General features: G+C 41.7%; 7 non-coding genes across 7 annotated transcripts; 3 read left to right on the plus strand and 4 right to left on the minus strand.

Moving 5' to 3' along the window:
* The first annotated feature begins 35,418 nt into the window (after positions 1-35,418).
* Positions 35,419-35,491, plus strand: TRNAR-ACG (transfer RNA arginine (anticodon ACG)). The gene has a single exon. It is a non-coding gene; the product is annotated as a tRNA-Arg (tRNA).
* A 1,775-nt stretch (positions 35,492-37,266) lies between these two features.
* On the minus strand, positions 37,267-37,339 carry TRNAK-UUU (transfer RNA lysine (anticodon UUU)). Its single transcript has one exon. It is a non-coding gene; the product is annotated as a tRNA-Lys (tRNA).
* Positions 37,340-41,476: 4,137 nt separating this feature from the next.
* TRNAK-UUU (transfer RNA lysine (anticodon CUU)) lies at positions 41,477-41,549 on the minus strand. Its single transcript has one exon. It is a non-coding gene; the product is annotated as a tRNA-Lys (tRNA).
* Positions 41,550-43,101: 1,552 nt separating this feature from the next.
* On the plus strand, positions 43,102-43,174 carry TRNAR-ACG (transfer RNA arginine (anticodon ACG)). The gene has a single exon. It is a non-coding gene; the product is annotated as a tRNA-Arg (tRNA).
* A 1,212-nt stretch (positions 43,175-44,386) lies between these two features.
* On the minus strand, positions 44,387-44,459 carry TRNAK-CUU (transfer RNA lysine (anticodon CUU)). Its single transcript has one exon. It is a non-coding gene; the product is annotated as a tRNA-Lys (tRNA).
* A 3,625-nt stretch (positions 44,460-48,084) lies between these two features.
* Positions 48,085-48,157, plus strand: TRNAR-ACG (transfer RNA arginine (anticodon ACG)). Its single transcript has one exon. It is a non-coding gene; the product is annotated as a tRNA-Arg (tRNA).
* Positions 48,158-49,679: 1,522 nt separating this feature from the next.
* On the minus strand, positions 49,680-49,752 carry TRNAK-CUU (transfer RNA lysine (anticodon CUU)). Its single transcript has one exon. It is a non-coding gene; the product is annotated as a tRNA-Lys (tRNA).
* Between the last annotated feature and the right edge of the window lie 22,337 nt (positions 49,753-72,089).

Below are 72,089 nucleotides of genomic sequence, written 5' to 3' on the forward strand. Positions count from 1 at the left end.
TCGTTATTCGCCAATGTAAGTCTGCCTTACGTTATTGTTAGGTGTTATGTATATATTTACCTTTATTAATTTTTGATCCTACGCCGCAGGAAGTTATCTTCTGTTACTTTGATGTGCTTTCATTCATTCAAAGGCCGGGTCCCACATTTAAAGTTCCCGATATCTCTCAATCTTAACTAATTGACTATGCTACATGAATCCAGACACTGAAGAAGCACAGACAAATTTTATAAACAATTCGTGATGGTCACCAAAATGTCTTCACTCCCCGACACGTGAACAGTATAAAATTCTAATAACCTGAGAAACGATTAAAAGTTAAGTGCAAAATATTTCTGAATCATCATCTAACACTAGTCAGTCACCTTTCGTATCTACACATGAGGAAAACTGAAACATTTTGACACTGGCATATCACAACAAAACGATAATCATGCGCGAAGTAGAGAAAATAGTTGAATGGAAGGAGGGTATCGCAGAATAATAAGGTTTTACAGCAAGTAATCTATCGATGATCTTCAGAGGAAATCACCATTTTTGCAAAGTAATCGATGAAATGAAATGTCGTATGGCTTTTAGTGCCGGGATATCCCAGGACGGGTTCGGCTCGCCAGGTGCAGGTCTTTCTATTTGACTCCCGTAGGCAACCTACGCGCGTCGTGATGAGGATGAAATGATGGTGAAGATAACACACACACCCAGCCCCCGTGCCATTGGAATTAACCAATTAAGGTTAAAATCCCCGACCCGGCCGGGAATCGAACCCGGGACCCTCTGGACCGAAGGCCAGTACGCTGACCGTTCAGGCAACGAGTCGAAGAAAGTAATCGATGAGTCATCTGCAGCGAAAAGGCTAAAATCACCAAGTTTTCCACTGTTCGAGGATAGAATGATAAAAATGAAATGGCTCATGGCTTTTAGTGCCGGGAGTGTCCGAGGACAAGTTCGGCTCACCAGGTGCAGGCCTTTTGATTTGACTCCCGTGGGCGACCTGCACGTCGTGATGAGGATGAAATGATGATGAAAACTATACCTACACCCATCCCCGGTGCCAGTGAACTTAACCAATTATGGTTAAAATTCCCGAACCTGCCGGGAATCGAACCCGGGACCGCTGTGACCAAAGGCCAGCATGCGAACTATTTAGCTATGGCGCCAAACGATAGAATGGTGCAGCATCGTATCAGGTACTGAAGTTCTTGCAAGTTTTAAATAATGATGCAATGATGGAATTGTATATTCATGGACGATCGTCTGTGACTGTGTCTGTGTCCATATTCTAAACTTTGGTTGAGAAATGTGTGAATGTGTGGATGAAGCTGGAGTATAAGGAATGAAGCAGATGGCTTCAGTCTATTATAAAACAATGCGAATTACAGCAACACCGTCTTCTGTAATGTTATGTTAGACTTTCGATCCATGGTGTATTTGAAACTTGTTTACGTGTCACTGGAAAGTGATTTAAAGAATACATTTTTTAAATTTACATATTTGTAACAATTATCGAGTGGAGTGGCCGCTCTTGTTCACGTGCTACTGCTATGAAGCCTAGCTCTCCACTCGATGGTTGAGTGGGTTCGAAACCCACCGTCGGTAGCCCTGAGAATTGTTTTCTGTGGTTTCCCATTTTCACTTCTAAGCAAATGCCGGGAGAGTTTATTTTCATAGGCTACGACCGATTCCCTCCACCTCCTTACCCAGTTTCATTCACAATCATACGTTTCATCTTCATTAGTTCCTCAAATGAGGTTGCCGTCAGGAAGGGCATCCGACCGTCAAATAATGCTGTGTAATTTCATCTCACCTCATCGTCGAGCCCGTGTCAGGAAACGGGTTTAAGTGGTAGACATATGCATATATGAGACTCATAACGGTCATGTCCAAAATGAATAAATATAACACATTACTGTATTAATATGGTCTCGATTAGGCATAATACATGTTTAATCAATGAGGGATTCCTATTCTCCCTTTTATACTTAGATAAATACAAAAAAATTATAGAGTAGGTGTATATATTGCATGGTTGGTACTGTACGTGTATGGCATCCCAAATTCTAACGAAACATTTACAGATCTTCATAATCCATATCGTCGGCTTACTTCTAAAACCTCGCATGTTACAATGTTCTTCCTACCCATTATGTTCCTTAACCCTGGTCACGCCTCCCAGCCACATATTTAAATGCAGTCCATGAGAACATTTTTCGTAGTGCTTATTTTCCTGTGCAGACGTGTAAAGGAAAATGGACCTTACCATACCGCATTGTAAGGATGTTGTTTTAATGGCAAATTTAAGCACTCCTACAGTTTAATGTATTTAAGGTTCATTTTCCTTTACATGCCAGCATAGGAAAATGAGCACAACGAAAATTGTTCTGATGGACTGTACATCCGTATGTGGCTGGGAGGCGTGACCAGTCTTAAGGAAGAAAATGGATAGGAAGGGCAGTGGGAGATACGAGGTTTTAGAAGTAAGCCATCGATATTTTTGATAGGTAGTATTTACTTGGAGAGCCTCCGTGGCTCAGACGGTAGCGCGTCGGCCTCTCACCGCTGGATACCGTGGTTCAAATCCCGGTCACTCCATGTGAGATTTGTGCTGGACAAAGCGGTGGCGGGACAGGTTTTTCTCCGGGTACTCCGGTTTTCCCTGTCATCTTTCATTCCAGCAACACTCTCCATTATCATTTCATAGCATCTATCAGACATTAATAATTCACTTTGGGAGTGGCGACCCCATCGTACTAGTAGCCTATATATGATTCATTCATTACATCCCTGACCCGGTCACAGAGTGGAAAAGAGGTTGTATGTTTTCATTTTCAGTATTTACTTGAGTCTGCCTCGGTGGTGAAGTGGTTAGTGTAATAAGCTGCCACCCCGGAGGCCCGGGTTCAATTCCCGGCTCTGCCACGAAATTTGAAAAGTGGTACGAGGACTGGAACGGGGTCCACTCAGCCTCGGGAGGTCAACTGAGTAGAGGTGGGTTCGATTCCCACCTCAGCCATCCAGGTTTCCCACTTCTCCTCCAGGCAAATGCCGGGATGGTACCTAACTTAAGGCCACGGCCGCTTCCTTCCCTCTTCCTTGTCTATCCCTTCCAATCTTCCAATCCCCCCGCAAGGCCCCTGTTCAGCATAGCAGGTGTGGCCGCCTGGGCGAGGTACTGGTCATCCTCCCCAATTGTATCCCCCGACCCAGAGTCTGAAGCTCCAGGACACTGCCCTTGAGGCAGTAGAGGTGGGATCCCTTGCTGAGTCCGAAGGAAAGACCGACCCTGGATGTTAAACAGATTAAGAAGAAGAATGTACTTGAAAATCCGATAACGGTTTCAGATATCGAGGTGCGACCTATATTTTTTTATTAATGAAACATTTCCCTACTCTCATGCCAAAATGTCACATAATATGCAAATGTCTTCAGCAGACATATAGAGAAACCCCTTGACCTGCTGTTGGTGGGTTTGTTTATAACTATCAACGCACAAGTGAAATGCTCCCTAGTATTCGTCTCAGCTAAGATGGATCAATTCCTTCGTAAATCTCTCCGGAAAGCGACACAAAAAACCAGCTAACCGTACCACATTCCTAAGATAGGGGCCCGATTCACATTAAAAGAGACCCTAGACAGCCAAACCTCCGTGACAAAGTCAGGCCCAAACTACTTTCGGTAATTGAGTCTTTAACTCCAATTGATTCCGTAATCAAGCTGATGCCTTTCTAATGGATTAACAAGGCACTGGAGAGAGGGACTGTTAAATGTTTGGAGGTGAAAATGTGGAAAGGTACTTAGAAAATCTCGTTCTTCGGTTTAAATTAGAATCACTAGTTTCTTCGAAATAAAGTGTCTGTAACCAATAGAAATTCATGAATCTCTTTAAAAAAGACAGTAAATTGGACAACGGTGGAATTTAGTACGGTCAGCATAAGACTACGTCTACCAGGTGATATCGACGATATAAAAATACCTTTCTCTTTAACTGTTCGTAAAGTAGTTTCATTAGTCCCAGGCAACAGTTTCTAGACTGGGGCGATGATGACACAAGAACACCTTAAAACTCAAGAGAACAACATGAATGCTAATATGGGTACCGGCTCATAACAGGTTTAGGAGTAAATATTGTAACTATTATTAACGGATTTTTTATATGTTGAAGCATTGTATTTTTAAATAGTCGAATTACTTTCACCTAAATTCCTACTGCACGCATTTACATGTTAATAAGAACATTTACCACCAGGTGGAATACATAGATTCCTTAACTTATTAAAACCTTAGAAATTAAGAAACCTGCACATATGTCTAACTAAATATCTCCACGTCCATAAGGTATTTGAAAACTTCCTTTTAAATCACTTTCGTCAGTGTAGTACATTCCTTCTACGATAGAGATCATTTTTGTATTGAGATTTGTCTTGAATAGATGAACACGTTAATTGAGAAATTTAATTTTTCTTGAGCGGATAAACACAATTTTAACAATACCTCTGTACATTCATATTATTAGAAAAACTGACCCTTAATCGGCTTGCTATATGGTAGTATATTTTACTAATTATATTAATGAGAACGAAGTTGATTTCTCAGAAGAAAGACTGCCTCTTTGTAGCTGCCTCGATAATCGCTGATGGGAAGATTTTTTTCTGGGTATCAACCATAAACTGTAGTATAATTCTTCTCATATCTGCTAATAAACCATAAACGACGACGGATTTCATTTGATATATTTTTATCCATTCAAGCGCTGGTGAGCACTGATACATTTTTATCGATGCAAGCTCTGGTGAGTAAGCCGACTGTTCCTAGAGGTTCACGTCCTGTGGCTAACCATACTATTGAGTCGAAGATTAACGCACGGTTCTACTGCCTATCGATGGCTAGATGATCCGTTGATCGGTTCTCTTTGTGTTTTCTCCTGAAGGCAGGCAATGGACTTCTTCATTAACATCAGATCCTTTGGAACGGAAAGCGTTGGTTATATGGCCTCGTAATGTATTGTGACGAGCCTTTCTAAATAAGTAAACATGTTGCTTAATATATACATAAGAAATAGATATGAATCTATACGTATGTTCTCAACGATCTGAAAACTATCATTTGATCGAAGAAGCCAAAATACTGTAACTTCAGAGAAATATCTTGAGCAAGTCTAGGACAGCTCGAACATCTATTTCTTTTACCAATAATACCCAATTTTTCCCTTGCCTTGAACTATGTTTGGTGTGATAAATTCATGGAATGGACGGTGGTGTAGCAAATGATTTGCGTCTCATTCACAAAATCGTACGCCTATCTCCATAGCTGGTCGTACTGTATCACGCAACACAAACCTTAAATCACTAGATCTCAGGATAACCACCGTACAGTGGACACATAAACTATTTGTTTTTTGCCTGCAGAAGGTACCCATAAAATCATAAAATCAATCGGCAATCATTAACAGCAGTTCCTGACGTCCGTATCGACTCTTCCTGTTCCACCAGATCAAAATATATACTTCGCATTCATTCAAAATAGTACATTCATTCTCCCTGTACATTATTATTAAAATTCTGTTTGACGTTCGTTCCTTTCTAAATGTGCAAGGTAAGTTATTGTTGTAATTTTCAGAGTCTACTTACATGTCAAAACAATTTGTGCCAACAGAAATTTAAAAATATAAATGTAAACTAATTTAGCTGACAGTATGGTGTTATCACCATTTGTCAAGAAACCACCATACCATAGTCACGTGTCAAACGATATCATTCCCAGACCCATTCTCATCCGAAATGAACACAAAAGAGTACAATATCACATAAGTTTTATAATCGTACATTGTATAGTATATAAATAGCCTACTGTTCATTGTTTGGCGGGGAACGTATAACAGATAACACTGTATACACTATGGTGATTAAAAATGGATTTTTGCCTGTATATGTATTAAAATAATGAAAAACTCTAGCACTCTTAAAAAGTGAATACTGGAAATACGGCCCAAAAAGAAAATACATTCAATCGAATCTTTATTATACCTTCGGAAGGGGCTATGTTGAATTGTATCTCCAATGTAAGAAGTACACCTATTTTAGTCTGTGGAGTATTCCAGTATACTTCAAGCCCAGTATGACAACGGCCGTTGTCATAAGAAGAACAAGAAGAAGGAGAAGAAGAAGAAGAATCTTCAACAAATTTAGTATCAAAGAAACTGCTTGGTTATAGTTCATGAAAAAATGGAAACTAGCTGATTGTAGGAAAATGAGTATAATAGATTTTTAAACAATTACACGCTCAGTAAGTGAGTTTAGAAATACCGACTACTACTTAATCTCCGCTTTAATGATAGGAAAAATTTATAGACGACGAAGACTTGTTTTACGAAACCAAGCATCGAGTTCGTCAGTGTCTTATGTCATAGATTAAGATTAATAATCTCCATGGTAGATCACGTTCTCAGCTTCTAACCTAAAGGCATTCAGCTTTAGTCAGTACAGTGTGAATGGTGAGACAGCTACTGCCCTAATATAAATTCACGACCTCCTTCCGCCAATTTTCCTAGGCCCTGGTGGGGTAGAGGTGCATGCTGGGTCACGCGTGTGGACAATTACGTATTTATGTGGTAGTTGGTAGTGTAGTGTGGAATGCTCCGGATGTCAGGAAGAAATCTGGTATTGCCGGGAAGAGTTAGTGTACTGCTTATGCGTGCAGAAGCAAAGTCGCTAGGTACTGTTTTGCCATCAGCTCGCCTCGAATAGCCCGGCATCGGTTAATCATTTTATGGTGGTAGATCATGTTAAAGAAGCCAACATTTAGCGTCGTATAATGAAGGTTTATGTGAATGAGTGTGTATCTCGCTTCACAGTGTTGAGATGGTTTTGATAATTTCACCTTGGCTGAGTAAGGACGTACCAAAGCCAGGTCGGTCACATGGACAACCTATCGAGAAAATAAAATTTAAAGAAAAACAATGAAGGGATGCTGGTTCCCAAGCAATCTGAGCCCGAGACGCCGTTTAATTATTGTTCATCCTCCAAATAGGTGACGATATTTAGGCAGATGTATCACCCGTACATATTCACATACTCCAAACAACAAACTATTACACACACCAACAAATGTCTCAGTTTCATTTGGGCAATACTTATATTTACAATCTTGTTCCATTCTTTAGATGAGTTATTGAGCACAGTTACTGAAATATCCGGCTCCATGGCTAAATGGTTAGCGTACTTGCCTTTGGTCACAGGGTTCAGGGTTCGATTCTCGGCAGGGTAAGGAATTGAATCACCATTGGTTAATTTCGTTGGCACGGGGGCTGGGTGTACGTGTCGTCTTTATCATCATTTCATCCTCATCATGACGCGCAGGTCGCCTACGGGAGTCAACTCAAAAGACCTACACCTGCCGCGCCAAACTTGTCCTAGGACACTTTCGGCACTAAAAGCCATACGCTATTTCATTTTTTTAGTGAAATGTGATGTCATATGATCACTATATAATGATTCACTTCAGATTACCTTTTCTAAATTGGAGTCCTCCAGAGCTTTAGTCCTACCCGTGAGGAAATTAGGACCAGCTGCGAATCGTTGGTGGTGAGTGCTCAGCGCTATACTGCACTGAACACCCATAAATCTCACTGAATATGTGTTACAGTCCACCCACGTATTCAATTGAAGAAGAAACAAAAATAACCTACCTTTTTCATTACATTGCTTTTCATACCAATCAGGTTTCTTGACTGAATGATCAGCGTTGCACCTTTCGGTCCAGAGGGTCTCGAATTCCATTCCAGGGAGCTGCGGGGATTTTAGTTACGACTGGTGAATTAAAAAACAAACCAAGCTTATAGTTGTACGTGACTGTTGACATCGTGATCATAGCCATGATACTTCTGATTTTACATCGAATCTGAACCACACGGGCAGGATATTTCATTTCAGTCAAGACTGGCACTGAGTTAAGGGTAGTCACTAAGGTAGTTACAGGGATGAGGGTAATCTGGAAGAGAACTATCGACAAGGTGTCAAAAAAGCATAAAAACAACGGATAAATTCAGTTGAGGGCCTATATTTCGCCTGGGAGCCACAGACGTCGAATAAGTCTAGACTCTAGAGGCTGACCACAGCAACATGCTTTCTCAAGGTCACAGAAGTCACTCTGCTGATCTGGTGCTACATACAACGTCAGGTACCTTCTTTTAAAATAATGCATGTCCTTAAATATTATTACTAAATGACTATAAATAGTCTCTTAATTGCTTACGGAGGTATTCTAAATTCGCTAACGAAGACAGCATAGGACGAACTACTTCACCAGTTTCTTGTGAACCTTCTCAATGCTTAATTACTGAGAAATTCTCATTGATCTCAGAGAGTTGCGTGCAGAGATTTACTGTGGTGTAGTCTCGTACACGGTCGTTTAATATGTATGCATAAGAAAGAACACATCCACCGTGACTGTCGTTCAGTCTTCATTGATTAACATTAAATAGTTATTGGGGTGTGGTATTGATTACACTGTTTTCCACGAAGTATAAACACTTGATTCATTGCCAGACGTTAAACAATACAATTTCTTTGTTTTATTTCCTAAATTCAGTTAATTACGTTTATATTTTACTGATATATCATCATGAAATGAATAATATACATGCATTTTAAGTTCCCGGAAAGCGCACGAGAGCAACACTCATTCGTATACACGCTTTTAAGAAGTTATAAATTGTAAGATTTTAATAAACTTATCAATTAGACTCGTGGAGGAAAGAAAATAAACCATGTATGTAACCAAGAACCTGAACCGTCTGGACAAGTCTCCTCTCCACGAGTTATGGCGAGCTGTTGTGGAAGAATAATGAGCAGAGCAGGCGGAGGAATACGGCACTGAACTCGCCTTGGTGCATGTATTGTAACGTAACATTATGATATAACATTTTGAGACTGAAGTGAAAATTTGTCAAGAGAGGAAGAAAGTAATTTGTAGAATAAAATTTTGAATTACATTTCTGATTACTGCTGGGCTTCCGGTGATGGAATATACAGAAGTTCCATCTGGTGTCATTCCAGTTGTCCAGGTTTTCTTATTCTGGGAGCTAAGACTCTTGAGGTAGTCAGTACACTTTACATTTTTTCTCCTGCCGGTTACTGTATCACGATGTATTCGTTTTCCTTCTCCCGTAGTGAAAACCTACAACCTGTTTTCCAGTCAATGACCGGGTCAGGTATGGAATGAATGAAGCCCCATCTAGCGGCGAGGATGGGAATTGTGCCGGCTGCCGAAGCCTGTCGCACTCCTCTAGGGTATTGATTAATGACTGGCAGATGAAATGAAATGATAGTGGAAAGTGTTGCTGGAATGAATGATGACAGGGAAAACCGGAGTATCCGGAGAAAATCCTGTCCCGCCTCCGCTTTATTCATTGAGTGGCCGGGATTTGAACCACAGAACCCAGCGGTGAAAGGCCGACACGCTGCCGTCTGAGCCACGGAGGCTACTTCCCCCGTAGTGCGCCTCCTTATAACCAGAAGGCCGCGGTACCGATTCCCGACCAGTCCAAGGATTTAAAATCTGAATTCAGTGTAGCAACGGGGGCCACTCTGCCCTGACTAAGGACGTGTTTCGTCTGGGAGGTAATAGGCGGTGCTCACGGAAGCAAGCAATACAGTTGAGGCTCTCGTCACACTATAATAATAAAGTTTCGCGTGACTATTCCTAGCATAGTGCAGTTCTAATAAGGCGGATCATCCAACGAGGTTGGGCTTCATCTTCCATGTGTGGGAACTGCGTGTTTTTGTAGAGGAGGATAGTGTTGAGAGTAGCGTGTGAGTTGCAGGAATGTTGGGGACAGTACAAACACCCAGTCCCCGAGCCAGGGGATATAACCATTTAAGGTGAAAATCTCCGGAAAGGCCATGCATCTAATAATGGGCCCTCTGACGCGAAGTGATGTACTGACCATTCAGCCAGGGATTCGTACAGTTATGAAATTATTAATAGGTTGTAGGAGCACAACATGAAATATGTATGCAGTTTTTCAGAGCGAAGTGTTACAGTCTGATATTTTAATTTACTGTTAAAATGCACTCAGTCAAGGGAATTAAGAAATGACGATGATGTGTGTTGTTTAAAGCGGCCAAACGAAATTAGGAAAGTTGTGTAATCCACGGTGAAGTTGAAAGCAGTTATAAATACAAATACATTCAGTATAATTAAGCGGTACTCGAGAATACTTACTCTTTTTATAGAGTAACAATCAGAAATAAGCTACCCTCGACAATGAAAAACCAAACCAAACCAAACCAAACCCCATGGCACTACAGCCCTTGAAGGGCCTTGGCCTACCAAGCGACCGCTGCTCAGCCCGAAGGCCTGCAGATTACGAGGGGTCGTGTGGTCAGCACGACGAATCCTCTCGGCCGTTATTCTTGGCTTTCTAGACCGGGGCCGCCATCTCACCGTCAGATAGCTCCTCAATTCTAATCACGTAGGCTGAGTGGACCTCGAACCAGCCCTCAGGTACAGGTAAAAATCCCTGAACTGGCCGGGAATCGAACCCGGGGCCTCCGGGTAAGAGGCAGGCACGCTACCCCTACATCACGGGGCCGGCCGACAATGAAAAGTAAATTAAAAAATCCACAGCCGTTTTCAAGTTTAAACCGGGTCAGGAATATAATGAATGAAGCCCCATTTAGCGGCGAGGATGGGAACTGCGTCGGCTGCCAAACTTGTCGCAATCCTCTAGGGCAATGTTTAATGACTGGAAGATGAAGTGAAATTATGTTGAAGAGTGTTGTTGGAACGAAAGATGACAGGGAAAATCGGAGTACCCGGAGAAAAACCTATCCCTCCTCCTCTTTGTTCAGTTCAATCTCGCATGTAATGACCGAGATTTGAACCACGGAACCCAACGGTAAGAGGCCGGTCCTCTTCCTGCTGAGCCACGCAGACACTCTTCGAGCCTAAAATCTACATAAAATACTCTGCTCGAATGAACTTTACATAATTCGAGTAAGAAAGGAAGTCGACTGTGAAGGCATTGATTCCTGTGGTTAGAAGGGATCAAAATTTTATGTATAAATGTATTATGATTTATTATAAAAATCTGGTATCATGGTGTTCATCGGTCTCCTGTAAATAGTAGTGTGTGATATTCTGCGTTTTTTATATCTGTGGTGGTGTACCTAGGAACAGACGCTCAGTATTTGATATGACATACCATCTTAACGCATTGATACAAAAGGGACTTAGGAGCAAGTATGCAAAAATCCTAGAAAAGGTTAGTCTTAGTATAAACGTTGTCAATCCTGGAAATCGAACCTGGTTCACAGGGTCATCAGCAATCACCTAAGGCTGACATTAAGGAACTATAATTAAATATTGATCACAATAACATACAACTGGTTAGGAAGTAAAATCCTGTTTCATCTTGTCTGAAATATCTGTTTCCTGTGTTTACGGAAAGTGTGCCAGGACTACTCTTCCGTCTGATTTGTCTCCTCGAGCTGTTCCATTAGGATTACTCGCGCGTGTGTATGTTTGTTTATGGGCAGAGGAGACCATCAGACAACTTTATTTTGTCCTAAGAGAGAGGACCCGAGGGTCAGTGCATGCGATGACCAACCCCAACACGTTCAGGAGATTAATTCTCAGCACACTTACACCCCATGGTGTAAGAGCTGCATACCTTCTAAGTGTATATTTTATAGCCGTGAAACATTTCTTGGTTATGAGGAGGCATTTAATGATAAAACCATATACATTTTGTACAAGTTTCTAGTTAACATATAAGTGGAGTGACAAAAATAAACAAATAAAGTTAATATATATGAGTATATTTACATAGAAGAATAACACGTATCTTGTAACAAAAAATCGAAATATTAGGCATGTATGCTGCCCCAGACCAAACTACAGACAGGGAATAAATGTAGAATGCTATTTAGCGTCTTCCTTCTTTAAAATATGGTTATTTGGACAGAAGTTTATACCATCTAGTTGAGATTACGAATTATCTAAACTAATTTACTTGCTCCATAAGGATTCACTCCTTCCCCTCAAGTATGGAATCTCGTCTAACATGGTCGTCTTCGGTGGTGCGCAACTGTATTCGTACCTATGCTAGTTATATTCACTACACGATCCTTGATAGATACTCTGTCATCTTCAATAGCTTAAATGCCTCCGAAGAAAGACAACAACCGAGCGAGTTGGCAGTACGGTTAGGGGCCGGCAGCTGTGAGCTTGCATTCAGGAGATAGTGGGTTCGAACCCCACTGTCGGCAGCCCTGAAAATGGTTTCCCGTGGTTTCCCGTTTTCACACCAGGCAAATGCTGGAACTGTACCTTAATTAAAGCCACAGCGCTCCTTCCCACACCGAGTCCTTTCCTATCGTCGCCGCAAGACCTATCTGTGTCGGTGCGACCTAAGGCCAATTCTAAATAAAGAAAGACAACGATTCCTGCCCTCCAGCTTCAGTGTAATTTCATGCTTAGAGATTAGGTTTACATTTTTTTCCTGATACTGAGCAAGTTGAGCTTAGGTATCTATTCGCAGAACATAATTATCCATAGGAATATTAAACAAGCAAACGGTTCGATGTAAAATTTGAAGCCTGTTAATCTATTTTTTTCCATAAGATGTAAAGTCTAACAGACATCTAACTACTCCTTGAATTAGGCAGTAACAACAGTCTCTTAAGGAGAGATGTGACGTGTTTTTCTTGAGTTGCAATGCTTTCGGGGACTTCCCCTACGAGGACTGGTATTGACGTATTGAAATATCATGAGAAGTTCTATTACCAAGTTGATTACACCATCGTCGTACTCCCGACGGCACCATTGTGGCCATCGATGGTGCTTTCAAGGTTTACCATTTGGAACTTTGCACATCTATACCCCATTCCACAACGTCTGGTAAAGGATCGGTACCTACCGGGACAACATGAAATAGACATCTTCTTCCTTCAGTATGTGTTTGGATATGGATTTGATAGTTTTGCCGACAGAAAAAAGTCGAAATTAGTCGCAAGTTCCCTGCGTCGTTCACTGTATGGCTTATTTTTGGGTCGATGTTAGATCTACATGTTCATAACGAGAACACACGAAATCATTCCATAAGGACACAAAGTTGTCAACCATATTAATAAAACAAACGATTATTATAAGACGTTCATCGTGTAATTTGTGGGTTTCACATTAACTCAAACTTGATCAATTTGCTTCAAATTCCGTTCGAATGGTGTACTGATTCATTCTTCGTTGCCCTTATGCAGTACATTGTCTTCAATTAGATCGACGATCATATGTCTTTACGAGGTTGCTGAAAGCTTAGTGTTCGTCACACGATTACAAATGCTATAATTGATTAACATAAAGGCACTCTTTGCCTTCACGAGGGTATATTTCCCTGTAGAAAATACACTTTCAAGCAGTTCAGTGCTTGTAGCTACCTCAAACTGGGACAACTACAGCTCTTCACATTTTAAGCATGCATATATACATTACATATATTATCATTATAGACCGTTATACCTTTCAGCGTCCAGTCTGCATGTCTCTGTGAATTTACTAAAAGTCGCCACAATCCTTTATTTACAACTAGTGCTGTGGCTTCAATTTGTTCTATACCTCTTATCTTCAAATTGTTAGAAAGTGAGTCTAACCATCGTCGTCTTGTTCTCCCTCTACTCCTCTTAACCTCCATAACAGAATAAATTATTTTCTTAGGTAATCTATCCTCCTCAATTCGTCTAACATGACCCCACCACTGAAGACAGTTTATGCGTACAGCTTCAACCATCGAGTTCATCCTAACTAATCCTTTACCTCCTCGTTACCTCCTGCCATTGTTCCCACCTGTTTGTACCAGAAATCAGACTCGCTACCTTCATGTCTGTTACTTCTAACTTATGAATAGGATATCCTGAGTCCACCCATGCTTTTGTTCCCGTAAAGCAAAGTTGGTTTGAAATTACATTTTTTTTGCTATTTGCTTTACGTCGCACCGACACAGATATGTCTTACGGTGACAATGGGATAGAAAAGACCTAGGAATGGGAAGGAAACGGCCGTGGCATTAATTAAGGTACAGCCCCAGCATTTGCCTGGTGTGAAAATGGGAAACCACGGAAAACCACCTTCAGGGCTGCCGACAGTGGGGTTCGAACCCACCATCTCCCGATTACTGGATACTGGCCGCGCTTAAGCGACTGCAGCTATCGCGCTCGGTAAAGTTTGTTTGAAAACAGACCGATGTAAAGATAGTTTCATCCGGGAGCTGACTTCCTTCTTACAGAATACTGTTGATCGTAACTGCGAGCTTACTGAATTAGCTTTACTACACCTTGATTCAATCTCACTTACTATATTACCATCCTGGGAGAACACACAACCTAAATACTTAATATTTTCTACCTGTTCCAACTTTATATCACCAAACTGACATTCAATTCTGTTGAATTTCTTACCTACTGACATCAATTTAGTCTTCGAGAGGCTAATTTTCATACCATACGCATTACGCATATTTTCAAGTTCCAAGATATTAGACTACAGGATTTCGGATCAATCTGCCATTTAGACCAAGTGGTCGGCATAGGCCAGACTGCTTACTACTTTTCCACCTAACTGAATCCCTCCCTGCCACTTTATACTTTCAGCAGATCACCCAAGAAAACTACGAACAGCAAAGGTGAAAGACTACAGCCTTGTCTAATCCCTGTAAGTACCCTGAACAAAGAACTCACTCTACCATCAATTCTCAATGCAGCCCAGTTGTCAACATAAATGCCTTTGATTGATTATAATAATCTACCTTTAATTCCATAGTCCCCCAGTATGGCGAACATCTTTTCCCTCGGTACCCTGTCATATGCTTTCTCTAGATCTACGAAACATAAATATAACTCTCTACTCCTCTCGTAACATTTTTCATTTACCTAGCGCATACACAAAATCTGATCCTGACAGCCCCTCTGTGGCCTAAAATCACACTGGTTTTCATCAACTTCCTCTCAAACACTGATCGCACACTCCCTTCGAAGACGCCAGTGAATACTTTGCCTGGTATACTAATCAATGAGATACCTCGATAATTGTTGCAATCCTTCCTGTTCCCTTGCTTATAGATAGGTGCCATTACTGTTTTGTCCAATCTGAAGGTACCTTACCAACACTCCATGCTAATATTACTACTCTATGAAGCAATTTCATCCCTGCCTTCCCACTATACTTCACCATTTCAGGTCTGATTTCATATATTCCTGCTTCTTTATGACAATTGATTTTATTTACAATTCTTTCCACTTCCTCAAGCGTAATTTTACCAACATCATTTTCTTCCTCCCCGTGAGCTTGGTTGTTGGCGACACAACCATGAAGATGTCCTTTTACAATGAGAAGATTTTTAAATATTCCCTCCACCTGTCCAAAGACTCCCCGGGATCTATTATGAGTTCACCTGAATTACTCAAGACACTGTTCATTTCCATTTTCCCTCCCTTCCTAAGATTCTTTATTACTGTCCAGAAAGGTTTCCCTTTTCCTTGACCTAGCCTTTCCAGGTTATACCAAAAACTTCCCACGACTTCTTTTTGGATTAAACAATTATTTGCATCGCTCTATTTCATTCATCTACGTGCAAATCCCTGTCTGCATCGGCCCTTGTTTGGAGCCATGTCTGATAAGCCTTCTTTTTACGTTTACAAGCTGCTCTCGTTTCATCATTCCACCAAGATGTTCGCTTTTTCCCCTCTTTACACACAGGCGTTCCTAGGCATTCCGTTGCTGTTTCTACTACAGAAACCCGGTATGCCAACCATTCTCTTTATATATCCTGAACCTGCTTAATGTCTACTGTTCGAAACTTCTCACAATTCATATCCATGTACTTCTGTCTAACTTCCTCGCCCTGGAGATTTTCTACCCTTATTCCTTTGCAGACAGATTTCATTTTCTCTACCCTAAGCCTAGCGATACTTATCTGACTACAGATCAGATAGTGGTCGGTATCATCGAAAAATCCCAGAAAAACCCGTACATTCCTAACAGAATTCCTGAATTCGAGTCGGTTGAGATATAGTCTATAATGGATCTGGTATCCGTAGCTTCCCATGTGTAGCGGTGAATAGCCTTATTCTTGAAGAATGTATTCGTAGCTGCTAAAGCCATACTAGCGCAGAAGTCCAACACACGCTTCCCATTCCCTTTAGCTTCCATATCTTCCCCACATTTACCAATCACCATTTCGTATCTTCAGTTCTATTTCCAACTCTCGCATTGAACTCGCCCATTAGCACTATTCTATCCTTGCTGTTCACCCTGACTACGATGCGACTCAATGCTTCATAAAACTTGGCATCTTCATCTTCATCTGCACTCTCACATGAAGAATAAACTGAGACAATTCTCCTCCTAATTCCTCCAACTGCCAAATCTACCCACATCATTCGCTCATTTACGTGCCTAACAGAAACTAGGTTGCGTGCAATGGTATTCCTGATAAACAGTCCTACCCCATACTCTGACCGTCCCTTTTTAACACCCGTCAAGTACACTTTATAATCTCTTCCTCGTTATCTCCCCTTACCCGAATATCACTTAATCCTAGTACATCCAGACGCATCCCCTTTGCTGACTCAGCCAGTTCTACTCTCTTTCTTCCATAAGCCCCATTAATATTGAGATCTCCCCTTCGGATTCCATTTCCTTCATCAAGTTCTTTCAAGGACTTCCTAGCCTGTCAAATGAGAGTGGGACTACGTTACTCCCATAAGTCCGAGGCTTGCTTATAATTTTCTGAGCTCGGTAAATTCATGGAGCAGGATGCTACCCTACTTGAACTTATTCCAAATGAGGATCTTTCCTCTAACGGGTTATGGACTACGGGTGGATTGTATAGTCCTAGCCCCCTGAGCGCAAGGAGGGCGACGACTCAGAATATTTCCGAGATGCCCATTACCATTCCATAGCAACTGGTATCCCGACTCTCAGGACCACACACTAGGCCACTCAGCCGTTTCCCATGGTTCACGAACTAGGTCGTGGCTACAGTGACCCATACCATGAACCATTTCAAGCATGTTCAAAATATATTTGTTCACTCATTCATCAGTAACAAATAAACACGATGCTTCAGCTAACGACGAGAGAACGGATTATGAAACATGTCCTACAGTAAATGGTATTGTGCTGAGCTCTTCTGTTCACAAAAATTTCAATAATTTAATGGCTAATCTAAACAAAACATTTACCGAGCGAGTGACGGTGCGGTTAGATTAGCGTAGCTGTGTTCTTGCATTGGGGGGATGATGGATTCGAATCCTACCATCCGCAGCCCTGAAGATTGCTTTCCGTGATTTCCCACTTTAACACGAGGAGTATACTGAGGCTGGACGTGAATTAAGGCCTCGCACACTACGTTCTCAATCCTAGCTCATTCTCTTCCTTGCGCCGTCTGAAATATTTGATGTGTTATGCGACGTCAATCCAATAGCAAAAAACGGAAAAAAAAACAGCCTTCTACTATTTTAAATATTCCATAACCTGCAGCACCATACAGGGAGTGTTTCAGGCAAAAGGTGCTTTGTCTTAAGGTAAGGAGGGTGCTTTATGATGTGGGTGACTGCAGTTCCGTCCTAGTTCGAGAAACAAGGACAAGGGCTGAGGGTGTAGTACAGTAAGTGGTTCTGAGTGTGAGAACAACAGTTTTTATGGAAGACGTGTTGGCATCTCGGACATATCCTGAATGTGAGTCCTGTCGCTCTTTGCGCGTAGGCGACTAGGACTCTGGTATGTAAACGGATAGAGGAGAGATCTTTACAAGGATTGTGTATAAGTAGGGTAGCATCTTAATTACCGAGCTCAGAATATTTTAAATAAGCGTTAGACCTATGTGGTGATGGAGTCCACTTTCCATTTGATAGGCCAGGGACTCCTTGGAAATAACTTGTGAACAAAATGGAATTCTATACTGTATGATCAATTTTAACAGGGTTTATGAGAAAGTAGAACTGGCTGAGTCAGCTAAGTGGATGCCTGTGGATGTGTTAGGAGTTAATGATGTTTTGGTATGTTGAATAACGAGGAAGTGATACCAGATTATAAGGTGATTTTAAAAGGTGTTAAGATGGGAAGTCCAGAGCGAGGGGTAAGGGTGTTGATCAGGAGCACCATTTGCCGCAACATAGCTTCTGTTTGGCACGTAAATGAACGTATGATGTCGGTAGATTTAGCGGTTGGATGGATTAGACGAGAATTGTCTCAGTGTATTCACCATGTGAGAGAGCAGATGAGAATGAACTACGCAATCATTTAAATCTGACTCGTTTTCTAATAGATTAACGTCAAGTTTCCTCCCATTTTTCAATCTTTCTTTCCAGCAATCGATTTCGTACTTAGCGGGCTAGGTCGAGGTATTCCACCCGGTCAGTTGGATCCCTAAATCTTTGCCATCTTTTCCTACAAGCATTTTTAATATGGAACAAATCCTTGAGGAGATCCGGCGTGGTGTCGTCTTGGGTGCCTTGGCGGTACTGAACCCGCGGCTGGACTCTATTCATAGTCATAACCCGTCCAGGACCCGTTTTCAGCGCGGTCCGCGCATGTGACGACGGTCCAGATTATTATTATTATTATTATTATTATTATTATTATTATTATTATTATTATTATTATTATTATTATTATTATTATTATTATTATTATTATTATTATTATTATTATTATTATTATAGATGTTATAGATCCCACAGCAAGATGGGAGAACGCCATTTGGCGGTAAATTACATCTGCTGCGATTGTCATTGTTGACAATGTGACCAGCACCATTGTCGCGCGTAGGCAAGTGTGCGGGATTCTGGCGATACGAATGACATACTTGCGTGCATTATTGACCTTATTGTAGAGGTGAACAACTGGACGGTCGATCTCATTCCTATCGTTTATTAAAATGTGTTTAAATTTTTATTTATACGCCAGGAGAAGCTACTGTAAACTAAGAACGTTCTCCGAAGGAAAAGATGGCTCTTGAAAACGAACCCAGGAAAGATTAAAAATGATCGGTTTATGATCAGAATAAGTACATAGAAAATCTACAGCCTATTTCCAGTCATTAGACAGGGACCGGAATGGAATGAATAAAGCTCCCATCTAGGGGCGACAATAGGAATTGTGCCGGCTGCCGAAGCCTGTCGCAATCCTCTGGGGCATTGATTAATGAATGACAAATGAAATGAAATGATATTGGACAGTTTTGCTGGAATGAATGATGACAGGGAAAACCGGAGTATCCGGAAAGAAATCTGTCCCGCACGAATGTCACTTGCAGTGACCGGACTTTGAACCACGGAACCCAGTTGTAAGAGGCCGGCGCGCTGCCGCCTGAGCAACGGAGACTCCTTTTAAGTACATTATCAACAATAAAATCAATTGGTCTCGCCTCCTTTTACACCCCACCGCCGTAAAGTTTATTTTGCCCCGCCAAAAGAATTAAAAGGAAGCGTGTTTCTTTATGTTTAAAGGAGATTCCAAACACCAATGTTCACCTCCATTACCTTCAGTTTTGAGACATAAGTATCCCCATAAAAATAATTCACATTTTTTCACTTCCTTTACCTCCCCCATTCCCCACCCTATGTGAATTTTCCGGCAAAAAAACTTGTTACGTTAAAAGTGAAGGATCTTTTAAATACCAATTATCACGACTCTAAGTTCTTGAGTATTTGGTTTATGTGTCCTCATGAAAGGAATTCAACTCCTTTTCACTCCCACTCCCTAAGGTGATCCCCCCTCCAAAACGCGTTTTTCTGTATTTTTAAAGGAGATCCAAATACCAATTTTCACGCCTGTAACAACTTTTTATTAGATGTAAGTATTCTCATACAATTAAGTCAATTAATTTTTCAATTAATTCACCTCCCCTCCCCCCAACCGCACCCGTTCATTGGATTTTCCGAGAATACGTGTTTCTTAACTTTAAAGCAGATTCCAAACATCTAATTTCACGTCTGTTACATCTTCGTTCTTGAGATATCAATAGCCAAATTAAAAGAATTCAACACCGTTTTCAGTAACTTTTACCACACACCCCTCCACCCAAGTGGTATTTCCAAAAACTAGAAATACACGATTTTTTATTTTTAATAGAGACAAAAAATTACCATTTTTCACTTCTGTAACATGTTAAGTTTTTCGAGATATACTGTAGAAATTCACATTTAAAATTTCACCCCCCTTTTTAGTTCCCCTTAAGTGGAGATTCGAAAAACAAATCACCTATGTTTCTTTACATCTACAGGAGATTCCAAACACCACTTTTTACGTCTGTAATATTTTACGTTTCTCAGATATTCTGTAGATATTTCTTTCAAAAAATTTACTCCAATTTGTCACTCCTGTTTAACCGCCATTAATTGGATTTTCCAAAATCAAGAATACGTGTTTCTTTATTTTTAAAGGAGATTCCATATACAAATTTTCAGTTCTGTAATATCTTCAGTTTCTGAGATATATGTGTCCTCATTAAAGGCATTCAACCCATTGTTCACCCTTTACACACCCCCCCCCCCCTATTAGGATTTACTGAAAACAAAAAAATACGTGTTCCGTTTTTAAAAGGAGATTCTAAATATCAATTTATACATGTGCAAACTTTTAAAGTTAGGAGATATAGATACACTCATTTATAAAAACCACCCCTTTTCACCCCCCACAATTTGTATTTTCCAAAACCAAAAATCGTTTTCTTTATATTTAAAGGAGATTCCAATAAAACAATTTTCAGTTCTGTAATATCTTCAGTTATTGATATATAAGTATCCTCATTAAAGGCATTCAACCCCTTTTCACCCCTCCCATTGGGATTTTCCGAAAACAAAAAATAAGCGTTTCTTTATTTTTAAAGGAGATTCTACATACCAATTTTTACATGTGAAAACTCTTAATGCTTTGAGATATAGATACACTCATTTTAAAAAATTAATCCCACTTTTCACCCTCCCATTTATTGGATTTTCAAAAACAAAGAATACGTGTTACTTTATTTTTTAAGGAGGTCCATAATACCAATTTTCAGGTCTGTAATATCTTCAGTTACTGAGATATAAGTATCCTCATTAAAGGCATTAAACCCCCTATTTAACCCTTTTACACCCCTCCTATTGGGATTTTCCCAAATCAAAAAATACATGCTTCTTTGTTTTTAAAGGAGATTCTGAACACGAATTTATACATCTGTAAACTTTTAAAGTTTTGTGACATAGGTACACTCATTTTAAAATTTCACCCCACTTTTCACCCCCATAGCGACGGAATATCCAAAAAGTCCTCCCTTAGCGAGCACCTAAATTGTACTATAAATGTATCCTCAAAAGTTTATTTCATTATGTCCAGTAGTTTTGGCTCGGCGATGATGAATCATACAGTCAGTCAGTCCGGACAAGTTCTTCTATATATATATAGATAACATGTCCTGACTGACTGACTGACTGACTGACTGACTGACTGACTAAGTGACTGACTGACTGACTGACTCATCATCGCCGAACCAAACTTACTGGACATAAAGAAATGAAATTTTGGGGATACATTCATATTAAGATGTAGTGCTCGCCAAGAGACGATTCTTGGATATTCCCTCGCTAAGGGGGTGAAAAGGGTGGTGAAATTTTAAAATTGGTGTATCTCTATCTCAAAATATTAAAAGTTTAAGATGTAAAAAGTGGAATTTACAATCTTCTTTAAAAGTAAGGAAACACGTATTTTTCTGTTTTCAGAAAATCCCAATTGGAGGGGGGAAAAGAGTGAAAAAGGGGTTGAATGCCTTTAATCAGGATACCGGTACTTATATCTCAGAAACTGAAGGTATTACAGACTGAAAATTGGTACTTTTGATCTCTTTTAAAAATAAAGAAACACGTATTTTTTGTTTCTGAAAAATGCAATTAATGGGAGTGTGAAAAGGGGGGTGAATTTTTAAAATCAAGTGTATCTATATCTCAAAACTTTGAAAGTTTACAGATGTAAAAATTGGCATTTAGAATCTTCATAAAAAAAAAGAAACACGTATTTTTTGGTTTCGGAAAATCGCAATAAGAGGAGTGAAAAGGGGTGAAAAAGGGGTTGAATGCCTTTAATGAGGCTACTTATATCTCAGAAACTGAAGATATTTCAGACCTGAAAATTGGTGTTTGGGATCTCCTTTAAAAGTAAAGAAACTTGTATTTGTTTGCTTTTGGAAAATCCAATTAATGGGGGGGGGGGTTGAAAAGGGGGTGAATTTTTAAAATGAGTGTATCAATATCTCAAAACGTTTAGTTTATAGCAGTAAAAATTGGTATTTAGAATCTCTTTTAAATATAAAGAAACACTTATTTCTATTGTTTTCGGAAAATTCCAATAGGATGTGAGGAAAGCGGTGGAAAAGAGGTTGAATGCCTTTAATGAGGATACTTATATCTCAGAAACAGAAGATATTTCAGATCAGAAAATGGGTATTTGGGGTCTGCTTTGAAAATAAAGAAACACGTATTTTTTTGTTTTGGGAAAATCTAATTAATGGGGGTTAAACAGGAGTGACAATTTGCGGTGGATTTTTAGAAAGACTATATCTACAGTATATCTCAGAAACGTAAAATGTTACAGACGTAAATATTGGTATTTGGAATCTCCTGTAAAAGTAAAGAAATGTAGGTGATGTGTTTTTGGAAACTCCACTTAAGGGGAACTGAAAAGGAGTGAAGTTTAAAAATGAGCAATTCTACACTATATCTCAAAATCTTAACATGTTGCCCAAGTGAAAAATAGTATGTTTTATCTCCATTGAAAATAAACACACATGTATTTTTTGTTTTCTGTAAAACCACATGGGTGGAGGGGTAAAAGTGACTGAAAATGGGGTTGAATTCTTTTAATTAGGATACTGATATTTCAAAAGCTGAAGATGTTACAGGCGTGAAATTTGGTATTTGGAATATCCTTTAAAAATAAAGGAATAGGTATTTTTTGTTTTCGGAAATACACATAAATGAAGGAGGGAAATTGAAAAATTAATTGAATTATTGTATGAGGATACTGTTATCTCAGAAACGAAAGATTTTGCAGACGTGAAAATTGGTATTTTGAATCTGCTTTAAAATTAAACAAACACATATTCTCGGAAAATCCAATGAAAGGGGGGAGGATGAAAAATTGAAAAATTAATTGAATTAATTGTATGAGGATACTTACACTAATAAAAACTAAAGTTGTTACAGACGTAAAAATAGACTTTTTGATCAGCTTTAAAAACAATGAGAAAAGCGTTCAGGGGCGTAATCATTTTGGGGGCGGGGGTGAAAATGATTTTAATTCCCTTTATGTGGACACATTTCTCAAAAACTAAAGATGTTAGAGTCGTGATAATTGGTATTCAGAAGATCCTTTGCTATTAAAGAGACAAGTATTTTTAACGGGAAATTCACTTAAGGGGGGAGAGTGTGAAAGGAAGTGAAAAATGTGAATTCTTTTTATAGGGATACTTATATCTCAGAACTGAAGGTAACAGGCGTGAACATTTGTATTTGGAATCTCCTTTAAACGTAAGGAAACAAGCCTTCTTTTTTGGGGGGAGGCGGGTGTGAATCAACTTAACGGCAGTGGGGTGAAAAAGGAGTTTAGACCAATTGATTTTACTGTTCGTAATGTACTTATTTTGATCATAAACTTTTCATTTTTAATCTTTCCTGGGTTCGTTTTCAAGAACCATATTTTATTTGGAGTACATAACCTTAGCTTACAGTAGATGCTCCTGGCATATAAATAAAAATTTAAACACATTTGAAATAAACGTTATGAATGATATGGACCGTGCAATTGTTCACCTCTATAATAAGGTCAATAATTCACGGAAGTATATCATTCGTGTCGCCAGAAATCTCGCGCACTTGCCTACGCGCGACGATGGTGCTGTTCACATTGTCATCAATGACAATGGCAGAGGATGTAGGCCTAATTTACCGCCACGTTGCAGTCTTGCCTCTTGCTGTGGATTCCAGACCATCTATAATAATAATAATAATAATAATAATAATAATAATAATAATAATAATAATAATAATAATAATAATAATAATAATAATAATAATAATAATAATAATAATAATAATGTTCTGCTATTGGCTTTAAGACTCGCCGACACAGATAGGTCTTATGGTGACGATGGGACAGGAAAGGGCTAGGACTGGGAAGGAAGTGGCCGTGTCCTTAATTAAGGTACAGCCCCAGCATTTGCCTGGTGTGAAAATGGGAAACCACGGAAAACCATCTTCAGGGTTGCCGACAGTGGGATTTGAACCGACTAACTACCGAACATTGGATACTGGCCGCACTTAAGCGACTGCAGCTTTCGAGATCGGTAATAATGTTCTGGAGCGTCGTCAAAATGCGCGGACCGCGCTGGAACGGGTCCTGGTCGGGTAATGACTACGATTGTAGTCCGGCCGCGTGTTCAGAATCGCCAAGGCGGCCAAGACGACAGCACGCCGGATCTCCTCAAGGAATTGATCCATATTAACATTATTATAGGAAAAGGTGGTAAAGATTTGGGGACACAACTGCCCGGGTTGAATACCTGGATCTAGCCCGGGAAGTACGAAATCGATTGCTGGAAATAAAGATTGAAAAATGGGAGGAACTTTGCCGTAATCTCTCAGAAAACTAGTCAGATCACGAATTTTGGCGGATTCTCTCAGAAAACGAGTTAGATCGCGAATTTCGGCGGATTATATATAAAACGTTAAGCATTCAATTATACATTTCATTATAATACGGTTGCGAAGTACGGGTGTCTTGCTAGTTTTATATATAGGCCTATAGATCTGAGTAGAGAACTGGAAACACAGAAAAAAGAATTGCGAATGATATTACCTGAATGGAGTATTAAGTAAATTAGGAGATTGTGAGCAAGAATTGAAATACCTGGACAAAGTTGTGAGGCTGACAGCAGAAAATGTTATGATGATAAAAGCGACGAAATATCAGGTTCTAAGTTTCACCAGAAGGAGGAGTTTTCGCAGCTTAAATTATTTTTGATGGGATTACAGTTCTCATGAGGACCACTGTAAGTATCTAGGCGTTAATACACTTATACATATTTTTCTTCTTTCCTGGCCGTATATCTATATATATATAATAACATGTCCTGACTGACTGACAGACTGACTGACTGATTCATCAACGCCGAGCCAAAACTACTGGATATAAAGAAATGAAATTTTGGGGATACATTGATATTAGGGTGTAGGTGATGTCTAAGGGAGGATTTAAGGATATTCCGGCGCTGAGTCGTGAAAAGTGGGGTGCATTTTTAAAATGAGGATGTCTATATCTCAAAAACTTAAAAGTTTACAGACGTGAACATTTTTACTTGGAATCTCCTTTAAAAATAAAGAAACATGTATTGTTTTCTTTTCGTGAAATCGCATTAAGGAGGGTGAAAATTGAGGGAAAGGCGTTGAACACCTTTTATGAGGAGACTTACATTTCAAAAATGGAAGATGTCACAGACATGAAAACTGGTACTTGGAATCTGCTTTGAAAATAAAGCGACACGTATTTTTGTGTTTTTAATTAATCCGATGAACAAGGGGTGAACAGAAGTGACAGGCAGGGTGAATCTTAAAAAATATATCTGCAAATTATCTTAGACACGTAACATTTTACATATTTGATAACTGGTTTGGAATTTCCTGTAAAAGTAAAGAAACATAAATATTTTTTCGTAAAATACTCTTAAGGGGAGCTGCCAAAGGGTGTGAATTTTTAAAATTAGCATATCTAAGTATATCTCAGAAACTGAACATGTTGCAGACGTGAAAATTGGTATTTGGAATCTCTTTTAAAAATAAAGAAACACGGAATCTTTTGTTTTCGGAAAAACCCTTAACTGGGGGGGATAAAAGAATTTAAAATTTAGTTGAATTATTTGTTTGAATACATATACCAAAAAATCGTAAGATGTTACAAACCTGAAAACTGGTATTTGGAATCTCCTTTAAAACTATAGAAGCACGCATTTTGGGGAGGTGATCAACTTGGTAGGGGTTATGAAAACGGGGATGAATTCCTTTGACGAGGATACATATATTTCAAAAACTGAAGATGCTATAGTCGCGATCATACATATTTGAAAGCTCTTTTAAAGAAACGGGTACTGTTTATTTTAGGAAAATTCACTTAAGTGGGGAGAGTCAAAGTAAGTGAAAAAATGAATTCTTTTTATGGAGAAACTTATATCTTAAAACTGAAGTTTACAGACGTGGAAATTTGTGTTTGGAATCTCCATGAACATTAAAGGAACGCGCATTTTTGGGGGTTGGGCGGAACCAATTTAACAGACGGGGATGGAGTGAAAAAAGAGTAGAAATATTTCCCTGTGGATACTTATATCTCAAAACTGAAGATGTTACAGACATAAAAATTTGTATTTGGTATTTTCTTTGAAAGTAAGGAAACACGTAATATTTTTTCTTTGGAAAATCCACTTAAGGGGATGAATTAATTGAAAAATTAGTGGATTTTCTTATATGAGGATACTTATATCTCAAAAACTGAAGATGTTTTACATGTGAACATGTGTATTCGGAATCTACTTTTAACATAAAGAAACACGCATTTTTGGAGAGGAGGGATCAACATAACGGGCTGGGGTGAAAAAGAATGTGAATTCCTTTTAGGAGGATACTTATATCTCAAAAACTGAAAATGTTACAGACGTGAAAATTAGTATTTGGAATCTTCTTTAAATTTAAAGAAACATTTATAATTTTTTTCGACTTGAGAGAAGACTGTTTCTCACACGTACAGTTCTATGTCGCATGGTCGTCTTAGGCCAAAAAGGTAATACCACAAACATGGTTTACAAAGAATTTCTGTGCTAAATGACACTCAAATTTTGGAAGAGTTTTTATGCTTTATGAATTTTCAGATAATGTCTTAGCACAATGCCGAGAAACGATTACTTAAATCAAATTACGAAATCCAAGCGAGCGATGTCGCGGGTAATTGCTGGTGTACCCATATAACGGGCACTCTCGAGCTCACTTCAGTGTCGGCTCGACTGACTCGGAGAGAGTACGTCCAACGATCTTGTACCAGATCTAATGGCACTTCACTTTTCCTTAAAGCAGCACCAGCAGTTTGTTTCCATGTTGCCTTAGGACGCTCTCTTCTTCTTTTCGGCTCTTCGATGGCAAGAGCTTTCCTAACTAAACTTTGTTCATTTCCTCTTCTGACGTGACCATACCAGCGGAGCCGTTCCTCTTCCATTTTGTCGCTGTTGGGCACAACTTTAAAGGATTCTCGCACGTGTTAATTGCGCACTTCGTCACGCAGAGTGATTCTCGCCGACCATCGCAACATGCGCATCTCTGTAACTTGCGTTCTCTGGTCATGCATTTTCTGCCTTGCCCAACATTTGGAGCAGTATATATGGGCTGGCCAGACAGTGGTTTTGTACAATTTGCCCTTTAATTTGACTGGGATCCGCTTATCACACAGAACACCAATAACAGACCGCCATTTCACCCAACCAACACTGATACAGTGCTTGACATCTGCATCGATATTGCCACCAGTTGTGATGACTGATCCAGGTTATTTGAACTTGTCGGTCATCATCAGCGGTTCTCCAAAAAGGAAGGCAGTTTTGTGTGGGACGCATTGCCTGGCTTCGCAAAGTTGAAGAACATGTACTCAGTATTCTTTCGACTTACCTCTAGTATTACTCGCCATCGTTAAAAGACTGCTTCACCCTCCTGAAGTGACTCAACAACCAAAACAATATCGACTGCATGAAGTAGGATCCACCGCAATTCTGTCATCAGCTGCTCCGTCAGGTAGTTGATGACGATGTTGAACAGTACAGGGTTCTGTGCCGACCCCTGATGTACACCAATAAAAGCACGGAAACGATCTGAAAAACCTGCAGTGATTTTCATCATAGTAGCTGGATGTAGGTACATATCTTGGATCATCTTCACATACACCTAAGGGGCTTTTTGATATTGTAGTGCTGCCCAGACAATATCTCTAGAAACGCGATTGAAGGCTTTCTCCATATTGATGAATACCATATGGAGGTCTTTACCTAGCTCAAGGTGTTCTCAATAAAGATCGACAGAGTCTGAATTGCGTCACTTTTTGACATACCTGATGTGAAACCACACTGGTTCCGGTGGATGTTAATCAAACCCTTGATGCAGTAACCTATGAAGCCCTCCCTGATTTTGAGTGTGTGTGAAGTGAGTTTGATGACTCGGTAATTTTCACATTCTCGGACATCACTGTTTTGCTTATATATGGACAAAAGGAAGCATTGTCGCGACTGTTTTGGCATTAGAAATCCAGCGAGAATTTCGATGAAAAATTTTGTCACTCACTAATTTCCTTCTGCTCCGTGGACTTTCCATAGTTCAGCTGGAATATCAACAGGGCCATCTGCTTTCCCGTTCTTCACCTTTGACACAGCTACTGCAATATTAGAAGGGGTGACTTCTGGCAAAGGCCCCTTAACTGAACACTGGGAAACTGCTCGATCACGTGGGAACTCCTCGTTTAGTAACCCTTCGAAATACTTCTTCCAGCGGTTGTTAATGGCTTTATCATTAGTCCGTAATGTTCCCCGATCATCATGGATATATTTGGTGGCGACAATATCCCTTGATTGTCTTTCGCGCAGAGCAGCGACCTTCTTGATCCATTGCACACCCTCTGGTGTCTCCAAGTCGGCATAGGGGCCTTGTTGCGCTTCACTTTTAGCTATTGCTACGACTCTTTTGGTATTTTCTTCCTTGTGGCCTTGTCCATTCTGGTTGTCTTTCTCCTTACAGCATGCCTTAAAGGCAGTCTTTTTCTTCTTCAGTGCCTCCTGGACATTATACTTCCACCACGAGGTTTCCTTGTCTATTTTCAGTCTGCCATAAGAAACTACAAGATGATGCCTTGCCCTGCTGATGCAGTACTTCTGGAATTTCGTACTGTGCTGTCTCGGTATCTCGCATCAGCTGTGATGACTGATCCAAGATATTTCAACTTGTCAGTCATCATCAGTGGTTCTCCAGCAAGGAAGGCAGTGTTTTGTAGGCCCGCTTCCCTGGCGTTAATACTGTATAAGGAAAGGACATAATTTGTGAAATCAAATTGACGAGGTTGAAAAAATGGTGAGAAGGTCATATGTTTTTGAGGGTATTTATGGGTTGTAATAATGATGTGAAGGCGAGGGCGTAAGAACTTAATTTAAGTATGGTTCCAGTGTGCGGGATCCACACTAGAATTACTCGATGCGATGACTAGAACAGATCCAAAGGAAAGCAGTACGATTTTTTCTCGGGGATTTAAGGCAAAAGAGTAGTGTTACGAATATGTTGCAAACTTTCGGGCGGGAAGGCTAGGTGGTAAGGAGACGAGCTGCTCGACTAAGCGGTATGTTCGCAGCTTCCAGTGGAGAGAGAGCGTGGACTGGCATTTGTAGACGAATAAGCTGCATTGGAGATTTGAAAGGTAGGAAAGATCATAATATGAAGAATAAGTAGGAATTCAAGAGGAAAATTCGGGTCAAATATTCAGTTATAAGAAGAGCAATTAAGGATTGGTATAATTTATCATGGACTCGCTCTATAAATGTTCAACTTTCTGAAATCATTTAAGAAAAGACTGGGAAAATAATTGATAGGAAATCTACATGAGCGATTTTCTTACATGCAGATCATTGATTGATTGATTGATTGATTGATTGAGGCAGACCAGAATGGAAAGCATTTACAAGACTTGTGTGCTAGCATGGGTTTAGCAGATACGAAGTCATTCTTCAAGCATACGACCATTCACCGCTACACACGAGAGGCTAGTGGCACCAAATTCATAACAATGTATTTCATATCTGACTTTGAATTCAGAATCTATGCATATAAAATAGCATGTCCTGACTGACTGACTGATTCATCATCGCCTAGCCAAAACTAGTAGACATAAGGAAATGAATTTTTGGGATACATATATATTACAATTTAGTTGCTCACTAAGGAAGGATTTTTTGTTATCCGGTCGCTAAGGGTGTGAAATGGGGTGATTTTTTAAAATGAGTTTATCTCAAAAACTTAACAGTTTAAAGACGTGAAAGTTGGTATTCGGAATCTCCTTTAAAAATAAAGAAACAAGCTGTGAACTTATATTCGTGAGATAGTGGGTTCGAACCCCACTGTCGGCAGCTCTGAAGATGGTTTTCCGTGGTTTCCCATTTTCACATCACGCAAATGCTGAGGCTGTACCTTAATTAAGGCCACGGCCGCTTCCTTCCCACTCTTAGGCCTTTATTGTCACATCGTCGCCGCAAGAACTATCTCTGTCGGTGGGACGTAAAGCAAATAACCAAAAAATTTAACTTGGGATTAGTAGAACAACGCCGTATCCACTACACCACTGCGGCCGGAAGTAAAAAATTATAGCAAAAATCAGTCTGGTACCTCCGACTGAAAAGTACACTACATGTGCTAAGAGTACAAGAGCTGAGAAAATCGCGACGAGCAGAAGAGGCTAGGATGGTAACGCAACGACTCCAATGCAGATGGCGTACTGTGTACTGACGTGATCGGTGTGCAATGTCTGTTCTGTAGGCTTCAGTCTGTGTTTACGGATTGTAGTGGTACGTTGATCAGCTCTATCCAAATTGAGTTGCACGCGGTTACGGAACTTGCAGATATGAAGTTCGTGTATGGGCAAGCAAATGAAAGCCGCAGAGAAGCCGAACGAATGTACAGGACCAAATATCCACGAAGGAGACATCCGGCTCACACCACGTTTCCACGACCGTTCAAACAATGAAGTGGAACAGGGCAATTAGTACCACCGTAGTGTCCCCTTCCAATTTGGCCTACAATGAATATTTTGTTGTATGTGGAAAAGGCATGCTATCATTCTTTCATTAAGGGTGAAATATTACAAGTTTATCCTGACTCTGTCGTGTTTTCATGCAGAGAACCGGTTTGGAGCGCAGGGAGCACAGTACTGATTTTTCAATCGACCGGCCAGCTGAGTCATGTGACCTACTTAGAAATTTTCAAGGCTGCTCTAATTAGCAGCGCGTGTGGAATATTCTGGAGACAGTAATATCTAGAATTATGAGAACCTGTCAGGTGAAAGTACAATGTCCAGTTACGAGACGACATAGAGACACACCCACCCGGTGTAAAAGCTTAAATGTGGGTGTTTTATGAATAAACGCTCTCTTAGCTTCTAGTAGTCGTCGTGTGAAGCAGATTTTCGAGAACTAAGTTACGTACTGTTCTTCGATCATTTTCCACGTGGTTGTGTGTGTGAGAAAACAGTCTAAAGTTTTTGTGTCAGTTTCATCTCTCATCCAGTCAAGAGAGAAGAGGACCTTTACGTGTTCGATAATCTTCGCCAGTATGTTTCAGCCATCGTCCGAAGGGGCAATCTACGGGATTATGGATCTGGACTTTGCTGTCAACATGAAGAATTAAGATGTAGGCTTTATCTAACATCGGGGAGATAGCGACTGGAAGCAGATTGCCATGTAAGCAGATCACAACGTGAGCTGATTCAGTCATCGACGCAGAGATCCACATTCAACAGAAACTTAAGTACCATTTTATAATGATTTTCTGTTCATCTTTGTAGAAATAGTACTTACTTATTCATTGATGGCAGTATTTCTATTAGATTAGAAATTGTTGACAATATTTCCATTCTTCTTTCCTATGGGTAATGGTAGTGTTGTCACGTTGTGAGAGTACGATTTGTTGGACTCTATTAGTGTAGTTAGATTGTGTGTGTCTTCTGATATGATTCTGAATGTCCCTCCGAGAGCTTAGTCTGCTATTTAAAAATCATAGACCTCACCGATAAAATATGATTTTATTTGAGACAATTTTCAAATGTTTGAACTCGAGTGGGACAAAATTACGCCAAATTCAACATGTTGAATTTCAGGGTGAATTTCACCTCACGTATTTCAGTGGATTTTATGCGAGTTATTGTCATTAGATACAGTGTCAAATTCAGATTTTTGTGAAACTGATATCCAGCACTAATAATAATAACTATTATAATAATAAAATCGTAGATAGATTAAACAAATTTCTAAGAGTCATGAGTTATAAATGTTATTTTTTCTTATTGTATAATGTTTGATGTGTGCTCTATTAAGTGGAATATGAGCCAGGAATACGGCAAAATCCTGAGGGATTAACTATATAGTTTATTTGGGAAGTATGTGTCTAGTGAACCATGTCTTCTACAAATTTTGGAGCACGTGTTAAATGATGTGAGTAAGATTTAAAAGTAATAATAATTTTATCGTGAATCATGGAACACGGGTTCGATGGTGTTAATGTTTAAGCGAAATTTATGTGCGGGTTGGTAGTTGACAGTTCTTCTGAATATTGAGCCGTTGATATTCTTGATGATCAACGTTGTGAGAACTCCCTTATTTCTGAATAAGTGTTTGCCCATATTTAATCACATTTCTTTGCGGGCCGTGAGTTGATATTTACCCGATACCGTCATCCTAAGATTCCATGAGTAAGAGAATAAAAATCAGAAATTAACAGTGAAATTCCAGAATCCGATTGTAATATATGTAAATAATAATCGAGTATCATTTGTGTGATTGTGGAGTGAGTGTAGTAGCTAATTACAGTTTTCTGTGATTTATTGAAATGTGATTCTGACCTGACCACGTGTTCACATGTTGGGTTCAGGTTATTACAGCGTTGTGATGATTTATTTTGTGATGATTAAAAGCTTTAGTGAGTTTTATTTAAAATTTACATAAAATTAACGTTAAGGCCACTGCCGCTTCCTTCCAACTCCTAGGCCTTTTCTATCCCATCGTCGCCCAAAGACCTATCTGTTTTGGGGTTACGTAAAGCCATTAGCAAAAAAAAACATATGACAAGTTTCGTTCATATTTTGAACATCTTCAGCTCTAAATATTCATACAAGTTTAAATTGATAAGATTGTTCTAGAACTTGCACGTATGGTTCGCCATTAACAAACTTATCCATAATAAACATTAAAAAGCTCTTAAATATAAAGCGTTTATATATTACGTGGTCTTAATGAAAATAATATTAGTATTTATTGAGTTTGAAACTTTAAAAAGACCTTCTAATAGTTATTGTTACAGCTGTTTCATATTTTGGAAAATGATTCTTCGTTTCAGGCCTGTTGGGAGGTTGAAATAAGGGTTGCGAATTTTCTGCCGAATCGGACATATATTCTGCATCGGACCTCACTTGTTCTTGTTTTTCACAATTCTGACTGAGACTGAGCACTTCTTTCTTTTTACCTCTCTTTGGTTGATCTCTGACTTCTTGCACTGTTATTCATCATCATCATCATCATCTGTTTACCCTCCAGGTTCGGTTTTTCCCTCGGACTTAGCGAGGGATCCCACCTCTACCGCCTCAAGGGCAGTGTCCTGGAGCTTCAGACTCTTGGTCGGGGGATAGATACAACTGGGGAGTATGACCGGTACCTCGCCCAGGCGGCCTCACCTGCTATGCTGAACAGGGGCCTTGAGGAGGGATGGGAAGATTGGAAGGGATAGGCAAGGAAGAGGGAAGGAAGCGGCCGTGGCCTTAAGTTAGGTACCATCCCGGCATTCGCCTGGAGGAGAAGTGGGAAACCACGGAAAACCACTTCCAGGATGGCTGAGGTGGGAATCGAACCCACCTCTACTCAGTTGACCTCCCGAGGCTGAGTGGACCCCGTTCCAGCCCTCGTGCCACTTTTCAAATTTCGTGGCAGAGCCGGGAATCGAACCCGGGCCTCCGGGGGTGGCAGCTAATCACGCTAACCACTACACCACAGAGGCGGACTGCACTGTTATTAAAAATAATATTCCTTACGTTTAGCACATGGTCCGCCTCTGTGGTGTAGTGGTTAGCGTGATTAGCTGCCACCCCCGGAGGCCCGGGTACGATTCCCGGCTCAGCCACGAAATTTGAAAAGTGGTTCGACCAAGAGTCTGAAGCTCTGGGACACTGCCCATGAGGCAGTAGAGGTGGGATCCCTCGCTTTGTCCGAGGGAAAAGCCGACCCTGGAGGGTAAACAGATGATGATGATGATGACCTTCAGCACATGGCAATTTCATATGTGGAACAGAGTTAGATTTCAGCTTTCTGCTGCGGACTAATTGAAGTAAATCTGACTTCAGTCGACCGGATATATCGGTCGGCAGCGCATGAGACTCTTAATGTCCGAGTTGTGGGTTCGAGCCGCACGTTTTGCGGGAATATGTCCGCCTCTGTGGTGTACTGGTTAGTGTGATTAGCCGCCAACCCTGGAGGCACTGGTTCGATTCCCTGCTCTGTAACGAAATTTGAAAAGTGGTGCGAGCGCTGGAAAGGGCTCCAGTTAGCTTCGGGATGTCACGTGAGTAGAGGTGAGTTCGATTCCCACCTCATCCATCTTGGATTTGGTATATCGTGGTTTCCCACTCTTTTTTCAGGCAAAAGCCGGGATGGTGCCTAACTTAAGGCCACGAGCGCATCCTTCCCTCTTCCTTGTACATCCCTTCCAATCGTCCTACTCCCCCACAAGGCCCGTGATCAACATTACAGGTGAGGCCGCCTGGGTGAGGTACTAGTTATTCTCCCAAGTTGTATCCCCCGACCAAATATCTCCAGGACACTGCCCTTGTGGCTGTAGACGTGGGATCCCTCCCTGAGTCCGAGGGAAAAACCAACCCTGGAGTGTAACGGGATTAAGAAGGGAAATAAATAAATAGTCCGCCTCTGTGGTGTAGTGGTTAGCGTGATTAGCTGCCACCCCTGGAGGTCCGGGTTCGATTCCCGGCTCCGCCAAAAAATTTGAAAAGTGGTACGAGGTTCCACTCAGCCTCGGGAGGTCAACTGAGTAGAGGTGGGTTCGATTCCCACCTCAGCCATCCTCGAAGTGGTTTTCCGTGGTTTCTCACTTCTCCTCCAGGCGAATGCCGGGATGGTACCTAACTTAAGGCCACGGCCGCTTCCTTCCCTCTCCCTTGTCTCTCTTCCTTCACTCTTCCTTCCAATCTTCCCATCCCTCCACAAGGCCCCTGTTCAGCATAGCAGGTGAGGCCGCCTGGGCGAGGTACTGGTCATTCTCCCCAGTTGTATCCTCCGACCAAGAGTCTGAAGCTCCAGGACACTGACCTTGAACCGAGCCTGGAGGGTAAACAGATGATGATGATGATGATGAATAAATAAATAATAGTTGACCTGATGCGAAAGGACATTTTCTCGATACTCACATTTAAAATCAAGTGTCATATCTGAACATACCGTGTCTCTCAGCCTACATACGTGAATGTACAGACCCAATTCACTCACACGAAATAATCAGGAAACCCTCCTCACCAAATATATCATTACCATGGTATAGACCGTATTCGGCAGGCCCTGTGGCGCAATGGATAACGCGTCTGACTACGGATCAGAAGATTCCAGGTTCGAATCCTGGCAGGGTCGTTACTCATTTATTCCTACAACTCCTTGAGTCTTGCATCCTGGCTTATACATTTCTCGACCTCAGCATATAGACATGACTTCGATTCACCTCTTCCGGAAGTGGATACATTTTGTAACGAGACCTTAACTTCTGAATTTCCGGCGTAGTGGTGGCCGGATTTGAAGCTAAATATGTTCTCTTACTTCCGAGGCTACAGATAACCTTTATACTCCATTTCTCCTAGTGCATATCTGATCAATTTTTAATAATGGGACAAAGTCTCGCATAGTGCATTGGCACTGCCGGTTTCTACAATTAGCCTACGCAGTGGCCTCTACGGCTAATCATTTTCTCTTACTACCGAGGCTACAGATAATCTTTATAATCCATTTCTCCTAGTGCATTTCTAATCAGTACGGAGATGGCAGTCCGCCTCTGTGGTGTAGTCGTTAGCGTGATTAGCTGCCACCCCTGGAGGTCCGGGTTCGATTCCCGGCTCCGCCAAAAAATTTGAAAAGTGGTACGAGGTTCCACTCAGCCTCGGGAGGTCAACTGAGTAGAGGTGGGTTCGATTCCCACCTCAGCCATGCTCGAAGTGGGTTTCCGTGGTTTCAAACTTCTCCTTCAGGCGAATGCCGGGATGGTACCTAACTCAAGGCCACGGCGCTTCCTTCCCATCCCTCCACAAGGCCCCTGTTCAGATAGCAGGTGAGGCCGCCTGGGCGAGGTACTGGTCTTTCTCCCCAGTTTTACCCCACGACCAAGTGTCTGAAGCTCCAGGACACTGTCCTTGAGGCGGTAGAGGTGGGATCCCTCGCTGAGCCCGAGGGATAAACCGAACCTGGAGGGTAAACTGAAGATGATGATGATGATGATGATGATGATGACGGAGATGGCAGAAGGGTAAAACAGACTGATTAATGATTTGCCATCGGAAGTGGATATATTTTGGAACGAGACCTTAACTTCTCTGAATACAGTGTACTCTAATTGATTATTATCATACAGTATGACGGGTATCTTACTTTTCGAATATTTAGTGAATGGACTGAAGAGGAGAAAATAAAATGATTCAGAAGATAACAAAAGTTAACGAAGGGGGTCGAGTACTCGGGATAACATAGCGATTCTATTACAAATTCATGAAGAGAAAATCAGAAGTTCCTAGGACTCAGCTATCAAGACATTGGACTCACAGGTTTTGAAGAGGTTGGGAAGTTCTTCAGATAGGTGCAGGGTTAGGTGGCTCAGAGAATAGAGGCCTAGGCTTCTAACAATGGACACAGAAGTAAGTCCACGCGCGCGCGCGCGCTCATACACACCCACCCACCCAGACACACACACACACACACACACACACACACACACACACACACACACACACACACACACACACACACACACACACTGGTTTCGGTAAAAAAAAATGGTGTCATTAAAAGTAGCTTGAAAATATCTCGTAATCGTCAACGCTCAGCTGAGTACAAATATTGATTATATAATTTTACCGATCAGTATCACTGAATACAGTGTACTCTAATTGATTATTATCATACAGTTTGTCGGGTATCTTACTTTTTCATTCTTTCTTAGTCCGCTTACCGCCCAGGGTTAGGTTTTTTTCCGCAGGCTCAGAGGTATCAAAAAACAAGCACCTCAGGGGCAGTGTCCTGGAGAGTGCGACAGGTGACTTCATCTGCTTTGCTGAACAGGTCTCTTTTAGGGATAGGAAGATGGGAGTGGACAAGTGGTTATCAGGTCAAATCATATTCGTGTCGAAGGGCTTAAAAATTCCCGCCCAACGTAGGGCTCGAACCCACGACCCTGAGATTAAAAGTCTCATGCTCTACCGACTGAGCTAGAAGGGCGATGTCGTCGAAAGCAAATGACGGCGGCATACTTATCTGCAACTAAGTTGCAGGGGATAAAGGGAAAGTAATCTCGGCTGCTTAGTCTGAGCTGCCCCGGTGCCAACTCATTTCGTCTCTTCCTCTGATAAACAGCAGGTGTGGGTTACCCATCCAAGTGGTGGAGATACAGAGGAATACAAGTGAATGAGTAAACAGAATGTCCGCCCCTGTGGTGTAGTGGTTAGTGTGATTAACTGCCACCCCCCGGAGGTCCGGATTCGATTCCCGGCTCTGCATCGAAATTTGAAAAGTGGCACGAGGGTTGGAACGGAGCCACTCAGCCTCGGGAGGTCAACTGAGTAGAGGTGGGCTCGATTCCCACTTCAGCCACCTTGGAGGTGGTTTTCAGTTGTTTCCCACTTCTCCTTCAGGCAAATTCCGGGAGGGTACCAATCCTGGCTACGGCTGTTTTCTACACTCTTCCTTAAATACCAATTACAGCCCACCCATCCGTCACAAGGTCCCTTGATCAGCATAGCAGGTGAGGCTTCCGACGCGGTATACTGGTCCTCTACACTAGTTGTATCCCAGAAAAAACAACTCACGCTCCAGAACACTGTCCTTCAGACGATAGAGGAGGTATCAATTGCTGAGTCGGAAAAAAAAATTGTATCAGGTAGCGTTTCTGAAATAACAATTATTACAGACTCGAACATATGCTGCTCACAATTTGAGAAGGAAATCGATATTTTTCTCCGCCATTGTTACAGCTTTGCAAGAGACTCTCCTCATTTTCTCCGCAATGAAATTCTGTTAAAAAGAGAACAATAAAATTTGGATTCCATCTATTCAATACATTAAAAGCAATTATAAATTTCGGATCTCATCGTTAATTTATTACTTAGTTGTTAAAACAATGACAGCCGTGCGCGTAGAGGCGTGCGGCTGTGAGCTTGCATCCGGGAGTTAATAGGTTCGAATGCCACTATCGGCAGCCCTGAAGATGGTTTTCCGTGGTTTTCCATTTTCACACCAGGCAAATGCTTGGGCTGTACCTTAATTAAGGCCACAACCGCTTCCTTCCAACTCCTAGGCCTTTCCTATCTCATCGTCGCCCAAAGACGTATCTGTTTTGGGGTTACGTAAACGCCTAGCAAAAAAAGACGTATGACAAGTTTCGATCATATTTTGAACATCTTCAGCTCTAAATATTCATACAAGTTTAAATTGATAGGATTGTTCTAGAACTTGCACTTATGGTTTGCCATTAACGAACTTATCCATAATAAACTGTAAAAAGCTCTTAAATATAAACCGTTTATATATTACGTGGTCTTAATGTAAATAATAATAGAATTTATTGAGTTTGAAAATTTTAAAAAGACCTTATTCTAACATTCTAATAGTTTTTGTTACAGCTGTATCATATTTTGGAAAATGATATTTCGTTTAATGTCTGTTGGGAGGTTGAAATAAGGGTTGCGAATGTTCTGCCGAATCGGATATATCTTCTGCATCGGACCTCACTTGTTCTTGTTTTTCACAATTCTGACTGTACTGAGCACTTCTTTCTTTTTACCTCTCTTTGGTTGATCTCTGACTTCTTGCACTGTTATTAAAAATAATATTCCTTACGTTTAGCACATGGTCCGCCTCTGTGGTGTAGTGGTTAGCGTGATTAGCTGCCACCCCCGGAGGCCCGGGTTCGGTTCCCGGCTCTGCCACGAAAATTTGGAAAGTGGTATGAGGGCTGGAACGGGGTCCACTCAGCCTCGGGAGGTCAACTGAGTAGAGGTGGGTTCGATTCCCACCTCAGCCATCCTGGAAGTGGTTTTCCGTGGTTTCCCACTTCTCCTCCAGGCGAATGCCGGGATGGTACCTAACATAAGGCCACGGCCGCTTCCTTCCCTCTTCCTTGCCTATCCCTTCCAATCTTCCCATCCCTCCACAAGGCCCCTGTTCAGCATAGCAGGTGAGGCCGCCTGGGCGAGGTACTGGTCATTCTCCCCAGTTGTATCCCCGACCAAGAGTCTGAAGCTCCAGGACACTGCCCTTGAGGCGGTAGAGGTGTGATCTCTCGCTGTGTCCGAGGGAAAAGCCAACCCTGGAGGGTAAACAGATGATGATGATGATGATGATGACGTTTAGCACATGGCAATTTCATATGTGGAACAGAGTTAGCTTTCAGCTGTCTTATGCGGACTAACTGAAGTAGATCTGACTTCAGCCGTACGGCTATAGCAGTCGGCAGAGCATGAGACTCTTTATGTCAGAGTTGTGGGTTCGAGCCGCACGTTGGGCGTGAATTTGCCTGCCTCTGCGGTGTATTGGTTGGTGTGATTAGCTGCCACACCTGAAGGCACTGGTTCGAATCCCTGCTCTGTCACGAAATTTGAAAAGTGGTGCGAGCGCTGGAACGGGATCCAGTTAGCTTCGGGATCCCACGTGAGTAGAGGTGAGTTCGATTCTCACCTCATCCATCTTGGATTTGGTATACCGTGGTTTCCCACCCTTTTTTCAGGCAAAAGCTGGGATCGCGCCTAACTTAAGGCCACGACCGCTTCCTTCCTTCTTCCTTGTACATCCCTTCAAATCTTCCCATTCCCCCACAAGGCCCCCGTTCAGCATTGCAGGTGAGGCCGCCTGGGTGAGGTACTAGTTATTCTCCCAAGTTGTATCCCCCGAACAATTATCTCACGCTCCAGGACACTGCGCTTGTGGCTGTAGACGTGGGATCCCTCGTTGAGTCCGAGGGAAAAACCAACCCTGGAGGGTAACGGGATTAATTAAGGAAATAAATAAATAATAGTTGACCTGATGCGAAAGGACATTTTCTCGATACTCAATCGCATTTAAAATCAAGTGTCATATCTGAACATACCGTGTCTCTCAGCCTACATACGTGAATGTACAGACAAAATTCACCACACGAATTAATCAGGAAACCGTCCTCAACAAACATATCATTACCATAGTAAAGACCGTACTCGATATGCCCTATGGCGCAATGGATGACGCGTCTGACTACGGATTAGAAGATTCCAGGTTCGAATCCTGACAGGGTGGTTACCCTTTTACTCTTACAACACCTTGAGTCTTACATCCTGGCTTATACATTTCTCGACCTCAGCATATAGGCATGACTTCGATTCACCTCTTCCGGAAGTGGATATATTTTGTAACGAGACCTTAACTTCTGAATTTCCGGCGTAGTGGTGGCCGGATTTGAAGCTAATCATGTTCTCTTACTACCGAGGCTACAGATAATCTTTATACTCCATTTCTCCTAGTGCATTTCTGATCAGTGCGGAGATGGCAGAAGGGTAAAACAGACTGATTAATGATTTGCCACTCACTGCAGGAATCGAAGAGAAAACAGGAAATGTTCTAAACCATCGAAAATTTAGGGAATGGACTGAAGAGGGGAAATATAATGAGATATGGTAAAATTAAATACTGCTAAGAAATCGCTTAGTACCATTCTGGTCAGAAGATAACAAAAGTTAACGAAGGGGGTCGAGTACTCAGGATAACATGGCGGTTCTGTTACAAATTCGTGAAGAGAACGTCAGAAGTTCCTAGGACTCAGCTATCAAGACATTGGACTCACAGGTTTTGAAGAGGTTGGGAAGTTCTTCAGATAGGTGCAGGGTTAGGTGGCTCAGAGTGTGGAGGCATAGGCTTCTAGCAATCGACACAGAAGAAAGTCCACGCGCGCCCGCGCTCACACACCAACACTCACACACACACTGGTTTTGGTAAAAAAAATTGTGTCATTAAAAATACCTTGAAAATATCTCGTAATCGTCAACGCTCAGCTGAGTACAAATATTAATTATATAATTTTACCCATCAGTATCACTGAATACAGTGTACTCTAATTGATTATTATCATACAGTTTGTCGGTATCTTACTTTTACATTCTTTCTTAGTCCGCTTACCGCCCAGGGTTAGGTTTTTTTCAGCAGGCTCAGAGGTATCCCATCACTAAAGGCAGTGTCCTGGAGAGTGAGACTTTTGGGTCGGGTGTTCAACTGGGAAGGAGAACCACTACTCCGCCCAGGTGACTTCATCTGCTTTGCTGAACAGGTCCCTTTTAGGGATGGGAAGATGGGAGGACAAATCATATTCGTTTCGACTGGCTTAAAAATGCCCGCCCACCGTGGGGCTCGAACCTACGACCCTGAGATTAAAAGTCTCATGCTCTACCGACTGAGCTAGCCGGGCGATGTCATCGAACGCAAATGACGGCGGCATACTTATCTACAACTAAGTTGCAGGGGATAAAGGGAAAGTAATCTCGGCTGCTTAGTCTGAGCTGACCAGGTGCCAACTCATTTCGTCTCTTCCTCTGATAAACAGCAGGTGTGGGTTACCCATCCAAGTGGTGGAGATACAGAGGAATACAAGTGAATGGATAAACAGAATGTCCGCCCCTGTGGTGTAGTGGTTAGTGTGATTACCTGCCACACCCCGGAGGTCCGGATTCGATTCCCGGCTCTGCCACGAAATGCGAAAAATGGTACGAGGGTTGGAGCGGGGCTACTCAGCCTCGGGAGGTCAACTGAGTAAAGGTGGGTTCGATTCCCACTTCAGCCACCCTGGAGGTGGTTTTCAGTTGTTTCCCACTTCCCAATCAGGCAAATTCCGGGAGGGTACCAAACTTGGTTACGGCTGTGTTCTACCCACTTCCTTAACTATAAATTCCAGCCCACCCATCCCTCACAAGGTCCCTTGGTCAGCATAGCAGGTGAGGCCTCCGACGCGGTATACTGGTCATCTACACTAGTTGTATCCCAGAATAAAACAACTCACGCTCCAGAACACTTCCTTGAGGCGGTAGAGGTGGTATCAATTGCTGAGTCGGAAAAAAAATATGTATCAGGTAGCGTTTCTGAAGTAACAATTATTACAAACTCGAACATATGGTGCTCACAATTTGAGAAGAAAATCAATATTTTTCTCCGCCATTGTTACAGCTTTGCAAGAGACTATCCTCATTTTCTCCGTATTGAAATTCTGTTAAAAAGAGAACAATAAAATTTTGATTCCACCTATTCAATACATTGAAAGCAATTATAAATTTAGGAGTCCGCCTCTGTGGTGTAGTGGTTAGTGTGATTAGCTGCCACCCCCGGAGGTCCGGGTTCGATTCCCGGCTCTGCCACGAAATTTGAAAAGTGGTACGAGGGCTGGAACGGGGTCCACACAGCCTCGGGTGGTCAACTGAGTAGAGGTGGGTTCAATTCCCACCTCAGCTATCCTGGAATTGGTTTTCCGTGTTTCCCACTTCTCCTCCGGGCGATTGCCGGGATGGTACCTAACTTAAGGCAACGGCCGCTTCCTTCCCTCCTCCTTGCCTATCCCTTCCAATCTTCCCATCCCTCCACAAGGCCCCTGTTCAGCATAGCAGGTGAGGCCGCCTGGGCGAGGTACTGGTCGTTCTCCCCAGTTGTATCCCTGACCAAGAGTCTGAAGCTCCAGGACATTGCCCTTGTGGCTGTAGACGTGGGATCCCTCGCTGAGTCCGAGGGAAAAACCGAACCTGGACGGTAAACCGATGATGATGATGATGATGAATAAAAAAATAATAGTTGCCTTGATGCGAAAGAAGATTTTCTCGATAGTCCCTCACATTTAAAATCAAGTGTCATATCTGAACATACTGTGTCTCTCAGCCTACATACGTGAATGTACAGACCCAATTCACTCACAGGAAATAATCAGGAAACCCTCCTCACCAAATATATCATTACCATGGTATAGACCGTATTCGGCAGGCCCTGTGGCGCAATGGATAACGCGTCTGACTACGGTTCAGAAGATTCCAGGTTCGAATCCTGGCAGGGTCGTTACCCTTTTATTTTTACAACACCTTGAGTCTTACATCCTGGCTTATACATTTCTCGACCTCAGCATATAGACATGACTTCGATTCACCACTTTCGGAAGTGGATATATTTTGTAACGAGACCTTAACTTCTGAATTTCCGGCGTAGTTGTGGCCGGATTTCAAGCTAAATATGTTCCCTTACTACCGAGGCTACAGATAATCTTTATACTCCATTTCTCGTAGTGCATTTAAGATCAGTACGGAGATGGCAGAAGGGTAAAACAGACTGATTAATTATTTGCCTCTCACTGCTGGAATCGAAGAGACAAAAAGACATGTTCTAAACCATCGAATATTTAGGGAATGGACTGAAGAGGGGAAATTAAAATGAGATATGGTAAAATTAAATACTGCTAAGAGATCGCTTAGTAGCATTCTGGTCAGAAGATAACAAAAGTTAAAGAAGGGAGGTCGAGTACTCAGGATAACATGGCGATTATATAACAAATTCGTGAAGAGAATGTCTTAAGTTCCTAGTATTCAGCTCTCAAGACATTGGACTCACAGGTTTTGAACAGGTTGGGAAGTTCTTCAGATAGGTGCAGGGTTAGGTGGCTCAGAGAATAGAGGACTATTCTTCTAACAATGGGCACAGACGAAAGTCCACGCGCGCGCGCGAGCGCTCACACACACCCACCCACAAACACACACACACACACACTGGTTTTGGTAAAAAAAAATAGTCAATAAAAATACTTTGAAAATATCTCGCAATCGTCAACGCTCAGCTGAGTACAAATATTAATTATATAATTTTAACGATCAGTATCACTGAATACAGCTCCAGGACACTGCCCTTGAGGCGGTAGAGGTGGGATCCCTCGCTGTTTCCGAGGGAAAAGCCGACCCTTGAGGGTAAACAGATGAAGATGATGATCACTGAATACAGTGTAGTCTAATTGATTATTATCATACAGTTTGTCGGGTATCTTACTTCATTCTTTCTTAGTCCGCTTACCGCCCAGGGTTAGGTTTTTTTCCGCAGGCTCAGAGGTATCCCAACACTAAAGGCAGTGTCCTGGAGAGTGAGACTTTTGGGTAGGGAGTACAACTTGGAATGAGAACCACTACTCCGCCCAGGTGACTTCATCTGCTTTGCTGAACAGGTCCCTTTTAGGGATGGGAAGATGGGAGGACAAATCATATTCGTTTCGACTGGCTTAAAAATGCCCGCCCAACGTGGGGCTCGAACCCACGACCCTGAGATTAAGAGTCTCATGCTCTACCGACTGAGCTAGCCGGGCGATGTCATCGAACGCAAATGACGGCGGCATACTTATCTACAACTAAGTTGCAGGGGATAAAGGGAAAGTAATCTCGGCTGCTTAGTCTGAGCTGACCAGGTGCCAACTCATTTCGTCTCTTCCTCTGACAAACAGCAGGTGTGGGTTACCCATCCAAGTGGTGGATATACAGAGGAATACAAGTGAATGGATAAACAGAATGTCCGCCCCTGTGGTGTAGTGGTTAGTGTGATTACCTGCCACACCCCGGAGGTCCGGATTCGATTCCCGGCTCTGCCACGAAATGCGAAAAATGGTACGAGGGTTGGAGCGGGGCTATTTAGCCTCGGGAGGTCAACTGAGTAAAGGTGGGTTCGATTCCCACTTCAGCCACCCTGGAGGTGGTTTTCAGTTGTTTCCCACTTCCCAATCAGGCAAATTCCGGGAGGGTACCAAACTTGGTTACGGCTGTTTTCTACCCACTTCCTTAACTATAAATTCCAGCCCACCCATCCCTCACAAGGTCCCTTGGTCAGCATAGCAGGTGAGGCCTCCGACGCGGTATACTGGTCCTCTACACTAGTTGTATCCCAGAATAAAACAACTCACGCTCCAGAACACTTCCTTGAGGCGGTAGAGGTGGTATCAATTGCTGAGTCGGAAAAAAAATATGTATCAGGTAGCGTTTCTGAAGTAACAATTATTACAGACTCGAACTTATGCTGCTCACAATTTGAGAAGAAAATCAATATTTTTCTCCGCCATTGTTACAGCTTTGCAAGAGACTATCCTCATTTTCTCCGTATTGAAATTCTGTTAAAAAGAGAACAATAAAATTTTGATTCCACCTATTCAATACATTAAAAGCAATTATAAATTTAGGAGTCCGCCTCTGTGGTGTAGTGGTTAGTGTGATTAGCTGCCACCCCCGGAGGTCCGGGTTGGATTCCCGGCTCTGCCACGAAATTTGAAAAGTGGTACGAGGGCTGGAACGGGGTCCACACAGCCTCCGGTGGTCAACTGAGTAGAGGTGGGTTCGATTCCCACCTCAGCTATCCTGGAAGTGGTTTTCCGTGTTTCCCACTTCTCCTCCGGGCGATTGCCGGGATGGTACCTAACTTAAGGCAACGGCCGCTTCCTTCCATTCTCCTTGCCTATCCCTTCCAATCTTCCCATCCCTCCACAAGGCCCCTGTTCAGCATAGCAGGTGAGGTCGCCTGGGCGAGGTATTGGTCGTTCTCTCCAGTTGTATCCCTGACCAAGAGTCTGAAGCTCCAGGACACTGCCCTTGAGGCGGTAGAGGTGGATCCCTCGCCGAGTCCGAGGGAAAAGCCCATCCTGGAGGGTAAACAAATTAAGATAGAAGAAGAAGAAGTTTTAAAACATATGACAGGCGTGCGCGTTGAGGCTGGCGGCTGTGAGCTTGCATCCGGGAGATAGTAGGTTCGAATGCCACTATCGGCAAAGATTTTCACACCAGGCAAATGCCTGGGCTGTACCTTAATTAAGGCCACTGCTGCTTCCTTCCAACTCCTAGGCCTTTCCTATCCCATCGCCCCCATAAAGCCTATCTGTTTTGGCGTTACGAAAAGCCCCTAGCAAAAAAAGACATATGACAAGTTTCGTTCATATTTTGAACATCTTCAGCTCTAAATATTATTACAACTTTAAATTGATAGGATTGTTCTAGAACTTGCACTTATGGTTCGCCATTAACAAACTTACCGATAATAAACTTTAAAAAATCCCTTAAATATAAAGCGTTTATATATTACGTGGCCTTAATGTAAATAATATTAGTATTTATTGAGTTTGAAAGTTTAAAAAGACCTTCTAATAGTTATTGTTACAGCTGTTTCATATTTTGGAAAATGATATTTCGTTTAAAGTCTGTTGGGACCGAGCTCGATAGCTGCAGTCGTTTAATTGCGGCCAGTATCCAGTATTCGGGAGATAGTAGGTTCGAACCCCACTGTCGGCAGCCCTGAAAATGGTTTTCCGTGGTTTCCCATTTTCACACAAGGCAAATGCTGGGGCTGCACCTTAATTAAGGCCACGGCCGCTTCCTTCCTATTCCTAGCCCTTCCCTGTCCCTTCGTCGCCATAAGACCTATCTGTGTCGGTGCGACGTAAAGCAACAAGCAAAAAAAAAAAAAAAAAAAAAAAAAAAAAAAAAAAAAAGTCTGTTGGGAGGTTGAAATAAGGGTTGCGAATTTTCTGCCGAATCGGATATATCTTCTGCATCGGACCTCACTTGTTCTTGTTTTTCACAATTCTGACTGAGACTGAGCACTTCTTTCTTTTTATCTCTCTTTGGTTGATCTCTGACTTCTTGCACTGTTATTAAAAATAATATTCCTTACGTTTAGCACATGGTCCGCCTCTGTGGTGTAGTGGTTAGCGTGATTAGCTGCCACCCCCGGAGGCCCGGGTTCGGTTCCCGGCTCTGCCACGAAATTTGAAAAGTGGTACGAGGGCTGGAACGGGGTCCACTCAGCCTCGGGAAGTCAACTGAGTAGAGGTGGGTTCGATTCCCACCTCAGCCATCCTGGAAGTGGTTTTCCGCGGTTTCCCACTTCTCCTCCAGGCGAATGCCGGGATGGTACCTAACTTAAGGCCACGGCCGCTTCCTTCCCTCTTCCTTGCCTATCCCTTCCAATCTTCCCATCCCTCCACAAGGCCCCTGTTCAGCATAGCAGGTGAGGCCGCCTGGGCGAGGTACTGGTCATACTCCCCAGTTGTATCCCCCGACCAAGAGTCTGAATCTCCAGGACACTGCCCTTGAGGCGGTAGGGGTGGGATCCCTCGCTAAGTCCGCGGGAAAAACTGAACCTGGAGGGTAAACAGATGATGATGATGATGATGATGACGTTTAGCACATGGCAATTTCATATGTGGAACAGAGTTAGCTTTCAGCTGTCTTATGCGGACTAACTGAAGTAGATCTGACTTCAGCCGTCCAGCTATATCAGTCGGCAGAGCATGAGACTCTTAATGTCAGAGTTGTGGGTTCGATTCCCTGCTCTGGTACGAAATTTGAAAAGTGGTGCGAGCGCTGGAACTGGGTCCATTTAGCCTCGGGAGGTCACGTGAGTAGAGGTGTGTTCGATTACAACCTCAGCCGTCTTGGATTTGGTATACTGTGGTTTCTCAGTCTTTTTTTTTCTTTCAGGCAAAAGCCGGGATGGTGCCTAACTTAAGGCCACGACCGCATCCTTCCCTCTTCCTTGTACATCCCTTCCAATCTTCCCATTCCCCCACAAGGCCCCTGTTCAACATTGCAGGTGAGGCCGCCTGGGTGAGGTACTAGTTATTCTCCCAAGTTGTATCCCCCGACCAAATATCTCACGCTCCAGGACATTGCCCTTGTGGCTGTAGACGTGGGATCCCTCGCTGAGTCCGAAGGAAAAACCAACCCTGGAGGGTAACGGGATTAAGAAAGGAAATAAGTAAGTAATAGTTGACCTGATGCGAAAGAAGATTTTCTCGATAGTCCCTCACATTTAAAATCAAGTGTCATATCTGAACATACTGTGTCTCTCAGCCTACATACGTGAATGTACAGACCCAATTCACTCACACGAAATAATCAGGAAACCCTCCTCACCAAATATATCATTACCATGGTAAAGGCCGTATCCCAATAGGCCCTGTGGCGCAATGGATAACGCGTCTGACTACGGATCAGAAGATTCCAGGTTCGAATCCTGGCAGGGTCGTTACTCATTTATTCCTACAACTCCTTGAGTCTTGCATCCTGGCTTATACATTTCTCGACCTCAGCATATAGACATGACTTCGATTCACCTCTTCCGGAAGTGGATATATTTTGTAACGAGACCTTAACTTCTGAATTTCCGGCGTAGTGGTGGCCGGATTTGAAGCTAAATATGTTCTCTTACTTCCGAGGCTACAGATAACCTTTATACTCCATTTCTCCTAGTGCATATCTGATCAATTTTTAATAATGGGACAAAGTCTCGCATAGTGCATTGGCACTGCCGGTTTCTACAATTAGCCTACGCAGTGGCCTCTACGGTATGCACTGGCCAGCGTCTTGGTAGGTGTGCTAGGTACCAACTGATGAGCCCACCCTAGCACACGTGGGCGGAACGCTGGCAACCAGGAATGAGTTAGCTGGAAAATTTATACTGTCCAATAACGGACCATTTATATTTTTATTATAAATTTACTCATTCGGAACAAATATTTCAGATTCCCTATGGGAATCCACACGTATGTCATCAGTACGGAGATGGCAGAAGTGTAAAACAGACTGATTAATTATTTGCCACTCACTGCTGGAATCGAAGAGAAAAAAGGAAATGTTCTAAACCATCGAATATTTAGGGAATGGACTGAAGAGGGGAAAATAAAATGAGATATGGTAAAATTAAATACTGCTAAGAGATCGCTTAGTACCATTCTGGTCAGAAGATAACAAAAGTTAACGAAGGGAGGTCGAGTACTCAGGATAACATGGCGATTCTATTACAAATTCGTGAAGAGAACGTCAGAAGTTACTAGGACTCAGCTATCAAGACATGGGACTCACAGGTTTTGAAGAGGTTGGGAAGTTCTTCAGATAGGTGCAGGGTTAGGTGGTTCAGAGAATAGAGGCCTAGGCTTCTAACAATGGGCACAGACGAAAGTCCACGCGCGCTCACACACACACACACACACACACACACACACACACACACACACACACACACACACACACACTGGTTTTGGTAAAAAAAATGTGTCATTAAAATACTTTGAAAATATCTCGTAATCGTCAACGCTCAACTGAGTACAAATATTAATTATATAATTTTACCGATCAGTATCACTGAATACAGCTCCGGGACACTGCCCTTGAGGCGGTAGAGGTGGGATCCCTCGCTGTGTCCGAGGAAAAAGCCGACCCTGGAGGGTAAACAGATGATGATGATGATCACTGAATACAGTGTACTCTAATTGATTATTATCATACAGTTTGTCGGGTATCTTACTTTTTCATTCTTTCTTAGTCCGCTTACCGCCCAGGGTTAGGTTTTTTTTTCCACAGGCTCAGAGGTATCCCAACACTAAAGGCAGTGCCCTGGAGAGTGAGATTTTTGGGTCGGGAGTTCAACTGGGAAGGAGAACCACTACTCCGCCCAGGTGACTTCATCTCCTTTGCTGAACAGGTCTCTTTTAGGGATGGGAAGATGGGAGTGGACAATTGGTTATCAGGTCAACGGGCTTAAAAATTCCCGCCCAACATGGGGTTCGAACCCACGACCTTGAGATTAAGAGTCTCATGCTCTACGGACTGAGCTAGCCGGGCGATGCCATCTAAAGCAAATGACGGCGGCATACTTATCAACAACAAATCAGTAGCGGGGATAACGGGAAAGTAATCTCGGCTGCTTAGTCTGAGCTGACCCGGTGCCAACTCATTTCGTCTCTTCCTCTGATAAACAGCAGGTGTGGGTTACCCATCCAAGTGGTGGAGATACAGAGGAATAGATGTGAAAGGATAAACAGAATGTCCGCTCCTGTGATGTAATGGTGAGTGTAATTAGCTGCCACCCCCCGAAGGTCCGGATTCAATTCCCGCCTCTGCCACGAAATTTGAAAAATGGTACGAGGGTTTGAACGGGGACACTCTGCATCGGGAGGTCAACTGAGTAGAGGTGGGTTCGATTCCCACTTCAGCCATCCGAGAAGTGGTTTTCCGTGGTTTCCCACTTCTCCTCCAGGCAAATGCCGGGATGATACCTCACTTAAGGCCACGGCCGCTTCCTTCCCTCTTCCTTGTCTATCCCTTCCAATCTTCCCATCCCTCCACAAGGCCCTTGTTCAGCATAGCAGGTGAGTCCGCCTTGGCGTGGTACTGGTCATTCTCCCCAGTTGTATCCCCGACCTTAAGTCTGAAACTCCAGGACACTGCCCTTGAGGCGGTAGAGGTGGTATCAATTGCTGAGTCGGAAAAAAAATGTGTATCAAGTAGCGTTTCTGAAATAACAGTTATTACAGACTCGAACATTTGCTGCTCACAATTTGAGAAGGAAATCAATATTTTTCTCAGCCATTGTTACAGCTTTGCAAGAGACTATCCTCATTTTCTCCGTATTGAAATTCTGTTAAAAAGAGAACAATAAAAATTTGATTTCACCTATTCAATACATTAAAAGCAATTATAAATTTCGGATCTCATCCTTATTTTATTGCGTAGTTGTTCAAACATATGACAGCCGAGCGCGTAGAGGCGCGCGACTGTGAGCTTGCATCCGGGAGATAGTAGGTTCGAATGCCACTATCGGCTGCGCTGACGATGGTTTTCCGTGGTTTCCCATTTTTACACCAGGCAAATGCTGGGGCTGTGCCTTCATTAAGGTACCTGCCAAAAGTGAATAAGTGCGTAATATTTCAATCGTATGTGCAAGGTACCCAAATTTTGTAAAGATTGTTAATTTCATTTTGAGGCGTCAGATAACGTGAATTGATTAATGTCACATATTATTCAGAGCAGTGTAGTAGGAGTTTCATTAAAATAAAACAATTTGTGAATGTGTTTTAATGGTGATAAAGTCTTGAAGAGACATGATTTAGTAAATGTATATAATGACATATTTCAGAAGTTCAGTGGAACTCACGCTAGATAAACGTAATATGTTAATGCAATTTATCCACGAGGAGGACTACAATGTTATAATATTTCTGATAATATTTGTGAAAGTTAATGACGCCACAATTAATTAGTTTCTTCATAAAATGGAAAATCTCTTTGTGTGAATGTATACGCTATCACGGTAACATGAGATAGCTTAGGACAGTCTACGATAGCCTCGGATGGCGTAGGATAATTTACGAGCCATGGATAGGCTTATTGCTATTTCATTTTCTTGTAATCTATATAAATAAAATTGTAGGGGGTCCGCTGTCTGTAATTTCTTTTGTTTTGCCAATTTTTCAGATATTTATCCGTTTTAGGTCAACTCAAGACCGAATCGGTGGTTTTTACGTTTCGTGTCTGTTTGTCTGTTTGTCTGTTCAACCATCACGTCGAAACGGCTAGATAGATCTCAACCAAATTTCATATTTAGAGTATACTCATCCCGGGGAAGGTTTCGATATGCATATCATTTTAAAATCTTTGAATACACGGGGGGTTTATAGGAAAACCAGAATGGTTTTTCCACCATCACGTCGAAACGGCTGGATAGATCTCAACCAAACTTCATATTTAGAGTATACTCATCTCGGGGAAGGTTCCGATATGCATATCATTTTAAAATCTTTGAATAGACAGGGGGTTTATAGGAAAACATGAATGGTTTTTCCACCATCACGTCGAAACGGCTGGATAAATCTCAACCAAACTTCATATTTAGAGCATAATCATCCCGTGGAAGGTTTCCATATGCATATCATTTTAAAGTTTTCGAATAGATGGGGGGTTTATAGGAAATCCAGAATGGTTTTTCCACCATCACGTCGAAACGGCTGGATAGATCTCAACCAAACTTCATATTTAGAGTATACGCATACCGCGAAAGGTTTCAATATGCATATCATTTTAAAATCCTTGAATAGACGGGGGGTTTATAGGAAAACCATTCTGGTTTTCCTCCATTTTCTCTTATACTATTGATTTTCTGTAAACTTCGTTTACCGTACGTGAAACACCTATTCATTATAAACAACTTTCGTCATGTTCATAATTTACCTTACTCTTCAGATGACGGAGAAATTTACAATTTTCCGCTGGTATCATGCTCTGCATTGAGTGACCGACAGACCGACAACGAACCTACAGGTTACCATGGCAACGTCTCTGACTGCATGCCAGCAGGGAAGTAACGTATTGCCATTTTCCTCATCATGCTTTTAAATTCGTGGTTGTTCCTTGGGTAGAAGGCAAGAGAGGCGTCAATCGGCCTATCTGCAGGATATTGGCGGAATATCGTTGGATGTTATAACCGCCCTCGAATAGATTAAGTAATAACACCATTAGTCATCTTATTATTTGTTCACCTAGGAATCACTGGACCTAAATTTCTCCTCTGTTACCGCTTTATTATATCTATAACTCACACTAGCATAATTTATTGAGGGGCATTTGATTTTCCAATACATTAACTTGGCATTTACATATTTGTCGTTATCCGGCTGTCCTCAGTTATAATCCATTTTCTATTACTTTCAACTTTCTTAACTGTATTATTTTCTTCCTTAATTACGCCGTATGTACGCGAGTGTTACAAACTACTGGATGTATTTCCACCAAGACTCATATTTAGAATACACCTGTCCTTGATAGGTTTTAGGGCAAATATTGTTTCTAAATCCCTGAACTGACTGGGGGTTTATACGAAACCGAAACAGTGATTTTGCACTTCCGCAAAATATACACAACCAACGTTAATTTAAATCTACCTGGCTTGGTAGAAATTAATTTCTAAACCGTTTTTCTCATGTGCATCATTTCGATACGAGGATTAATAAGGGAGATATCATTAACGGACCGTTTTTCTGTACAAGTCTCATCGGACTTAACTCACGAGCGGGTGCGTGTAAAGCGTATTCCTTACAACTTGAAAACTAATGAAGACATTCGAACCAAAATTTATATTTAGCATCCACAAGTCCAAAGGTAGGTTCTAAACGTAAATAACATTTCATGTTCCGGAATGGACTGGCGCTTTATAGAGAACGGAAATGGTGATTTTACTCTTCCACAATATATACAGAACAAGACCAACCTGACTAGAAATCGACCAAACGTGATAGAATTCCACCTCTAAACCTTTTTTCATGTGCATTTTATCGTCAGGAGGTTTAATAAAGGAGATATCATGAATGGTCAGTTTTGCAGGTTAAATTCAGCGGACATAGCTCAAAAGGTGTTTTACATGGAGCAGATTCCTTATCTATATAAATCAAATCGTAACGACTGTGTGCCTCTACACTGACTATTTTGGCGAAATTTTCGTACAGCTTTCCGTTTAAGGGGTAATAATGACCATCTCCATAATTTTTGGTTTAGTTTCCTGAAAGTCCTAATTTTTACCCGCCTCGCCCAAAATCCAGATTGCGGCATAATCTGCCAGAAGAAAAAGAAGATAATTGAAATTTGTCAAAATTATACGTTTTAGCCTGTAACGAACGGAAAACAACCAAGATCATTAAATTTTTCACTTTTTATCCCCGAAGAATATCGCAACATGCAGGCAATTTTAATGATGGTGCAGACCTTCGCAAATTCCTATCACATAACAGATTGCACAATCTCCGTTCAAGTTGGAATGATCTACAACCTTGGTCTTATGACTTTTTGCCGTATCTGTATCCCTTTTACGTTTGATTTTTCTCTATTAATCGATGTTAAGTCAATTTGGAAGTTTCACATGAATAATTCATACTTTCGATTACTTATATGAAATACAGAATCATCAAACTCTTCACGAAAATTGGCCCACCCAGCAGCCATATATGAGCCAAATGCTATGTACGTAGCTGTCACATAATTATCCGAAAAGTAATGTAATGTGAGATAATCTTACAAAAACGTTATCCTGTTCCACGTTTCTAACTCAATCTGACCCAAGAATAGATGACATATCATAGGACCAGCCATTTAGGCCACTAAATCCGGCGTGTCTTATGGTATAATCCTTTGTCGACATGACGAACGTTTAGTAGCAGTTAATCTGTAAATGAAGGTCTTCAATATTGTTAACACGCATATACTTTCGTATGTCGATCTATATATATTCACTGATGTCGATTTGTAGCGATCGAGAAAGGGTGGGTCTGCTATTGTAATCAGTACTCCCCACACCGACTTTGACTGGCAGTATGAAAGGGTTCCTTCTCCAACTCCTGTGTAACTGTCATTAGTAAGGAAGGCCTACAATTGTAATGAATAGTTTACTTCTCGATTTGACTTGCAGAAGGCAAGTGAGCATGCAGTTTTGTTTAAAACTCCCCTACCCGATTGTGTTTGGCAGTAGGCAAGGGTTCCCGCCATTATAAAGAAATGTCCTCATCTAAAATGTGACTGGCATTAAGCATAGTGGCCTGCTATTTTGATGGAAACTCACCAACTTGGTGTGACCGGCAGTAAGCTGGCTGGAAGTAGGAAAATGGGCCTGGCATTATAATGATAACTGCACAACTCAATTTCGAGTGATAGTAGGGTAATTGCCTGCCATTATAATAAAAACTCAACTGTAATCTGTCTGGAAGTAGGAAAGGGGGCTGCCATTTTAACGAAAACTCCCCAAATCGATTCTGTCCGCGTAGTAGGCAATGGGGCCTGCAATTATAATGTAAACTTCCCAACTCGATTGTGAATGGCAGTAGGCAAGTGAGCCTGCCATTATATCACAAATCCATAACAAACACTTTACATTGGAAACAACGTACGGGGACCTCACCCATGCTCTTTCTCGGATAACGCTAAGAGACATGCAATTTTAAAACAATCTTATTTACTGCATGTACAGTATTTACTTCGATATTCGAATACAATGTAGAATACCGTAGCGAAGCACGGGTACATTCGCTAGTGTGAGATAATCTTACAAAACCTTTACCCTGTTCCACGTTTCTAACTCAATCCGACCCAAGAATAGATGACATATCAAAGGACCAGCCATTTAGGCCACTAAATCTGGAGTGTCTTATGGTATAATCCTTTGTCGGTATGACGTACGTTTAGTAGCAGTTAATCTGTAAATGAGGCGTCTAGTATCAAAACCGGCCAAGTCACTCAAGGCATATTTTTCAATATGGACGAAAAACCTGTAGAGACAAAGCAATGATGGTCAGAAAAGATTTTTTTTCACAGTTATATCCTTAATGGTTTAATATTTAAGTTCCGTTGTTTTGAGAAATCTAACTCATAATTAACCCATCTTTTTTGTTAATTTAAATTTTGACTTGGCCGTTTTTGTTGCAATTTTGTACAATTTCACAAGGTATGAAAGTAAATTTTTCAGTTCACTACTTGGAACAATATCCACGTTACAGCACACAATAATGACAAAATACGAGCACACCGGAAATTGGATTGCTTTGGCGCCAATAACGGTAAGAAGCCCGCGAATACGTAAATCAGTGTTGCAAACGAACAAAAAACAAAATATTGTGACTTCAAAGAATATACATTACGAGGAACGATTTTGCCTACTGATATTATCTCATTGTTGCTTAATGCAACAACACAAGGTTCCATACAATAATGTTGCATCATAAAGATTGTCGCTCGTTCCTTGACTTGGCCGGTTTTGAATTCACTGGCTGCATGACTTGGCCGATTCTGTTGCACGACCGAGAATTCAGTGCTCTATAACATGAAGACATGGTCGATTTTAAATCATATTCTTGTTTCACCTGATAGTGCTATCCTTCTACTTCAAATTTATAACCTTAACTCATTTTCGTAAATTTTGTGACTTGGCCGGTTTTGATACTAGACGCCTCAAATGAAGGTCTTCAATATTGTAAACACGCATATACTTTCGTATGTCGATCTATATATATTCACTGATGTCGATTTGTAGCGATCGAGAAAGGGTGGGTCTGCTATTGTAATCAGTCCTGCCCACACCGACTTTGACTGGCAGTAGGAAATGGTTCCTTCTCCAACTCCTGTGTAACTGTCATTAGTAAGGAAGGCCCACAATTGTAATGAATAGCTCCCTTCTCGATTTGACTTGCAGAAGGCAAGTGAGCATGCAGTTTTGTTTAAAACTCCCCTACCCGATTGTGTTTGGCAGTAGGCAAGGGTGCCCGCCATTATAAAGAAATGTCCTCATCTAAAATGTGACTGGCATTAGGCATAGTGGCCTGCTATTTTGATGGAAACTCACCAACTTGGTGTGACTGGCAGTAAGCTGGCTGGCAGTCGGAAAATGGGCCTGGCATTATAATGATAACTCCACAACTCAATTTCGAGTGATAGTAAGGTAATTGCCTGCCATTATAATAGAAACTCCTCAACTGTAATCTGTCTGGAAGTAGGAAAAGAGGGCTGCCATTTTAACGAAAACTCCCCAAATCGATTCTGTCCGCGTAGTAGGCAATGGGGCCTGCAATTATAATGTAAACTTCCCAACTCGATTGTGAATGCCAGTAGGCAAGTGAGCCTGCCGTTATATCACAAATACGTAACAAACTTTTTACATTGGAAACAACGTACGGGGACCTCCCCGTGCTCTTTCTCTGATAACGCTAAAAGACATGCAATTTTAAAACAATCTTATTTACTGCATGCACACTATTTACTTCGATATTCGAATACAGTGTAGAATACCGTAGCGAAGCACGGGTACATTCGCTAGTTTGTTAATAATCTTGTCATTATGAAGAGGATGTTCTCCCAGAATAATTTTATTTCTTTATTCAAGACAGATGTGGGCTAATGGGTATTTATTGTATATTTTAGTTAAATTCAAGCTTCGGTATGAGTGGAGAACGAAGGTGTATCATATCAGACAACTTGTGGAGAAGAATTTTGAACAAAATCCATCAAGATTTATTTGTTAATTTTGTTAATTTGTGTTCTTTGAGTGCTAATTTTAATAAATGTCAAACCTGTTGTTTTTACATTTTTTTTAAATTGTCGTCAGCCCTTGTATCTTACCTGCCCTTTAAAAACAAGCAAAGCCTGATAGCGAACTGTCCACCACTGGGACTTTCGCTCTCTGATTGAGCCGACCGGGAATAAAGGGGGTAGTACAATGACCGAGGAGGACGACGAATTGGACGGACTCCCGACTTAGAAAATAGCAGTACTTGCTCGCGTGGATGAGGCGCCTGCAATTAGCACTCGAGCAGTGGCAAGTGAAATTAATGTTTCGCATATGACTGTGTGGCGAGTATTACGCGAAATGCAGCTACACGTCTACCATCCACATAAATTGCAGGCGTTTAGTCCTGCTGACTTCTCACCCCGAGTCGCGTTCAGTCAATAGGCCTTGCAGCGCGTAGCAGTCGATCCTCGCTTTCCTCCGTCCTTTTCAGAGATGAGGCCTGTTTCACCAGAGACGGAATGTTAAATAGTCACAATAGTCATGTTTCGGCAGATGAGAATCCCCACGCTACAGTTGCTAATAGCCTTCAGCACAAACTTTCTGTCAACGTTTGGGAGCGTATAGTCAATGATTACATAGTAGGTACGTTTCTTCTTTCTCCCCGTGTAAAGGAAGCAGTAGTGTACAGAGTGGCGCTCAGGTATGTACTACCCTCGTTCCTGGAACAAAACCCACTTGCCCTTCGTCAATGCAGGTGGTTCCAACTTGATGGAGCCCCACCTCACTTTGGAGTGAGGGTTTTTGTACATCTGGATCATACATTCTCTGCAAAGTGGATAGAAAGATGAGGTCCTGTTTCGTGGCCCTCTCGTTCACCTGATCTCACCCCACTTGATTTCTTCTTGAGGGGCATTGTGTATGAGACCCCTGTCGAGTCTGAAGAGGATTTCTTGGCAAGAAGAATTCTCGCTGCCTGAGACGCTGTTCAAAGGACACCAGGGAATTCGAAAAGGTACGACAGTGTTTTGTGTGACGATGCCATACCTTCATTGACGCAGGGGGACGCCATTTCGAAAATTTGTTGTAAATGAAGTAGTTTGTGAAACTTACGCAGTCTTAAATGATTGGGATTTTGCGTAACTTTTTAATCGATCATTTCCGGAATACGGTTCCTTATCTCAAATTTATCAAGTAGCCGTCTTTCATCATCCCTGAAAGTTTGTATGATCATCACGGATGCACCCTTTATATGCAGACGCAATTATATTTAGCGATGAGTGACCACACTCACTAATTGCTGCTTATTTTCAAGTCACTGTCCTGTTAACACAGTAAGTAATCCTTCTCGTAGGTATTACCTGAGACGGCTATAATCTTTATTAACAGGCTTGCCTAACTTTCACTGCCACTCGCAAATGCAGTCACACCATACACTAAATGCAGGTGGAGAAGTACGAACGAAGGCTGCTGACCCACACAACACACGATGACTTCTTCGATTCAACTCCAGTGAAAATCCAGTAATTCACACAGACAAACACAGTGGGCTACTTCATACTGACAACTAACCTGCAATAGCTCAACAGTGCTATCCAGCTGGACAATACTCCTCACAATCAACACTGTTCCAATTGTACTCACGTCACTGTTCCGCACACAGACTGCAAGGCAGTGTACAGTCCACGGTAGCACATACAGCACACTAAGGTAGAACACAGACACTACTCCGTACTCCGTACTCCAACATGACGATAGTCTGACATCGGTGGGACACTGACGGCAGCTAACAGTACCCCGATCCAACTACCGAACTCCAGTACTCCGACACAACAACAACTCCTCGTAGAGACTGCGGTGGGACACTCGCACTGTCATCCCAGTCTGATGACTGAATTCCGGCACTGATTAACTGTTCGCGGCTAGCCTTGTTTTTATAGCTCGGGCAATGAGCAACGCAGTAATCGCGATGTGGCTAGACAGGGAAGTTTCTCGTTTCCCATTCCAGAAAGCGCATCGGGGAACCAGACGAAGGGAGTAATACAGGGAGAGACCGGCCATGGTCTCAGGCTGGGAGCTCTCACTTGACTCAGTAGTTCCTTTTAAGGAAACGCCGAAGGGACTTCGACAGGAATGGCACATAACAGAACTACGACAGCTGTAAATAAAGTAGTGGCAACGTAGTTCAGACGCACGTAGGAGCTCCGGTATGTGCAAATAGTGTTGTCGATGTGTAGTGTGCATTTGACGGGCATCTAGTTGGGAGCGTTTTTGCTGCGTGGGGTTGTCGATTTTACAGCTTTAAAGCAAGTTTTCGAAAGTTGATCAGAGTTCGTGGACTAATGTAGAAGTCACCCGTGGCAGAAGTACATCAGAATGTTATCGAGGATTACATGAAGCCTGTGGCGATAATGCATTACCGAATAGGACTGTTGCACGATGGGTCAATAAGTTTCGTGCGGATCGGAATGAGACTGCGGATTTGAACCTCACAGGTCGCTCGTCCATTCCTCAAGATCAGATTCACATCGTGAATGGTCTCGTTTCCGTAGACCATCGATGGACTGTCCGGGAATTATATGCAAATGTCGGTTTCGGTCATCAAACGGTGTGGCACATACTGACGCAATATCTTATCCTGCGGAAAATTGGATCCCGTTTCGTTTCACATCAACTCACTGACGTAAGGAATGGTACCGATATGCACTGGATGACATCCACCTGGACATTTATCGCAACGAATGAGACGCATTTCTCCAGCGTGTTGTCGCCGTTGATGAAGCGTAAGCAGGAGCCTACGAGCCTGAATTAAAGCGTCAATCGAATGTATGGCGTCATCCAGGTTCGCCACGTCCACAGAGATTTCTACTTTAATCCAGTCGTTTGAAGCTTATGCTGATTGTGGCATATGACTACGAGAGCGTTATTCTTTCGCATGCTATGTCTGAGGGACAAACCTTCGACAGTGACTACTGTTGCCTATTTCTGGAGCGAAATCTGCGTGCGGCTATGCGGCGCGTTTATCGCGAGACAATCGCCCTATAGTGTTGCATGAAAACGCACGTTGTCACGTCGCAAACAATGTCAAGCTCGTATGCAACGGTGGCATTAGGAGATCTTGGAACACCCTCCGTAATCACCGGAGGTACTGCGGCTGTGCTTAATGAATTCCACGGCCGCTTTCTTCCCCTACAGCGCGAGTTGGCCGTGCGGTTAGAGTCGCGCAGCTGTGAGCTTGCATCCGGGAGATAGTAGGTTCGAATCTCACTCTCGGCAACCCCGAAGGTGGGTTTTCGTGGTTTCCCAATTTCACATCAGGCAAATACCTCTGTCTGTACCTTAATTAAGGCCACGGTACCTTCCTTCCCATCCCTAGGCTTTCCCTATCCCATCGTTGCCATGAGACCTATGTGTTTCTGTGCGACGTAAATTAAATAGAAAGAAAAAGCTTCCTTCACAGTCCTAGCCGCTTCCTCTCCCTTCATCAGAGAAAACCTATCTGAGTAAGCACGACGTAAAATCAGTAGAATTTTTCATGTTTCTTTTTCGGATTGAAAAGAAAAACAAAGTTTTTACTAAATTTAGGAACCTCATTTGATAATTCCTCTAGTAAATTTTACAAGCAACACACACTGTGCATCTTTTCTTTTGTTTGATTTCTGAAAATCTATATTACCCACAAGTGTCAAGTAATGGTAGGGGGCTGTGTAAACACCTGTACTAATGTTATTGGTTTTACGTTCCACTAACTACATTTATGATTTTTACTCGTTGGAGAGTCAAATCAGTCCTTATCTCAGTCAGTCTTTACCTGCATATTATGTGAGTCCATTTCTATTACTGCCTCATGATCGTATCTTAGCGATGGCAGCTCTCTAACAGAAAGGCCACAGACATGTGTGTCCCTCTTTGGGTTTTCACACATAATGTAAATGAATGAATGAATGAATGAATGAAGTGGACATTAATCAGAATTGAAATATGAATAAACAGTGCACATGTAAGGACAACAGAACATTGAAACTGTGGGGAGGAAACAGGTCACAAAAACTAGTAGGTTCCACAAAATATATTCAGTTTAAATTCAGAGCTCACGTGCCAGGACAATTTATGTCTGAATAGTGAACAGCCCCTCGCCTGACCGTCCCAGTCAAAGCGAGAGGATAAGAAAGGAATGGGGGCAAGGTGTGAAGGTTTTTGTACGGTATTCAAATAGCGAAGCCGGTGTCGCACAAGGCCGTGGCACGTGTAATTAAGCCAGCTGATTTACGTGCACGGCCGTGGGGCGAGCAGGTTGGGCAGAATGCAATCACAATGAAATCAAATGATTTCTCCTCATTATAAAGTTGAAGCACAGGTATCCAAGAAAGGGAGGGAGAATTGATTACGATGGGAGCTTTGAGGGTCCCCTTTTCCACAGTAGAGTCTAAATTTTAACAAAGTAAAAAATACTATTTTATCTTTTAACTCATAAAATTAAGAGGGTATTATTGAAAGATATCTTCAAATAGGTAAGTATGCAAGTGAATGTCACAGACTACATTAACTTATCAACCAGTAAGGTCATAGAGATTATACCGACTTAGATTAGAATTAGGACGTTCTGTACTATAGAAATGATCTCAGGCTTCGTAGTTCAAATTCCTACTTGAATCTAGGTGACTTTTCTAATAGAGAATTCCTCTCAATGATTTCTCTCAATGATTCCTGCAAATTCTAGGATTATATACTCTCATCAGTAGTGGAACAAAATATCATTCTTGGTTGCCTTGTATTAGTTTGCACACAGTCACACAAGGTATTGTTTCGTAAATAATAATAATAACAACAGTAATAATAATAATAATTGTAACAGACCGAGTCATTAACTGAATGGTCAGTGTTGAAGCCATCGGTTGAAAGGGTCCAGGGTTTGATTCCCGGCCTGGTCGGGGATTTTTATCAAGTAGGATTATATGCTGGCTCGGAAACTGGAGGTTTGTGTTTGTACGAAAAGTTTTTTCTTTGCTATTTGCTTTACGTCGCATGGCGACGATTGGATATGGAAGGCGTAGGAGTGGGAAGGAACCTGGCATGGACTTAATTAAGGTACAGCCCCAGCATTTGTCTGGTGTGAAAATGGAAAACCACGGTAAACCACCTTCAAGGCTGCCGACAGTGGGATTCGAACCCACTATCTCCCAGATGCAAGTTCACAACTGCGCGACACTAACCGCACGGCCAACTCGCCCGGTGTATCAAAAGTTTCCTCTCCATATTCAGATAAAACGCCACACTACCAACAACCACAGAAATACGCAATAAAGACTACATTCCTCCATATAACGTTGTCGCCCAGAATGGCTTCCAGTCATAAAGCGCACAAGTCCATATGTGTGACACAGTTAGCACCCGTGACCCCGCAGTTGTGGGAAAAGCAGTAGAAGAAGGAGAAGAAGATTACAAAGATGCATACATCTTCATTATATACTGCTATGACTTTCAGTGTTCAGTCTGCATGTCTCTGTGATTTTATTAAACGCCACCATAATCCTCTATTTTTCAATAGTTCCGTGGCCTCGTTTAGTTCTATAGCTCTTCTCTTTAAATCATTAGGAACTGAGTCTAACCATCGTCGTCTTAGTCTCCATCTACATCTCTTAACCTCCATGACCGAGCCCATTATTCTCCTAGGTACCCTATCATCCTTCATTCGCCTCACATGATCCCACCACCTGAGCCGGTTTATGCCTACAGCATTATCCGAGTTCATTCGTAATTCATGAATTGGTTGTTTACGACATCACCAGAAACATTTACTTCTACCTCGAACAACGTTTCAAAATATTCCTTCAACCTGTCCAGTGATTCCGTGGAATCTACTATGAGTTCACCTGATTTACCCAAAACACTATTAATTTCCTTTTCCCTCCCTTCTCTAGGATTCTTTATTGCTGTCCAGAAATATTTCCCTGCCACATGACCTAGCCTTTCCAGCTTTTATCCAAATCTTCCCACGACTTCCTCTTGAAGTTAACAACGATTCGTTTCACTCCCTTTCTTTCATCTACGTATAAGTCACTCTCATCGACAGTCCTTTTTTGGAAACATTTCGGATACGCCGTCCTTTTATATTTAATAGCTGCTCTCACTTCTTCATTAACAATCAATCACTGCTGATCTGCATTTAGGGCAGTCGCCCAGGTGGCAGATTCCCTATCTGTTGTTTTCCTAGCCTTTTCTTGAATGATCGCAAAGAAATTGGAAAATTATTGAACATTTCCCTTGGTAAGTTATTCCAATCCCTAACTCCCCTTCCTATAAACGAATATTTGCCCCAATTTGTCCGCTTGAATTCCAACTTTATCTTCATATTGTGATCTTTTCTATTTTTAAAGACACCACTCAAACTTATTCGTCTACTGATCTCCTTCCACGCCATCCAACAAGATGTTCACTTTTCCCCACAAATAAACACACTTGTTCCTAGGTATTCCCTAGCTTCTTCTACTACAGCATCCGTGTATACCTCCCATTCTCCCTTTATATCCTGTCTATTACTGTGTATTTTTGGAACTTTTCACCTATCATATTAATGTACATCTGTCTAATTTCACCGTCCTGGAGTTTTTATGCCCTTATTCATATGCAGACAGATTTCACTTTCTCTGCCCTAGGCGTACAGATACTTGGTTCACCACTGATGAAATTGCGGTCTGTATCATCACAATATCCCCCGAATACCTGCACATTCCTAACAGATTTCCTGAATTCAAAGTCGGTTTAGATATTAGTCTGTTCTGGATCTGGTGCCCCTACCCTCCCACGTGTAGTTTTGAATAGCCTTACGTTTGAAGAATATATTCGCAGCTGCTAATCGCATACTACCACACAATTCCATTAAATGCTTCCCATTCCTATCAACATCCATATTTATCCCACATTTACGCATCACCTTCTTATATAACCATACTTCCCCCGGGACCCAAAACCTGTGGTGTCCCGTGATCTGTCCGCTGAGTCATCGGAGGAACATTGGCGGATCGGCTTAGTTCTTTTTTACAACTCTCACATTTAATCGCCCATTGGCACTATCCTTTCCTTGCTGTTGACCTTAACGTTGATGCTTCACAAAAGTTGTCAACATCTTCTTCACCTGCACCTTCTCATGGTGGATGCACTGAGACAATTCTCGTCAGAATTCTTCCACATCATTCGCTCATGTCCGCCTCCGTAGCGTAGCCGTCCTCGGGGGCCTGGGTTCGATTCCCGGTACTGCCAGAAATTTAAGAATGGCAGGAGGGCTGGTATGTGGTTGAAATGGTACATGCAGCTCATCTCCAATGGAGGTGTGCCTGAAAAGAGCTGCACCATCTCGGGATGAGGACACGAGTTTGCATTTGCATTCGCTCATTTACGTGTCTAACAGAAACGACGTTGCGCGGAATATTATTCCTGATACACCACACTCCGCCCCTTCCGTTTTAACACCCGTCAAGAGCGCTTTAAATCCTCCGGTCTCTTCCTTGTTATCTCCGCTTACCCGAATATCCTTAACTCCTGACACATCCCGACGCACTATCTTTGCTAACTCAGCCAGTCCTACTTTCTTCCTCCCATAAGCCCTATTAATATTGATAGCTCCCCAACGAATTCTGTTTCGTTCGCCAAGTTGTCTCCAAGGAGTCCCTCGCCTGTGGGACTTCCGAGGCTTGAGCGTGCTCGATGAAAATCCTGTGAACCAGGATGCTACGCTATTTACACAGAGTCCCAGTGAGTATCTCTTCTCTAATAGGTTAGAGACCACCGGTGTAGGGTTTAGTCTTGGCTTCCTCAGCACAAGGAGGGCCGTGACTCAGAATATGTCCGGATGCCCACTCTCATTCTGTAGCAAGTGGTACCCCGACTCTCAAGTTCACTTACCAGGCAACTCAGCTGCTGCCCATTGTTCACGAACTAGGACTTGACTACAGTAACACACACCACCAACCATAGAAAATAATAATAATAATAATAATAATAATAGTAATAATAATAATAATAATAATAATAATAATAATAATAATAATAATAATAATAATAATAATGTTACTGGTTTTACATGCCACTAAGTACTTGTACGGTCTTCGTGGAGGCATAGGTGCCGGAATTTTGTCCCGCAGGAAATCTTTGATATGCTCGTAAATATACCAAAAATAGGCTGGCGTATTTCGATGCCTTAAATTACTACCGGACTGAGTCGCGATGGAACACGAAAACTTAAAAAGCGAAAGCTTTACACATCTAAGCCACTCAGCCTGTCATAAATCTTTTACTGTACATTCAGAACGGGTTTCTTAGCAGAAAAGGAAGAATATAGACAGTTCAAGTGATACGTGCGAAACGTGCTTAATTGTAGGGAAAAATGCTGTGAGAATGCATAGTTGTTATGTGCTCCCTTTGTGCCTGCTAGTAGTGAGCATATGACCTTTCTAGTAGTTGCGCCTGAGCATGCTGCAGTTTTGAATATTTGTGCTGACAGTGTTTTGTTATTACAGCATAGGCTGCTGGATTCTTAGAGTAATGGGAATACGGACAATGCGGTATGTGTAACATGTGTTCTACTCGATTAAAATCCGGGCTTTGGCTGGTTTACCTTATATTGTTTGCACATGATATGTTACAAATTTACATCGATGTTTGTTGATATTATCCTGTCGAAAACACCATTGTTAATTCGTATTTTTCCTATCATATGGTAGCATATCGTCACTTAAGAAACAATACCGCTTATCTAGCAATGGTCTTCCAATGCATTATGCTATTTAAGACTTGTCACGCCTATCAGACACACTTGAAGAATTTTCGTTGTGTTCATTTACCTATGCTACACTGCAAAATATAAAATGAACCTTAAATACATTACACTGTAGGAGTGGGTAAAGACGTCAAACAAACATACATTCCTAGAGTACGGTAAGGTAAGGTTCTTTTACCTCTACGTAGGAAATTGAACACAACGTTGTTTTATACTGTTTCTACATTCCTCTTACGGAGACGGTATTTTAAATCATGTGTACCAAATATCGTATTCTCCCTGTTGTCCGACTCATTGAATGAATGGTCAGCGTTGAGGCCTTCGGTTCAGAGGGTCCCGGGTTCGATTCCCGGTCGGGTCGCGTGTGATTAATTCTTCTGGCGCGGGGACTGGGTGTTTGTGTTTGTCCCAACAATTTCCTCTTCATATTCACACATCACACTACACTACCAAGCACCACAGAAACACGAAATAGTGATTAAATCTCTCCATATTGGGTTGGCGTCAGGTAGGGCATCTGGCCGTAAAACAGGCCCAAATAATCATGTGCGACGCAGTTCGCACCTGCTACCCCACAGATGTGGGAAAGGCGGTGGAAGAAGAAGAATAAGAATATTATTATCCCTGTTACAAGTTGTCCTGCCTGAAAGGTGGAAAATTCCTCTGGAAATCGCTCCATGACACAAGAAGAAATGGGCAATCAGTACCACATGCAAATTGTTAAGATGCTATTTTATTTCTATCCTGCTGCAACTGTTAAAATGAGACCCAATATTCCTCGAATTTGCACAGTAAACTTAGCAAGGAGTTCAGAAGCCAGTTAGGAATTAATTTATTGTCATTTTAACTCTTCCTTAAGAGAGAACCAAGTTTCTAGGCTCTGAACGAAGGACATAAATTCCCTGCAGTTGGAGGTTGTTATGGGCATACATCTTGGAAGAAGACGTATATTTGATTTATTAAAATCTGACGTTACTGTTAACTCAGATACTTCATCATATTTCGCACCCGAAGTTTAAGCAGCAATCATTGTACTGACTGTAGAAATAGGGACTGAAAGCCTCCTGCGGCTCCACTACCTGCTGGATTGCCGCCAGTGCTCTGCCGGCGTGGCTGTTACGAAGGTCAACACGGGCCTTCCATCACACCAGGAAATTACATTTTATTCGCCTAATTATTTATTCATATACCTTTCCTCGCTGAACTTTTAAAATGGATGACAACGATAAAAATGCAAAATAAGGCTACACACGCGGAGAGGGCAAAAAAAAAGGAACTTTAAACACACACAGGGAACATCATCATCAACATAAGAAGTCCATCAAAAGCCAAAGGGCCTTGTTGATACGAGCTCGTGGGGCGTGAGGTCACGTCTGCATGCACTCATATGGAATCCTTCTACCTCACCTACTTAGTTATGTATTTATTTATTCATTCAACGTATATCAATCTACGCAAGGAGAGCTTATGTCTTAGCGTGAGAGCTCCACTACTAACTCAATCATGTTGAGCATCTTTTGGCTCTACATTAAAACGTTACCTGCGCAATCATAAAACTCTCACCAGTTCACCGTATTTCACTTTCTATTGACCCATTTCAAACCAAACGTCAAATTTTACGTACAGAATTCTCGTCTGGTCTATGCCAAGCTCCATGTCTAAATGGTTAGCACGCTGGACTTTTGTCCATGGAGTCCTACATTCGATTCCCTGCCGGGTTGAGGATTTCAACCAAAAATTGTCAATTCGTCCGGCTCGGGGACTGGTTATTTGCGATGTTTCCAGCATTAGAAATCATATGAGGTTGGGCCCCATCCTCACAGACATGCAGGTCACCCTTAGGCCGTCTCCTAGAAAAAGACCTGCACCAGACCTCTCCGGAGGCCATACGACATTGTTATTATAGTAGGCCTATCTGCCAACGGGATTATCATGTTGAAAAATTGAAGCACAAATGACATTAAAACTTTGTCTCCATTCCCATATAGGCTGTCTTGTCCAATTGAGAAAGCTCAACAATTCGAACAACGATTTTGAGCTGATAATGAACCACCTAGATTGAAGCCTCCTTTTATCCTGTCTTATTCTCTTCCTCTTGCTATAATTTTCTCCTTAGATTTCTAACGTCCTGCGGGTTTATGTTTCTTGCCCTAATCGTCATTGTTGTGTATGATGGAGAAGGTGATTATGACGACGATGTGAGGGAGACAGATGTTTAAAAATGAACGATTACTTACTCAATAATGTTCAGTATGTAAGTGACTTTTATTTTTTTTTATTCATTCGTTTATTTATTTTAAAATTTCCTCACTTGTTTTATGTCATACGCCTGTATGGAAGCCGCCAGTGCTAGTAGAAAAGGAGATCACGATTAGTAAGGTAATGGCCATAGCCTCGATTAAGGTACAGCCTCAGCATCTGAGAGAATACGGAACACCATCTTCAAGGCTGCCGACACATTCTATTTTTCATTTGCAAAATTATAGCATCGGAAATGGAGTATCAATACCTTAAATCAAGCACTGACTTTGAGTGGCAATGAACTGGAATACCAATCAGTTCATATTAAACATCTGATCGCAGCAGCGTAGTAGGTTAGTCGTCGTCCTGTTCCGAAGACTGAGTATTTAATTTCGGCCGTGGTCGGTGTCATTCGAAAGTTTTATGTACTCCATGTCGTTGGCTTTCGGAATCTTGAGGAACTCATGTGTAACAACATAATGATATAGGCCTACGGGATTCTCCTGCAATCTATGACAAATGACGGGACGCTCAACAAACATTAATAAAAATTAAAAAAAGGATGGTGGGATTCGACCGGTCAAACTCACTAGGTTGCCCTAGCTTGCATCAATGTGACCATAAACTGTATTCTTAATTCGTAACTTTTGTAACGAGTGGGTCAATAAGGGGCCAATGCCCATTTGAGTGCAGTGGAAAAGGTCAGATGGGTTTAATTCCTTATATTTATGTTACTCAATTTCAATCGGACTTTCACATCCCGGTGAGTTTTGCTCGTCGATTTCGGCCTTCGTCTGTATTTTACAGAGGCCTGTAACACAATTCCAGTGGATAATATGTTAACTTATCGTTCGGTTGGTCCAGGGTAGACATCCTACTGTGCTTTTGAGGACTGAATTTCAGAAGTGAGATCTGTAACGGTTTGAATTTGGACTTTCAATGAGGACATAATTCAGGTGCTTTGTCCATGATGAACCAAGACAATAAAACTAAAATGGAACAACATACTTATGATCACGAAAGAATACCATGAAACTAGCAAAATTATAACGAATCCAGCGGAGGCTCAGGGTTCGGTTCCCGGCTCATCTGAGATGTTTACTTTCACTCTGAGTCTTAGGGTGATATTCATCTATCTGCATGAGGTCAACTGAGAAGTTGTTGATATGACGGCCAGCGAGAAAGCCAAGCAATACGCCAGGAAAATCATTACGGTTATGATGGGTCACTCCTATATCTTCAGAACATTTGACTGGGAAAAAGTCGTCTTTGACGATTAAAGGTCCTTAGCCAACTGTTGAGGTACTTGTTTTACTTTCACGTTTAGTACAATAAGATTTAAGGGAGAGATAGAAAGTCCCTCAGTGACATTTTATTTCATTTTAAATTCTAAGCGCTCTTCTGTACGGATGCTTCAAGGATATAGCATAGTGTTGTTCTTAGTACGATATTTACAGAGCAGGTGGTTAGTACGGAATATTCCGTATCGAATTATTTTCCTAGTTGAGTCGAGCCTCCTTTTCAGCACGATATTAATGGGGTTAAATGACAAAGTGGCTTATCATACATTAAAATATAATTTATGAATGAGAATGCTATGATCGCTTTAAAATGCCCAGCGACGTACCATATGTGGTATGTGGGACACTATCCTTCATTAGTAGTCTACAGGAAGGCGCAAAGTATTCAAGTACCGAATAACTTCTCTCCTTACAATGGCATTCTAATTTCCTCTTGCAGTTTTCTGCAGGAGAGTCGAGTAATTGACCTCATGCAGATCAGCGAACGCCAAATGAACTTGAACTTTACTTTGCAAATTAGCAGACCATTATTCTGTTGTATCTCCAAATTTGACAGCCCGTTTCCTTGGGCATATAGGAAAGAATGCGTCTATGGGAAAATGCTTTACCTGCCGTGAGATGACCAGTTGGAGGAATATTCGAGCGAAAAGAATAAGTTTTACATTCAGAGACTCTCGACAAAGTTATAAAAAATGCTCTGAAGGAAGCCGTAGAGTTAGGAAGTCAATAAAAATCGTCTGAGAGAGAAATTGTCTAAAGAAATACGAACGCATTTTCAAGCCGCATATAATGTTTGTGGCGGAAGCATTGAAATTCTTCCTGAGCAAGAAAGGTCAGAATGGTCTAAACCTATACTCTCACCGGGCGAGTTGGTCGTGTGGTTAGGGGCGCACGGCTGTGAGCTTTCGTCCGGGAGATAGTGGGTTCGAACCCCACTGTCGGCAGCTCTGAAAATGGTTTTCCGTAGTTTCCCATTTTCACACCAGGCAAATGCTTGGGCTGTACCTTAATTAAGGCCACGGCCGAATCCTTCCCATTCCTAGGCCGTTCCTATCCCTTCGTCGGTGCGACGTAAAACAAATAGCAAAAAATCTCTACTCGTACAGGACTCCTGTATCACTCTAAGTAATTCCTAGTCAAGTTGTACTCATTTCGCCCACAGTTATCACTTATTTTTTATACACTTACCATAGTTGGTTTTAAGGGTTTACTCTCAAAAGTACAATATTGAGTCGTGGTTCTGAAATGCTGAGCCCTATATGCTTACTCAGTGACGTTGATTTTTATACGACCGAAATGCCAGTTTGGCAGTGTTTGTCCTTGAACGCCAATATGCGTATTTTGAATAATGTCCGGAACCGAAAGAGGAAACGAGGAATGAAAGAACATGGAAACTGGCGATTTTCACGTGATACTCTTTCAAACCATAGCATTAAAATGAAGACCAAGTATACGAAATTGTTCATTACATTGCCTTTAATCTCTGATATGAATAGGGAACAGCGAGTCGTGGGTTCACAAAGAGAACGCATTAAGTTGAAAATGTTATATTTGAAGAAAAGAAGTTTGACATTTTTCATAAATATTAATTGCCAATATCTGCTCTCAGAATGAGAATATTTCTCTTTAAAACTATTCTGCAGGTTTCTTAGAGCATCTATAATAACACTGCGGTGTTGGAAGAGTAGAGTTCGTAGCTAGTTTAACTAACAGATTTATCTCAGAATATATCATTAACTTTTGTACTTAATACGTTTTATCTCCCATGAGATGTTCAAGAAGAAGACGAATTACGTTACTTGATTTAATGTGGCGTTACTGTATCCGATCTGTTTATTTTTCACTGCACACAGCACTTAGAGTAATCAGCACAAACTTTGGGAGCTTATTCTGAAGGTGCTTTAGGCTACATGTTTAGATTTAAAATTTTTGTCAAGTAATGCAAATAATGGCAGTAAAAAAGCACCAGAAAATAACAGAAACAATAAAAATTATTACCAACGATATTCAAATACGTTCAAGCAAAAAAACTTCTCACTGCACCAAGTCAACTCACATTGCTGATGCCAGTCAAGAAATACAATATTAACGTTAATATTTTTGTTGTGATTCCAGATCTGATATCAATTGTTTTCTGTCATCCGCGGTTTCATCACAGTTTTACTTCGTTACAAATCAGAAAATTAGCGGAATAGGCTGTAGGAATGAAAACTGAACCATTGTTACAATATGTACAGAGTTTTATTTAAGTCTAAGCATGAAAATATCTCTATTACATACGATTATATATCAATTTTCCTATACTAATCCATAAGGCCTCCGGTATAGCTTTTTTCCCTGTGAGTCACTTGCTGAACTGACCAGCGGTAGTCTCCCAACACACTGGTGTTCCAGCGGCCCTGATGCCTTCTTTCTATCACTTTGATATCTTGATGGAAGCGCTCGCCTTGCTCGTCACTCACTTCCCGTAAATTGTCTGGGAAAATTCAAGGTGACTGTTCAAAAAGTGAATCTTCAGGCTCATCAAGAATTATAAACTCTTCAAATTACCCAGCATGTTGGCTACAATAGAAACGTAATGTGGATCATTTAAGTTGCCCAAAAACTCGGTAACAACCTACTTGAGTGGTACCCAAGCTGACCTTGCCTTCTATTTATGATTCAAAGTTACAATCGAACATCATTTTTCGGATATCAGGTCCAACAAACAGGCCTTCTTTCAGGTTTGCTTCTGATAAATGAAGAAACCTCTCGCAGAAATCTTTGGGTAAGGCTTTCACGAACTGTTTCATCAGGCCTAATTTAATGTGTAGAGCTGTCAGAA

The sequence above is a fragment of the Anabrus simplex genome, chromosome 2 (genome assembly GCF_040414725.1).
Source record: "Anabrus simplex isolate iqAnaSimp1 chromosome 2, ASM4041472v1, whole genome shotgun sequence".
In the NCBI taxonomy this organism is placed as follows: domain Eukaryota; kingdom Metazoa; phylum Arthropoda; class Insecta; order Orthoptera; family Tettigoniidae; genus Anabrus; species Anabrus simplex.